This window comes from Meriones unguiculatus (assembly GCF_030254825.1).
Source record: "Meriones unguiculatus strain TT.TT164.6M chromosome 13 unlocalized genomic scaffold, Bangor_MerUng_6.1 Chr13_unordered_Scaffold_39, whole genome shotgun sequence".
In the NCBI taxonomy this organism is placed as follows: Eukaryota; Metazoa; Chordata; class Mammalia; order Rodentia; family Muridae; genus Meriones; species Meriones unguiculatus.
This window is the reverse complement of record NW_026843648.1, coordinates 1,206,582-1,278,670: the sequence shown is the minus strand read 5'-3', so window position 1 is coordinate 1,278,670 and position 72,089 is coordinate 1,206,582. Positions and strand designations below refer to the sequence as shown.

Genomic DNA, 72,089 nt, shown 5'->3' with positions numbered 1-72,089 from the left:
TTTGTCATGGAATATTTTCTTTTCTCCATCTATTTTGATCAAAAGCCTCATTGGGTATAGTAGTGGAGGCTGGTATTTGTGATCCCTTCAATTATGCGTGACATCTGTCCAGGCCATACTGGCTCTCTTAGTTTCTGTTGAGAAGTTTAGTGTGATTCTGATAGGTTTCCTTTTTTTTTGTTACTTGGCCTTTTTCCCTTTCTGCTCTTAATGTCTTTTCTTCCTACCATTTACCTGCATATATCATGATTTTCTTGTTTCTTATTGCTGAGTAATATTCCATTGTGTAGGTATACCACAATTTGTGCTTCCCTTCCTCCACTGAGGGGCATCTGGGCTGTTTCCAGCTTCTGGCTATTACAAATAAGGCTGCTACAAAAATTGTTTAGCAAATGTCCTTATTGTATACTTGAGCCTCATTTGAATATATGCCTAAGAGTGGTATATCTGGATCTTGAGGAAGTGCTATTTCTAGTTGTCTGAGAAAGTGCCAGATTGCTCTCCAGAGTGGTTGTAGAAGTTTACATTCCCACCAGCAGTAGAGGCGGGTTCCCCTTTCTCCACAACCTCTCCAGCATGTGTTGTCTCTTGAGTTTTTGATCTTAGCCACTCTGATACGTGTAAGGTGAAATTGTAGGGTCTTTTTCATATGCATTTCCTTAAAGGCTAGTGAGGATTAACTTTTTTAAGTATTTCTCTGCCATTCAATATTCCTCTATTCAGAATTCTCTGTTTAGTTCTGTACTCCATTTTTTAAGTGGATTACTTGATTTTTTGCTAACTATATAAAGAACTAACTTCCTTAGTTCTTTATATAGATTTTGTCCTTCCATGTTGAGAACACTGTCCCAAGAATACCAATGTTGTCCACAGTGGGTGTGTGGGTGGGAGGGATCTGATGTCTGGCTGCTAGAGTAGAGAGACCCTGGATGTGGGGCTCTGCAGGCACTCATTTGAAGGCATACCCATTCTCTCTTTGGTCTAATGAGAGAACACAGGGTTTCCCCCTGTTTTCTACTCCCAGATGTGTCCCTGCTGGGGCAAATGTGGGTGTAGGAGATCTATCAGCTCAGTGGTGCTGCAGCTGCAAAACTTGGAAGATGGTAAAACAGTCCACTGGGAGTCCAGCCACAGCTGCAGAAGTGGGAGGCAGGTACAGATGTCTGATGGGAAGCCTTGTGGAGACCCTACACCAGTCTGCAGTGCTGGGTGGCCTGTACATCCAGCTGCCCTCCACTTAGGGTCTGAGAACCTGGTACATTCACTTGCTGGGAGGCTCTGAAAGGCCAATACAGTTGCTTGTAGACCTGGGACATGGAAGGCTGGTATAGCCAGCAACTGCCACTGAGGACTTAGGAGGCCTGCCCCTGCTGACTTAGTCAGGAAGCAGGGAGTGCTCTGCTAGGAGCTGCAGGGCACAGTGGGCTGCCTCGGCTAAGGAGAAGGGAGACCTGAGAAGGGAAAGTGCAGAGGGATCGATTGTTCCCACTCTCAGTCCCCAGAGGAGTCCTTGGATGACATGGAACTAAATGGTCTCAGCTCATGTGTTGTCCCCTCTTACCAAGGAAGCTGCAATGTAGATGTTCTGGCTTCAGCTGCCCCTCCACTTACCAATTTCAGAGTTTCAGATCCTTGGCCTCTCAGATATGATGTACGCTGGTTGCCACCATCTTGGATCCCCCATTGTTCTTTTTTAAATAACTATTTTTGTCAAGTGTGATACAACTCACGTGGGCATACGGACATGGAAAATGGAAACATACCTCTCTTTCCCAGAACAAGTAGAAGATATGTAGTAGTCCTTATTTTGTGCAGACTTTCTGAATGTGGTGCCAGTTTATATTTAATTTATTGATCATTATTCAGTACTGAAGTATTAATTAAAATGTTAAAGAGTGTTCATTGTCTCCCCAAAAGCAGTTATTATATTGTAGGTCTCTATCATTACATCTGTGTAGAGGTTCTTTTCAGAAGGATTCACAAAAGTTCAGTTTTCCTGAGCAGGCTTTTTCCAGATGAACATCATCACAGCCTATTGCATTGTAAACCTCATTATACTTATGTACAATAGAACGCATGATAGTGACAACACTATAAATTAATATTTGTTCATGTGTTCATCCATTCATTATTAATAACAAATGAATCATAAACCTGTATCACATTCAGAAAGTTTAGTCAAAGCATGAGACTATTAATAAATTCAACTAATATAATTAGTTTTCCAACCTCATTGGAAATATAACCAATGAAATCACATTCCAAAAAATTCTTATGATTCCTGGCCCTATGGAAATTGTTGTGTTCATTCTGGTTCAATTTACAAATTCAGTGTGGTTATGAATATAGGAAAATTTATGAATGCATTCACTCTGTTAAAGCTGAGTCCTCCTAGGTCCTTTTAAATATGTGAAAAACCACATATAGAAAAATGATGCTATAAGTTTCTTACCATCAAAGGTATCTTGGAAGGTACAAAACACCCATAGTCAAGGGGGAAACTATGAATGTAAACAAAGTGATAAAAGTTTAAGATGTAACTTCATTTTACAATGAGACCAAATTGCAAACTTAATTTACACCGATAAAAAGATTCATCAGTGTCATGAACATGCTAAAGCTTACATGTATACTTATGATCTTTGCAGGAATGAAAGAACACCTATATATGAAAATCCCTATGAATGTAACCACTGGGGTAAAGCCTTCACACATCCCACTGATCTATCGAGGCATAAAAGGAATCACACTGGAGAGAAACTCTACAAATATAATCAATGTGGTAAAGGCTTTTCACAACACAGTCAACTCCACCTACATAGAAAAACACATGATGGAGAGAAACCCTATGAATGTAATGAGGGTGAGAAAGTCTTTTCCCAACATGGAAATCTCCAAATTCATAAAAGAACACAAACAGGAGAGAAACCATACCAATGTAATCAAAGTGATAAAGCCTTTGTATATTGCAGTGATCTCCAAAAGCATGAAAGAACTCATACGGGACAGCAGTCCTGTGACTATAATCATTGTTGTCAAGCCTTTTCACAACATCGTAGTCTCCAAATGCATAAAAGAACACATACTAGAGAGAAACTTTATGAATGTAACCAAAGTAGTAATGACTTTTCATGCCCCAGTAGTCTCCAAAAGTATAAAAGAACACATACTGGAGAGAAACCCTACAAATGTAAAGAGTGTGGTAAAGCCTTTTCACACCACAGTAATCTCCAGGTGCATAAAAGAACACATACTGGAGAGAAACCCTACAAATATAGTCAGTGCGGGAAAGCCATTTCAAACACTAATATTCTCCAGGTGCACAAACGAACACTGGAGAATACTGGAGAGAAACCCTACAGATGTAATCAGTGTGGTAAAGCCTTTTCCCAATCCAGTGGTCTCCATGTGCATAAAAGAACACATACTGGAGAGAAACCCTACAAATGTAATCAGTGTGGGAAAGCCTTTTCACAACCCAGTAGTCTCGAAAAGCATAAAAGAACACATACTGGAGAGAAACCTTACAAATGTAATGAGTGTGGTAAAGCCTTTTCACACCCTAGTACTCTCCATGTGCATAAAAGAACACATACTGGAGAGAAATCCTATGAATGTAATCAGTGTGGGAAAGCCTTTTCACACTACAGTAATCTCCAGGTGCATAAAAGAACACATACTGGAGAGAAACCCTACAAATGTAATCAGTGTGGTAAAGCCTTTTCACAACACAGACATCTCCAAGAGCATAAAAGAACACATACTGGAGAGAAACCCTATGAATATAATCAATGTGGTAAAGCATTTTCATGTTGGAACAGTCTCCAGAGGCATAAAAGAACACATACTGGAGAGAAACCCTATGAATGTAATCAGTGTGGTAAAGCCTTTTCAGAAACCAGTAATCTCAAAGTACATAATAGAACACATAGTGGAGAGAAACCCTACAAATGTAATCAGTGTGGGAAAGCCTTTTCACTATACAATAGGCTCCAAGTGCACAAAAGAACACATACTGGAGAGAAACCCTACGAATGTAATCAATGTGATACAGCCTTTGCAAGTTGTAGTGGTCTCCAGAGGCATAAAAGAATTCATACTTCAGAGAAACCCTAAGAATGTACTCAATGTGGTAAAGCATTTGAATATTGCTGTAATCTCCAAAAGCATGAGAGATTTCATACTGGAGTGAAACTTTCTGAATATTACCAGTAAAGCCTTTGCATGCCACATTTTTTTTTCAAAGCCAGGAATAAAATCATACTAGAGAGAAAACCTTATGAATGTATTTAGTATGATAAAAATCTTTGTTCATTTCTATAGGCTTCACTTTCATGAATGATTGATACTGAAGAGAAAGCTGATGAATGTGGTATAATTAGCAATTGACTGCATCTCACTACATAGCATGATGTGATATGAATATGAATATATAATTTGATGTTCCATGATTCTGTATGTTTCTGCTAATTATCCGTTTGTCATTTCATCTTGAAGTACTATGTTCTATAGGAAATATATAAAAGGTTCTAGATAATGTAACAGCAAGGATAGTTACTTAAAAAGAACCACTTCTGGTGTGTGTGTGTGTGTGTAAGGTTCATGGGGTTTGAGGCCATGGCAGATATGTACAGAGTGGGAGACAACTTTGTCCCATCTCCTTTGGCCATCTAAATATGATGATTGAGGTCTGGTTGCCTGCTTTAGAAAACCTGAGGACAAGCTGCCTCCTACTATATTCTCTGTATCTACTCAGCTATGGTGAGTCAATTCTCCAGTTCTTCCCCTCTTCTTTTGTCTTCTCAGACATGTGTACTTGTCAGTCAGAATACCAAGCAGGCCACCACTTTGTGGTCTCAAATAGGAGTTTAAATCTCCTCAGTCCCCACTCTGTCATCCCTGTAATCTCTCTGCCTAGCAGGAATAAGGATATTCTGAATAAACATTCCTATATCTCCCTTGGGTGAATATCTAGTCAATCAATGAACTCCATGAAATTCTGATCTCCTCTGAAATGTCATTGTTCAAAAGACCTATTCCTGTAGATGAGGTATTTTCTGCTCAATAACATTATGTCATTCTTTGAATACCTTGCAGAAGATAAGCTGAGCATGGGGGAGGAATTTACAGATGGGAAGTTTTTAATATGTGGCTTGGTTATATTACTAAGTTGTGTATCTCTTGCCTGCTGTCTAAACCTGTTAAACCTAAAGGATGAATTAGGTACCATATGTTGTACTTCACACCTGAGAAAAGCTGGTGAGGTGCCTTTTTGACAGAAGGGATCTGGCTTCCAGGTTCTCCCAGCATCCCTCAATCCCTACCTTCTAAAAGACATGATTGGCATACTCAACCTCTAACATTAATTTTCCAGTCCTGTAGAATGGGCTTGCTATCTCCCAGAGGCTCTTCCCCATATAGCTAGATATTTTGTTTTCTTCTATATACTTTTCTTCTCTAACTCTTTCTTTCTATGTTACTTCTCTCTCTTTCTGTTTAATCTCTGTGTGTTCTCTCTCTATTTCTTTTGCTCCCTTCCTCTCTCTGGCCACATTTATGTTTTCTGCGTGGACCTTTAATGCAATTCCTTAAGAACCAGGAACCCTCTGAGAACTGTTTGCAATAAGCCTGCTTTTAAATGCATTATCATGTCTGCAATTACCAAATTTCACTTGTAGGAAGAAAGATAAAGTGAAAACTTATATATTCATCACTGGTCAAAATTAGTCACAATGAAAAAATATGTTAACATGTTTCAAGGTTTCGTTAATAATTTGTGTTTTAACCATTGTTTTTTTTTTTTTTCTTTTTTACCTACCCCCTTATCGGTGAACTAGGGATGGTGCATATGGGAAGATGGGGAGTGGGTGAGAATGGGTGGATATGGAAGAGGATACAGCCAGGATACAAAATAAAGAAATTGTAAGAAATAAATAATTAAAGATGATTTCATTGTCAATCATTGTTTTCTTTTTTTTGTTTGTTTTTTCATTTGAAAGAATAGTCTCACTCTGAGTCTCAGGCCTACCTGGAAGTTAGTATACATACTAGATCTGCTTACCTTGCCTTCTTAGTGTCTGCAGTATAGTTGGGCACGGTCTTCCTCAGTAACTCAGTTCTTTCAATGGGCTTATTGAGAATGAATCGCTGAGTTCAAATGGTCATAGTAGGAAGGACACACGCTCTTGTCTTAACTCCATTAAGAGAAAAAAATCTTTGTTCAATTACAATTGTTTGGTTTAAAATCCTCTCCTATAATTATTAAGAAAAATGATTTTTTTTCTTTAACATTGAGTTTTTATCACTCATTATATTAAATCCGAGTTCTGTCCTTATTCAACAAATAGTGAACAGGTGCCTCACAGACATAAGTATGTATACTTATGTGTAACCACTCATTACACTCATCTCAACATTCTACTAAGTCACTGAGGTTGAAACCACCTAAGCCAGGCTTGGTAACACAGGCCTATAGTCATGATGCTTAGAAAGAGGAGGCAGGAACTTGAAGATTTCAATGTCATCCTAGCAAATATCCAAGGTCAATGATATAATGGGAGGTCCATAATGGAAACGGAGACTGATTGGATAAGACCAATGTCCATAGTCCTCCCTACAGCCCCATAACATCCAGGCCATGCCAGCACCATGTGTTACCTAAGGAATTTGCCACCCCTTGCTTGCTAATGTTTCCTGTCCAAGACAGGTCAGGTCACTTCAGAGTTAGAATTATTTTGGGCATTGAAGATTAGAATACTCTTGGAAGTGGGAGAATTAGCCTCAGGCAGTGGTGAGTTCCTTATTTATATACCCTATGGAAAGGGTTAAGCACAAAACCCCTTACCCACACATGCCATATAAATGGACTAAGTTTTGTTTCTATACATCGATCCATACTTATTCACACATTCTTTTTTAAGACATTGGAAGGAAAGAATTTGAAATGGGGTGGAGAAAGGACAAAAATAGGGGAAATGATGTAATATATTTTAATTAAAATATGTAAAATTAAATTCAAATAAAAATTGGTTATAGAGGGCATAGGGGAACCCCCAGTTGGTACTATCTCAGATCATGCTAAGCTATGTAACATTGACAGCTAAAGCCAATGAGCACACATAGACAAGGTATAAGAATTTTTAACAATTTAAAACCAATGTATTAGCCATCTCAATCATCTTAGTAGGAAAACCACAAGCTAACACAGCAACAATTGAAAAACGCAGATATGCCAAGAAATGGGTTACTGACTTTTCAGGAACTGAGATTTTTTTTTCCTAGATAGAGAGGCATTCATCTCTAGAGTTTTCTCCAGACATGGGGCAGATTTGGGTGTTGTTATAGGAGACAGGTTCCATTTCAGGAATCACAAGCTAGCTAAGCATAAGCTGTAAATGCATCCCCAAGGGATCTGATGTCCTCTTTGGCCTTTGCAGTTAAGACACACAGACAGGTGAATGCAAAACATCCAAATAAAAGAAACACATACAAAGCTTTAAAATGTTGCTTTCTAAGGGCTGATGAGATGGCTCTGTATTTAGGAAAACTCACTCAGGACTTCACAAAAGATAAGGCTGAATCCTATCCCCATGGACACAGCCTCCCTGTTCTTCTGACTGAGAGATTCACACACAGACTGGGGCCCTTAGATACCTGTAACATACATCTTCCAAGGGGCTCAACACAGTCCCAGACCCTTTGGGTGATTGTTCTCTCTCTGTCTTTCACACACATACATACACATTCAAACATGCACATATCTCCATGAACTCCACCAGCACAGTGCCCTCACATGGCCCCATAACTCAGAAAATAGAAGATTGTGTGGTGACCAGGTTGTCCTTCTCACCATATTCTTTTTGAAATGGTGCCATACTTAGACTCCAGAGAGGGACATACCCCATCCAATGATTCCATTATCTCTTAATTTTCCTCAGTCAGTTCCATTAGCTGAGTACCAAGCTTTCAATTGCATAAGCATATTGGGCCATCATCATTCAAATCATCATGTAACCTCTAGCCAACTTTTCATTGAGTCTATTTTCCACTGAATCTTCCTTACCTTGACCTCCATGACCTGTATTTTTCTCACCACTCCCTTCTTTCAGTACTTCCTGGAATAAAACATTAAGCTCCATGTTAAACATAAAGTGGCTTTTGATATGTAGATTTCTTATATATTGTGTATTGGTAAAAACAACAATACTTGGATTTTCTGACAATGACAAGCATATTTTGAGGGTATAAATTTTGTTCTTCCTTTCTTCTCTGTTGATGTCATTAACTCCACTAATGGAAAATGACTCAGGTAATAAGTTGGCTACTTTGGCTGATGCTGGCAGGCCCCAAACATTGAGGGAGCTCAGGAAAGAAACTCAGGCTATCAAATGAAGGCATGGATTATGGTGGAACACTTTTGTTGCTATGTTCTTTTAAAAGGTCACTGTCTACTTCTATGTAAATTTTCTTAACCAGCCTAGGCCACGTGTTCAGATAAATTTCGACCATCAGTGCCTGGGGTTTGCCACTGAATTCACAACCACTGTATTCACCCACAAACATAGCCACAAGTGATTGTCATCTGGGGAACCCCCAGTTGGTACTACCTCAGATCATGCTAAGCTATGTAACATTGACAGCTAAAGCCAACGAGCACACACAGACAAGGTATAAGAATTTTTAACAATTTAAAACCAATGTATTAGCCATCTCAATCATCTTAGTAGGAAAACCACAAGCTAACACAGCAACAATTGAAAAACGCAGATATGCCAAGAAATGGGTTGCTGACTTTTCAGGAACTGAGATTTTTTTTTTCCTAGATAGAGAGACATTCATCTCTAGAGTTTTCTCCAGACATGGGGCAGATCAGAATAGCCTTCTATGCTTCTCCTGTTAATCTCTGGTTTCTACAGATGCAGCTACACAGATGCTTGTAAGAAATAAGTGCTGTCTATGACATAGACTGTGTTGCCTGATTTTCACTGCTTCATCTTTACCAGGCTGCTTTGCCTCGCCTGAGGATGAGGAGGAGTTCAGTCTTGATATGAATTGATGTGTCAGTGCTGGAAAGAGGCTCCCTTTTTTGAGGACAAGGGGAAGGACAAATAGGGTGAGAAGGAGCCATAGGAAGGAGAGGAGGGAGAGGACTGTGATTGGGATGTAAAATGAATACAAAAATTAAAAATAAATATAAAAAGAAATATCAACCATAAGTCTTTTCTCTCAAAAAGTGTAAAACTTTTATTTAACATATGGAATTCAAATCTCAACATGTCCTCCATGCAGCATAATATTCTTCCTTCCCAGGAACATGTCTGAATTCTAGTTGTTTGATGACCAGGATCAGTGACCTTTCTTTTCCTGGAGCAATGTCTTCCTTCCCCTTCCTCCTTCTTTCCACATGCACGAGTTCCTTTCATACTCACATTGTGAAGGAGATTATGAGCTCTGACCACAAATTTTGAAGAAAAAAATTCAGTCACCATCACATTCCTTAGGATAAAACAAAGTGCATTTGCTATTGAGGAACTGTTCTTCTCCCAAATAGGTATGTTCCCTTTTAACAAGCACATCCTCCTGATGAAGTGAAAAGGTAGTCTTGTCCAGGCAATTATTTGTAGCAATTCATATTTTAGTGTGAGAAGGTAAGTCAGTTAAGGAAACACCTGAATCATCCTCTGAAGATAAATGCCTCCCACCAGCTTCTGTAATGGCCTTGTACCTTGAGAATTCTCCATCTGAGTAAAGGAACCCCTGGGGTGCAGGTCTCTAGACATTACAGTGAGTGTGGTCCAAGGAAATTAGCAGGGCCACAAGAACCATCTGTGCATACACCAAAATTAAGAAATGCTGTGGGGAACCAAAAAGTCCTGTTTTGGTAATTGGGTCATCTCAGGGTTGAGACATGTGCTTCATATGAAATGTGGGTGCAAGAAATCTTATAAAAAGACATTCAGCAAAATGTAAACCAGCATGGGTGAGCCACCAAGGAAGAGATAGCTCTAGAGAAAAAGAAAGTAGAAAAAAACTGAAGCGAGAAATCATTTCTTGTTGGCACGGGGGAGCCAACTCCTCCTGCTCTGTGACAGGCTTCCTTCATCTCCCCTGACCTACGCTGACTAGGGAGAGATTGAACACTGCAACTTTTCCAACGTAGATTTTTATCCAGGCTTCATAATTTAGTTCAAGTCTCTCTCCTCTTTGTGTGTATCATTATCTGTAATTTCCCTCCCTACCAGTCCTCACAGAAAAAGATGGCAACATTTAGGTCAGCTCTGCAGTTAATGGCAATCTCTTGGGGTGGTTAATTTTGACTGTCTTCAATGCCATAAGGCAATGCTTTTCTGAGCAAAAGTCACACACACACACACACACACACACACACACACACACACACACTACCAATATTTTACTTATGATAAACTATTTCAGAAAGCGTGTTTCCCAAAGTATTAAATTCCAGATCATATAAAAGGTCCCAGAACCATCTGAGCTCAGCCCCATCACAGTCAACCACAATACAGTGGGGTCTAGAAACCTCTTGTACCTGGGGACTGAAGAGGTAAAACCCCTGAATGACAAGGCTTTGCTTCCACAGTTGCAGTTCCTGTGCTAAAATATGTGGACTCCACAGTTTCTGATTGAGACAACAGAATTCTTTCCTTTGTTCCATGCCTAATTACCCCAGCCATAGAAATCTTCTCCTCCTGTATCCAGGACAAACTAACATGGTTTTATAAAGAAAAGGGAGTCTGACTGGAGTCATCTAAACCATGTATCCCACAGGGCCATGTGACTAATGAGTGTTGAGCTCACCATCCATTGAAGGTGAGCTAACTCTTCTTATGATTTTGTTGCTATGAAAACATGCGGTGACCTTGGATGCACATAGAAAGGAAAAAGATTGAATAGGAGCTGGCTGACATTTGCAGAGGTTTAGTCCATGATTACCATGGAGGGAAACATGGCAGTGGGCAGGCAGAGATGGGGCTGGAGAAGGAGGTGACAGTTCTAGATCTTGATCAGCCAGCTGCAGAGTCACCCTAGGCCTGCTTGAGGATATGAGAAGTCAAATCCCACTTTCCCAGTGACACACTACCTCCAACAAGGCCATACCCCCTGAAACAAGGCCCCACTACTCAACCTTGGCACTGCCAATTTGTCAAACATTCAAATACATGAACATGTCTGGGCCATTCTTTTTCAAACCACCCCATTGACCTTGAGAACAATGGAACCATGTGGTTTGATCTTCTTTTGGCTAGTAACCTTACCACCATGGAGGCAACCATGAATTTGCCATGTTCTTTACTAACGATTTCATGAAAAGGTAAATGCCATGTGACTTCTTGGTTATTGTTGCATAGAAGAAAATGGAGGCATCCATAAACTTCCTGCTGTCAATGAGCTCTCTGGGTATCACCTGATTTTTACTAAATATGTGACCTTGAGACACCAAAGAATTTTGGGCATTGGTTTAAAGTTAAAGCACAAGCCTGAAGGAAAGCCAGCCAGGTGCAGACAAGTCCGGCCACCTGGGGAAAGGAACGAGCTTCACTACATTCTTTTCCTGCCCACTGGAGATTCAGTTGCTAGGATACTGCCTATGCATTCCTTTCTGTAACCCAGATTCTGATGCCTCTAAAGGTTGACTTAAAGAGTTTTTCTTCCTCATGAATTGGCTCGTGTAACAGGAAACAGGCATGTAGGCTTGATGTCAGAGAGAGTAATCCTTCTCAGTTGGTGGTGCCATTTGGGAAGAATTCAGAAATTCTGTCCTGATGAAGTAATATGAGGTGGGCTTTGAGAGTTTACATCCCCACAGCATTTCCAGTTTCCTTCTCTGCCTCATGCCTCAAGATGATGATGTGGGTTCTTCAGCTGCCAGATCTGAAACTTGCTGTCACACGAATTTCATAGTGATCCCGTATCCTTCTGGAACCATGAGCCAAGGGAAACTATTGTAAAAAGTTGCCTTAGACACTGTGTTTCCTCACAGAAACAGAAAAGGCAATACTGAATACCCACAATAAAATAACTGGGGCCTAGGTCCTCTCCATGTAGAGTCCTTGGTTGAGTCATCAGTCTCTGCAGGCCCCCTGGGCCATGATTTTTGGGCTCTGTTGATCTCCTTGTGGATCTCCTGTCACCTCTAGGTCTTTCTCTCTCTGCCTTATTTCATAAGATTCCCTGCACTCTGCCCAAATTTTGGCAATTAGCGTCAGCATCTGCTTTGATACCCTGCTAACTAGAGTCTTTCAGAGGACCCTATGGAGGGCTCCTGTTCTGTTCCTTGTCTTCTCCTATTTCCTATGTCTGTCCTGTTTGCTCTTCTGAATGAGGATCAAGCCCCTTTCTTAGGGTCCTTGTTGTGGTTTACTTTTTTTAGGAATCTGTGTTTTAGTATGTTTATCCTATATCATATGTCTAATATCCACTTATAAGTAAGTATATACCATGGTGTCTTTCTGCTTCTGGGTTACCTGATTTAGGATCATCTTTTTTGTGTGTGTGTGCTCTCCATTTGCCTGAAAATTTCATGATTTTCTCATTTTTAATGGCCGAGTAATATTCCAATGTGGAAATGTAACACAATTTCTTCTTCCATTCCTCTGTTGATGGACAACCAGGGTATTTCAAGAAACTTGCTATTATGAATAAAGCTGCAATGAATATAGTTGAACAAAATGTCCTTGTTGTATGGTTGAGCATCTTTCAAATATGTACCCAGGAATGCTCTAGATGGATCTTGAGGTAGCACTATTGCTAATTTTCTGGGAAAATGCCAGAATGATGTCCAAAGAGGTTGTACATGTTTACATTCCTACCAGCTTTGTAAGAGAGTTCTCCTTTCTCCACAACCTCTTTAGCATATGTTCTCACTTGAGTTTTTAAACTTAGTCATTTTGATGGGTGTAAGGTGGAATCTCAGGATTGTTTTGATTTGCATTTCCTTGATGACTAAGAATGTTGAGCATTTCTTTAAGTGCTTCCCTGCCATTTGATAGTCCTCTGTTAGAATTCTCTGAGTAGCTCTGTACCCCATTTTAAAAACTGCTTTGCTGTTGTTTAACTTCTTGAGTTCTTTATATATTCTGGATATTAGCCCTCTATCAAATATAGGTTGGTGAATATCCTTTCCTTGTCTTTAGCTTGTTGTTTTGTTCTGATGACAGTATCCTTTGCTTTACATGAGATATTCAGTTTCGTGATGTTCCATTTATTGACGTAGTGTGTCTAGTTTTATGTTGAGTTCTTTCATCCAGGTGGACTATAGTTTTGTGTAGGGTGAAAAGTACAGATGTATTTGCATTCTTCTACATGTAGACATCCAGCTAGACCAGCACCAATTCTTGAAGATGTTATCATTTTTCCATTGTATGGTGGTGTTTTCTTTGTCAAAAATCAAGAATCTGTAGGTATATGTGTTTATTTCTGGGTGTTCTTCTCGAGTCCACAGATCCAGCAGTATGATTCTATGCGAGTACCAAGCCTTTTTTATTGCTGTTGCTCTATAGTACAGCTCAAAAACAGGGATGGAGATAGCTCCAGAAGATCTTTTATTGATTCTATTTCACCAAAGTCTATGAGTCTGTTTTTTTTTTTCTTTTTTTTTTTGACAGGGTATTTAATCCCCTTGAGAATCCCAAAATTGAGAATTGTAAAACCCTGTTTACTATTGCTTGAGCCATAATACACACCTTTAATCTGAGAACTTTCTGTTAATTGTAAACCTATGATTACAGTGTGGTTCACCTAGCCCGAGCACAGATCTTTATTCTGGGAGTCCTCTATATCCTGGATCTAAACCTCAAGATTATAAAACATTCATATAGATGATCAGAACTAGGTTTGCAACCATATATATGTAATACAGAAATCAGCACTTGAATTACACAATAACCTTATGCCTAGGAAAAACATAGATAAGAAACCTGTGAGCTTCATATAACACTTTTTATATTTTCATGTATACTGCAGATAATAATTACTTTACTCAGTTCATACACTGTTAAACAGCTAGTTTGTTCACCAAGGTTTTAATACTTTTAAAATAGTTCTGGATAGTATTATAGAATGCTTTCTAAACATACACTTAATTTTCAAGATTATACCAATTAAATTTTTTGAATTCTGCTTTAATGACAATCTCTTTGAAACACATCATGATATTCAAGGTCCTTGATCCTAACATTAGAGTTAAATTTTATTTCTTCCATGGTATAGAATTTTACCTTTTAAAATTATATATGACATATATGTAATATATATATATATATATATATATATATATATACATGTATATATATATATATAGAGAGAGAGAGAGCCTGGTTACTGTGTAATAAGTTGTTACTGCATTTTAACTAATTGTTATATCAGGCTTCTATGAGGAAGGCAAAAGATACAAAGTTTGTAGAAATGTAGAAATCAGAATGCAGTCAATAATTATGGTGGCTTATTAAGTTGAACACGTTAGGTTCTTTTTCTAAAGTCCATGACTTCACTCTCCCGGAGTACTTGGTTAGGTTTCTAATACCAGACATGTTTTCCATTTTCATGGTTGAGTTTTAAGTTCCATTGAACAGATGTTAGTTACCACCAAACTATGAGTGCCGCTATGGAAACCATAGGGATATCTTGCCATGGTAATCACTGCTGTAGTTTATAGGTACAGCTGTGTAACACTGTTGGTTGCTTGCCGACATCATAAGCCCACATAAAAACATCCAGTGCTGTGAAATCTAGTCTGCATGCAGGAGGCTTTCAGGTCAAATCCAAGATGAATTCTCTGAGGCCTGTTTCTGAAGTTCATGCTGGCTTCAAGAAGTGGGGGCTTGCCTTCAAACTCTGGAATAGAACCAAAGGTAACAGCAGCAACCTAAGGGTTTTTCACGTGCGTTGGACACTTTTCATGTGAAAGAGAATTTTTTCCATGCATGGCATTGGTGCTTTTATTACATAGTAGTCTATGTCCTCTGTGGGGAGCATTGGTGGCCCATGTGTCATAACTTTTTTACAAACTATATGTATGTTTATATAGACACATACACATGTCTTAGAGGTGTCTTATTAATAAAATTCTTTCTGCCAGGGAATGGCCTGAACTATCTCAAGGTCACTATAGCTATGCATTTTTCAGCTTTATTCATCTTTTCAAAAAGGTAACTCTTGGCATCTCTTTTTAAATTGCATTTTCTTTAAATGCATCATAGCTCTTATCTCTTATTATTATTTAGTCCCTAGTGTTTCTTAGTAATTACAATGTTATTTTTTATTTTCTCAAGTGCTCTGTATTATTTACTTCGGTATAGAATATTGTCTCCTATAGCCCAGGCTTCCCTCATGCTATGTAATTACAAATTGTCTTGAATACCAAGACCTGTCTCTGCCTCCTAGTGCTGAGAAGACAGTCCTGAAACTCCTTGCAGGCTGGGCCTTACTGGTCAATGAGAAGGTAAATTAGGCCAGTGAATGAGTCTTCCAACCTCTCTGGCCTTTATTGGAGGTTTACAAATGAAGAAGTAACTGTGTAAGAAGTGAGATAACTGACCAGTATTGGAGCTTTTATAGTCACAGCACTGAAAAGGATGGGCAAGAAGAGGGAGGAAGCTTTCATGCTTTGACAGTAGTTGACATTAACAATATGAAGTGAGGTAGTCAATTATAGATGATCAATAAATGTCCTGATTGGACATTTGTGTGCTCTAGAGCACAGGTATTCAAGAATCAGAATAAAGAACTAACCTTCTCAAGAGGAAGACATGCCTGCTCTAAATTGTATTTCACATGGGGATTTGTTGTTGTTGTCGTTTTGGGTTTTTTGTTTGTTTGTTTGTTTGTTTTTGCTTTTATCCCAGGGTTGTCTGATACCTACTAGGTGAAAAGTAGCTGCAGTTTCAGTGACCCCACTATAAAGGCACACGATAACAATGTCAATTGCTTTCCTAAATTCTCTCTTTAATTGTCAACATTTTTGGCAGCCTTCCTCCTGTGGACAGATGGTTCACTCCACTGCAAGTTGAGTAATGGGCTGTTCAAGCTATCCCACTTAATTCCAGTAGGAGGAGAGGAAGTGCCTGCTGAGTGCTGGAAGACAGAAGGGTAGGCTCACAGACAACAGGCACAAATCTACTGACAAAGAAATCTCCGCAGATCTGGAAATGGTGTGGCCCTGATTCTCCACATATGGACCCAAAGTTCAATTCATAGAACAAAGATCCCTGCAGTGAGCATACCTTCCTCCCTAAGCCAGGCCCTCGTTGCTCTTTGTAATTAGCGAACACACATTCATTCCTCCTGGGCCAGGAAGCACTTTGCTTTGTCTCTTCAGTACACTGTGACCCTATGGGATGTGCTCATGTCATTCAAGAATCACTGGCCAATCAGGACTTCCAGACGAATCCTGTACTCAGAGGAAGAGGAAGGATCTTCCGGGTGCCAGGTTTCAGGTTCCATTTGGTAGCTGAGCTGTCTGGAATGTTGGGCGTGCTGTAGTCTGAACTCAGCTGCTGGGTCCTGTGAGGGGATTTCAGGCGACTTCCAAAGAGGCGACATGGTGAGTGTGTGACCGCTGCCCCCAACATGGTGCTGGAGTAGGAAGCTGAGGGCTGAGCAGCAGGAGCTGGTGTGGTTGGTCCTTCCCCGGCTGGATGGAATCCGGCAGCCATCTGCTGCATGTGAGGTCCTTTGTCCTGGCCTTAGGAATGCTGAGCTATCTCAGTCCCACGTGTTAGAAATGGGATGGACTGTGACCAGACTGCATGTGGCGACCTGGGCACTGTTAAGATTCAAATCCTGGGACAAATGGCTGAGGTGCCTATTTAACAGCTCAGAGCAGAATTAGCTACCAGGTTTGCCCAGCATCGCTGAGTCCATACGTGTTTATAGGACACGGCTGGCATACACTGCCCTCTAGCCCAGGGCTTGGGCCCTTAACCCAGCTGCCCTTCTTTCTGTTATCTACCCAATTTGGTTACCTGCTCTATTTCATCTATTATTTACTGTCATAGTTTCATGGTTTGGCGTGCCCCTCTCCTCTCCTCCCTGTCCTCACATGGCTCAAAGGTATGTTTACCTTGGGCTCTCCCAGATGTTCCGGCCTGTGGGTGTGTCTTTCTATCTATAATAAATTTTCTCCCCACCATAACTATGAAGAGTCATGTCACTTAATTTTTATTTTTTTCATTCACCTCCCATTTGCCACTCCTTTCTTTCAAATTCAAAGCTCTTTAGACTTCAGTTGTTGTTACTGTTTGCATTTTACTGAGGGTTGCTGCAAAAATTCTCAGCTGTGAGGTAGAGATGGCTGCATTGGACAGTGAGAGGGTAATGAAATGTGTACATGCAGCACCCTGTGACTTGTAAAATAAACATGTACCCTGGGAGAGTGGAAACATTTATTAAACTACTAATTTACTAGGCTGAGGCTCTGTCTCCCCTAGGGCCGAGCTGAGATGGTTTGTGCTGTCTGAGTCCCCTTATCTCTAATCCTCCAGTAGAGGATCTGCCAGAGCCCTGAGGCCCAAATGCTTGGTTTAAGCAAATGATGATGGACTCTGGGGAAGCTACACAGCCAGGAAGGAGGACCAGTACAAAGTACCTTGCAGAGTCTTTCCAAGATTCTTCTCCGGTGCTTCTAAAGTGATCAATATCCAGGACCACAAGCTATGCCATGGAGACCATGGGGTTCATTGATGCCAGTCCCAGAAAAGCTGGTCTGCTGAGCTAGGAGAGTTCCACATGTTAGAAGTGGGATGGATTGTGAGCCAGTATGTATGTGGTGCCCTGGGCAGAGGCCCTTGCCCTGTCAGCTTTTCTGAGTGTGGATTCCCTGGTGAGGAGGAGACTCTGCAGCTCTCTCCTCTAAAAGGGACTCTCATTGTCCTGTTTATGTTGTCCTTGAGGCTTACTACTGTCTTTTCTGTGTGTCTTTCTGAGTCTATGTCATGTTACTCAGGAAGATCATTTCTAGTTGCATCCATTTGACTGAAAATTTCATGATTTCCTTGTTTTTAATGGCTGGGTAGTATTCTATTGTGTAAATATCAGTTTCTTTAACCATTCTTCAGTTGAGAGGCATAGAGATTGTTTCCAGTTTCTGGTTAGTAGAAATGATGCTGCTATGAGAATGGTTGAGGGAATGCCCTTGTTGCATGGTGAAGCAACTTTCACGTGTGTGCCCAGGAGTGGTATAGCTGGGTCTTTAGGTGTGTCTTTTCCCAGGTTTCTGAGAAAGTGCCAGATTGATTTCCAAAGTGTTTATATAAATTTGCTCCCCCACCAGCAATGGAGTAGTGTTCCCCTTTCTGTACATCCTTGCCAGCATGTGTTGCTACTTGAGGTTCTGGCCATAGTCATTCTGACAAATGTAAGATGGAGTCTCACAGACAGTTCTGATTTGTGTTTCCCTGATGATAAGGATGTTGAGCCCTTTTTTTATGTGTTTATGTACTGTTGAGAATTCTCTATGCCTGTGTCCCATTTTTAATTATTTGGATTATTTTTGTCTGTTGATGTTTAATTTCTTGATTTCTTTAATATAATTCTGGATATTAGCCCTTTGCCAGATGGAGGGTTGTGAAGACCTTTTCTCAATCTGTAGATGGCCATTTCCTCTTGTTCACAGTGTCAATTGCCTTACAAAAGCTTTTGTTCCATTTTTTAATTGTACCTTTTAGAGCCTGAGCTGCAGGTGTTCTATTCAGGAAGTTGTCTCTTGGACCAGTGAGTTCAAGGGATTTACACAATTTCTCCTCTGGCATTTTTCGTGAATCTGACTTTATGTTTAAGTTTTTGTTCCACTTGGAATTGAGTTTTGTGCAGGGTAGAAATATGGATCTGTTTGCATTTTTCTACTTGTGGACATGTATTTTGAGTAGCACTATTTGTTGAAGATGCTGTCTTTTTCCATTGTATGGTTTTGGCTCCTTTGTCCAAAAGCAATTGTGCATAGGTGTGTGGGTTTATTTCAGGGTCTTTGATTTGTTTCCATTGATCACCCAGCGTACTTCTATGCCAGTACCATGCAGTTTTTATTCCTATTGCTCCTAGTATATCTTGAAGTCAGGTATGGAGATGCCTCCAGTAGTTCATCTCCAGACTTTGGAACAGTCTTACATCTGATGAAATATGTCCAGGAGAACCCAAATGGGTTCTGGCTTTCAGATGTAGCCTCACAGTAGTGGGTATTTCGATGTAAGGGCACAGACACAGGTGACCTGAAGGTTGAGGCATGGGATTTTTTTTGGTAGCAAAAGTATTGCTTTGGAATGAAATGAGCAGGAATGCCACAATTTAAGCAATGGAAAGAACGCAAAATGTGACATGAGGTTTTATTTTTTCAACTAGGAATTATATTTGATATTACTGAGAGCAAAACTGTAAGCTTTCCTTTTTCAAATACCTACTTTATTCTTGGTTCTTAAATACCTCTACCTCCCTTTCACTCACCACCCCTTGTTAGGAGAGAAAACAGTTAGTACAGACAAGGAATGCAGATTTCCAGCTACTTAATGCTGATTAGGGTTCATTGGGTTCTTTAGTGCAATAGCTGTCTTACTTGTGTTGATTCCAGAACCCCACTGAAACAGCAAACAACAAATGGCACTGTTTGTTTAAATCTCATTGATTTGGGTTTTTTGGAAGAGCAGCCAGTGCTCCTAACCTAAGCCATCTCTTCAGCCCTTTATTTGGATTCTTAAACCTATACCCCCCTTACAACCCTTATTCCTTCCAAAACCCCCAATTGGTAAAGGAGAGAGAATGCTAGAGGGGAAAGAAACAGAGGTCTCTTTAACTACTTTCTGTGGATTAGGGTGGTCAGGATCTTTGGGGTAATACCTCTTAGTCACCAGGATATCCAGCAGCCCACAAACCAGCAATGGCAAACAGAGTAGCAGTGTGGGTGAACAGCATCAGGAAGAGCAGCAGCTTCTTTCTTCTTCCAAGACCCAGTGTCCTCTCATGGCTCTGCATGTGTACCCTCTCCAGAAGACTCAGAACTAAACTATGTGCAGGTGGCAAAACCACAGCCCTGCTAGAGCACGAGACAATCATAAGTAACAGCTGTGGACAAACTGAAGCAGCTTCTTGCTCCACACCTGGGGATAATAGAAAAAAATTCACATAACATGAGTGGGATTTTAAAGAAACAAAAATATTTAATACAATTGCTCATGCTATTAATTTGGATATTTCCTCTCTGTCTTTTATTTAGTTTAGGTAAGGGTTTATCTTGTTTGTTTTTCGCAAAGAACCAACCCTTTGTTTCATTGTTTCTTCATCTTCTCCTTCTACTTTATTGATTATAGGTGCAAGTGCTCTTTTCTTGTGTGGGGATTTTGTTCTTAGTTTTCTGTTAGTTATCTCAAATTTCAGAAAGTGTGTTGGCGGAGTGTTACTTTTTTAATGACCTGCTTGGCTAGTGTATTCACGGTGTTAGGCTTGCTGGGATGGTATGGAGTGGATGGTGCCATATGTGTTCTGTTGGAACACTCGGGAAGATCCTGAGAATTGAGAGTGATGTAACAAAGGTAGTGGAGAAGATCCCTGGTACACTGCCTTGGTCTCTATGCAAGCATGGCCTATGGTTTACCTGAAGACTTGGGAGTGGGATCCCAGAAGCAGAACAGAGAGTGGAAGTGTGTAATCCACGGGAGACTTGGACACAGGAAAGGGGAGCTGCCACTGCTGTTCTTTTGGAATGCTAGGGGCATTGAGAATTGAGTCTTCAGTAACAGAGAGTAGAAAAGGTCCACAGAATCAAGTAGGAGAATACCATTGAACATTTATTTTTTCTTTGTGTGCTTCTTTGGAGGAAGGTATAAAAGGTTTTCTAGAAGGAAATTGTCTAGATTCCTTACTGGAGATTAGATTTGAGTGTCTATGATCTCAAACCATTTCCTTTTGTTTCTGTCTACTGTCTTATGATTGAAACTGATCATTCTGTTTCCTTCAGTGCTCACATGGTCTTCATTGTTATCCAGTCTTACTCTAAATCACAAGAAAGAGTCAAAGAAATTGCTATTCATTGCTAATCTATTTTGGTATCCTGAGGGTTTTACATTTTTAATTTTATTGTTTTTGAAGACCAAGTTTTTTGTGTTGATTTAGCTGTCCTAGATGTAGGAATGCAATCTATCCCAGCCTCAAACTTAGAAGTCCACCTCATATTGGCTCCAGCGGGCTAGGATTCAATGTGGCCCAATATGCCTGGCAGTTTTTCTTTTGCTATGTTGGCTGATGTGGTATGTAGCTTTTTGTACATGTCAAGCATATGCTACCATCCTGATTGATCTTCATCCATATCCACTCTTGAATTCTTTTATTTATTTTTATTTTATTTATTTAGTTTTTTATTAATATTTTTTTATTTTTAAATAATTTTATACATTCACTTGTATCCCAACTGCATCCCACTACCTCTTTCCCTCCCAATCCTCCCCTCCCTCCCTCATCTCCTCCCTGCCCCCTTCTGAGTCTACTGAAGTCTTATATTTGGCAGAGAGTACATTCTGTTTCTCAGGATGTCTTGTATTCATAACATTAATACTGACTGAGATTTGTGAGTCAGTGGATTGCAGGTGTGTCTCATTCTTCCTGTCTCATGTGTTTGTTTTGTTTTAACTGAGTGAATATGAGTAGTATTTTGTTTGTATGTGTTACCAAGCACCTCATATGTACGTGATCCTAACAATAGTCAGCAGGTGGCCTCAGAACTTCAGAATTTGGAATAATGGGTAGTTGTGAGCCTCCATATAAGCACTGGCAATTGAGCCCAGTTGTTGGCAAGACCAACAAGAGCTTTTCATTGCTGATCCACCTCAACTGCCTTATGTTGCTCATTTATGACCAACTATTCCAGGACTAATGTTTTCATCCGTCCATTTATACCTGTTTGAACAAGCATTCCCTTTTAGTAAGCTCTCATTAATATTACAGTTTAGCCTGGGACACTTCAGGTTTCTGGAAGATAGATACAGAAATATATTGAATATATAATTCTTTGTAGGAACTTCAGATATATCACCGAGTTTGCAGTATTTTTTTTTATTTGAATGATTTTTGTGGTGGATTCAGGTCTTAAATATACCTCTGCATGTCATGAAACTTGTTTCAGAGACTAGGCTGGCCTTTGACTCAATGAGATACACATACCTCTGCCTCTTGAATGCTGGAATTAAAGTTATGAACCAGTACTTCCTGTTTGCCCCTGTTTTTAGGTAGTAATTTTGCATACAATGTCTGTGATCTGTGTTCCGTACTTTTCATCTATTTGCATGTCTTGCTTTCTTTACTTCTGTTAATTTTCATTTCTCTTGAAAGGCTGAATTCTATTCAAAAGTTGCTGAAATGAGGTGAACCTCCTCATTTAGTTTCCTTCTAAAATGATTTGGTGAGTACATTGAAATTTCTGTGTCAGTAGATGTCAGGGAAGCACCAGAATTATATGAATATATTGTCAATGAAGTATATATTTACACTGTTGTCACCATTGTGCTTTCTGTTCTACTCATGTATGGGATCATTTAGAATTCAATTACCTATGCTGATGTGGATGTGAACTTCACTCGGGAAGAGTGGGCCTTGCTGAATCCTTCCCAGAAGAATCTCTACAAAGATGTGATGCTGGAGACCTTCAAGCACCTTACAGCTATAGGTAAGACAGTGAATTTTCTTTCTCTATTCAGGTAAATGGGACAACTATTGTTACTGTTGACTTTTCTTATTGATGTTCTTATATAAGTTCACTTGGAATGAGGAAGAAAAAATCAGGCATGTTTCTAAGGTTCACTGAATATAGAAACTTAAATTTTGCCTAATTTTTAATCCTCTCTCATTCACCTTTTGGTCCATATTTCAGGCTACAATTGGGAAGAACATAATACTGAAGAACATTATCGATTATGTACTAAATATGGAAGGTAATTAATCACGGAAGCTTATATAAATATGCCTATGAAGAAATGTTTAAAGATGATTTATTTATTCATTATTTATATATTATTCTACCTGCACATGTGCCTGCCCACCAGAAGAGGGCATGGGATCTCATTATAGATGCTTGTGAGCCACCATGTTGTTTCAGGGAATTGAATTCAGGACCTCTGTAGGAACAGCCAGTGCTCTTAACCTCTGAATCATCTCGCCAGCTCTGTGAAAAAATTTTAATGTGTCCCAGAAATTTTAAAGAAAAGCAACAGTGGAAAAACAAACACCAATTTAAGAGTAGTACGGAACATTAAATTCTCCCAAACCCATGTTCCTCACTGTTAGGTATATTATATTATTTATGTTTGCCAGGAATTTCAATGCAAAGGAAGACAGTGAAATCCTTGCTAAATAGATATTGCTGTACAAATGACAATTACTCAATCTAGAAATTATGATCTCTGAAAATTACTGCCACTCTTTCTGCTACCCTAGGCCTGGGCAGGGTAGCTTCTAGGTTCCATACACTCTTTGGCCTAGAAGATTTTCTGTCCTTGAGAATTACTGCTCAATCTGGCTTTTGTCCTGACCTCTAAATTGCTTTATTTAGTCTCAAACTACCTCCATCAGTCTTTTCTAATCTTCAGCTCTTTTTTATTCTCTGCTTCACTTGATCTTCACCTTAGTTTTCTCTCTCCAACCTGCCTATTACTGCACAGTAAAACTTACTTCTCTCTCCTGCTAGCGCCACATTTGGGAGACTCATTTCCTCTCTCTTCTCATGAGAGATACATGTATCTTATGCAGTCAATTATTTCTCTGAATTTGTCACCTTTCCTGAAACTGAATGAGACAGCATTTTCAAATATGGGTGCTTCCTTCTACCTGCTATTTTTACACCCATAGTTTGGGATTAAAAGCATGTACTACCATGCCTGAATCCAAGCTTTTCTTTACTGGACATTGCTCTATACCAGGTTGGCATTTAAGTCAGATCTGCTTGCCTCTGTCTCCTGGATTAAAGGAGTGTATGTATTCTAGCCAGATCACGTTGACATAGAAGGTATTTGAATGGAGTCTTTTGACAGAGCAGCCATGTTCTAAATTAAAATTCCTCTGTAAATGATAAATCATTAATCATATGCACATTGCAGATATTCTGTAGAAATCCCTATCTGTTGATCATCTCTCGCCACTCATATTGTAAACAGCATACTCATAAAATAGGTGATAATTTTGTGTACAAAACCTACTGATGAGCAAATATTCCATAACAAAGGTTATGTTACTCAAATACTTGAAGCAAAGTTGTGAAGTTTAATCAGATGGAAATTATGAGGGTCAATAATACTGTTGTGGAGGAACCATAATAACCATGTCTTTGAAGAACAAAAAGCAAAATTGTGTGTATGTGGAAATGTTTCATTTGTTGTTCTTCAGTTTTTATTTATATTTTAATATTAATTACTGTTTATTCACATTGTATCCCAGCTGTACCCCATTACCTCCCAATTCTCCCTCCCTTCTTCATATCCTCTCAATCCCCTCCTCAAGTTCACTGATATATGAGTCGCTCCTCCTCTTCTGTCTGACCCTAGCTTCCCAGGTTTCATCAGGACAGGCTACATAGTCCTCCTCTGTGGCCTGCCAAGGCTGTTGCGCCTGCAGCAACGGTTAGTGAAAGAGCTAGTGACTGAGTTCATATCAGAGACAGTTCCTGTTTCTATTACTAGCGAATTTCACTTGGACACTGAGCTGCCATGGGCTATATCTGAGCAGGGGTTCTAAGTTATATTTGTGAATTGTCCTTGGTTGGGGTATTGGTCTTAGAAAAGAACCCTGTGCCCAAGTATATTGATTCAATTGTTCTCCTTGTGGAGCTCCTGTCCTCCCCTTGCTATCTTCCCTTCACTCATAAAATTCCCTCCACTCTGCAGAGAATTGTTAAAGAGTATTTATTGTCTCCTCAATAGAAGTGATGATCTTGTAGATCTCCATCATTACCTCTGTGTAGAGATGCTTTTGGGAAGGATCCAGCAATGCCCACTTTTCCTGGTTGGGTTTTTCCAGATGCACATAATCATACACTATTGCATTCTAAACTATCCTGTACATGTGTACAGTAGAAAGCATGATAGTTACAACACTATAAATTTATATTTGTTCATGTGTTCATTCATCCATTCATGATTAATAACGAATGAATTATGAACTCCTATCACCTTCGGAAAGTCTGCTCAAAAGAGAGGACTGTAAAAATTAAACTAATATACTTAATTAGATTTCCAAGCTCAATGAAAATATAGCCAAAGAAATCACATTACAGAAAATCCCTATGATTACTAGCCCTGTAGAAATTGTTGTGTTTATTTTGGTTCCCTTTATGAATGCAGTGTGATTACAACTATAGGAAAATTTATGAATGCAGTCCCTGTGTTAAAGCTGGCTCCTTCTAGTTCTTTTTAAATATGAAAAACCACTCATAGAAACGTGGTGCTGTCAGTGAGCCATGTATTGAAGTTTCTTACCATCAAAGGTATCTTGTAAGGTACAGAAACCCACAATCAAGGGGGAAACTATGAATGTAAAGAAAGTGATAAGAGGTTAAGATGTAACTTCAGTTTATGATTAAACCAAATTGCAAACATAGTTTGTACTGACATAAAGATTCATCAGTGGCTGGAGAGATGGCTCAGAGGTTAAGAGCACTGGCTGTTATTCCAAAGGTCCTGAATTCATTTTCCAGCCAACCACATGGTGGCTTGTAACCCTCTATACTAAGATCTGGTGTCCTCATCTAGCATGCAGTCAGAACACAGTATAAATATTAAGTAAATAAATCTTTAAAAAAAGATTCATGAGGGTAACGAATATGGTAAAGCTTACACATATCTGAATTATTTTTGCAGAAAGAAAAGAATACATATTTATGACAAACCCTATGAATGTAAACAGTGTGGGAAAGCCTTTTCCCAACCTAGTAGTCTCCAACTGCATAAAAGAACACATACTGGAGAGAAACCCTACAAATGTAATCACTGTGGGAAAGCCTTTTCACGACACGGAAATCTCCAGAGGCATAAAAGAACACATACTGGAGAGAAACCCTACAAATGTAATCAGTGTGGTAAAGCTTTTTCAGAAAACGGTACTCTCAAACTACATAAAAGAACACATACTGGAGAGAAACCCTACGAATGTAATCAGTGTGGGAAAGCCTTTTCAGAAATCAGTAATCTCAAACTACATAAAAGAACACATACTGGAGAGAAACCCTACGAATGTAATCAGTGTGGTAAAGCCTTTTCAAGAAAAGGAAATCTCCAAGTGCATAAAAGAATACATACTAGAGTGAAACCCTACAAATGTAATCAGTGTGGGAAAGACTTTTCACAACACGGAAATCTCCAAAGGCATAAAAGAATTCATCCTTGAGAGAAACCCCATTAATGTCATCTATGTGGTAAAGCCTTGGCACAAGGGTGCAACCTTTACAGACATGAAAGAATTCATACTGGAGCCAAACCCTATGAATGTAATCGGTGTGAGAAAGCTTTTTTACAACTCAGAAATCTCAAGAAGCATAAAAGAATACATCCTGGGGAGCAATCCTATGAATATAATCAATGTGATAAAGCCTTTTCAAGTTGCTGCAACCTCCAAAGACATGAAAGTATTCATACTGGAGCCAAACCCTATCAATGTAATCAGTGTGAGAAAGCCTTTTCACAACACAGAAATCTCAAAAAGCATAAAAGAACACCTACTGAGGAGAAAACCTATGAAGGTAATCAATGATTTAAAGCCTTTCCAATTTGCTGCTACCTCCAGAGGCATGAAAGGATTCATACTGGAGAGAAACATTTTCAGTGTAATCAAGGTGGTAAAGCCTTTTCACAATTCAGTAGTCTTCAAGTACATAAAAGAACACATACTGGAGAGAACCTCTAAGAATGTAATCAGTGTGGTAAAGCCTCTGCACATTGATATGATATCCCAAGGCATGAAAGATTTCATACTAGAAATAAACCCTATGACTATAACTAGTAAAGCCTTTGCATGTCACAAATTTTCAAAGCCATAAAAGAAATCATACTCAAGAGAAAAAAAATTATGAATATATTCACTGTGATGAACCCTTTGTAAATTTCTATAGACTTCACTTTCATGAATGAAACATACTGAAGAGAAACCCTATGAATGTATTCATTTTGTTAACTCAAAGCTTTGTGTTTTGAACTATCCTGGAGATGTAATGAAGTGGTCTAATCATCCATCAACTGCATCTCACTACATAGCTTGATGTGATATGAATATATACATAAGATTGGATTCTTTGAATCCATACGTTCCTCCGAATTATCCATATGTCATTTCATCTTAAAGTACTGCATTCTATAGGAAATATGTAATATAAAGGTTATAGATAAAGTAACAGCAAAGATATTTACTTAAAAAGAAATATTTCTGGTGTGTGTGTAAGGTGATTATGGGCTTTTAGGCCATGACTGATATGTACAGAGTGGGAGACAAATTTGTTGGAACTCCTTTGGCCTTCTTAATATGATGATTGAGGACTGATTGTCATCTTTGGACACCAAAATCCTTTCCTACAGCTCTGTTTCCCTGATACTCAAATTAGATTAGTTAGGATATTACATCAATAAAATACTGTCTTCTTTTTACATTGTAAACATACTGTCATGTAATAATTGAGGGATTCAGGGCAATTTGAAGGATAAAATTTGTTGGAAAATGATAGTGTGCAGCCAGTTCTCCTAGGTGCTGAGCCATGTATTTGGCCCCATAAACATGTCATGAATAGCCTTTTGAGGTATGAAAGGTTAATCCTAAATTCATCTTTAACTCATCCTTGATGACCCAGGAGAAAGAGAAGATTGAGAGCATAAAAAGTAACTTAGGCTTGGGGCTGAAAGAAGTTTCTAATGCAATATCTTCACAAAAATATGGAAGTATACAAAATTATCAGGATAGAAACTGAGACTACAAGTGTTTAAAAAGTGCATTACCACTTGAGCAAAATCACCAGACTGAGTTTATCCCACACGTCGTAAATAGGCAGCAATGAGAGCCCACAAGGACACCTGCTTGAGATGATACCTAGTGTAAAAAGTGAAGAATTTGAAGGCATGAAGACCAACTTTTCTGAAGTGGATTGTATTCTGCTTCCCTGATGCACACAAACATTCTGTTAGGAGCCCTGAGTGCTGAAGACTTCAGGTGCTGTGAAGGTTGTTCTCAGGGGAGCCTGAGGTTCAAACAGATGTCCATAGAAGGCTGGAGAAATCAGGCATTTACAGAGACCGAAGAGACATGCAGAAGGAGATTTGGGTGTTAAAGAAAGGGAAGTAGATTTGGATGTTAAAGAAAGGATAAAAGTCCCAGAGAGCAATTAATTCTAGGTCTGTACCTGAGCACAAGCTGCCTCCTACTGTAGTCTCTGTATCTACTCAGCTATGGTAGGTCAACTCTACAGTTCTTTCACTCTTTCCTTGTCTTCTCAAATACATGTATATGTATGTCAGTCAGAATACCATGTAGGCTGCCAGTTGGTGGTCTCAATTTGATTTTAAATCTCTCTCCCCCATCTGTCATCACTGCAACCTCTCTGCCTGGCAGGAATAGGGATATTCTGAATAAACATTCCTATATCTCCCTTAGGTGAACATCTAATAAATCAATGGACTCCTTGAAATTCTAATCTGGTCTGGATTGCCATTGATGAAAAGACCTATTCCCCTAGATGAGATATTTTCTGCTCAATAGCATTGTGTCATTCTTTGAATACCTTACAGGAGAGAAATAAGCTGAGAATGAGAAAGCAACTTATAGGCAGGAAGTTTTTAATGTATGGCTTGGAGAGATTACTTAGTTGTGTATCTCTGCTCTCTAAACCTATTACATCTAAAAGATGAACGTTTAACCATATGTTGTACTTCACACATAAGACAAGCTGCTGAGTTGCCTTTTTTACAGAAGGTTTTCTGGCTTCCAGGTTCTCCCAGGATCCTTCAGTCCCTACCTTCTAAAGGGTAAGATTGGCATTCCCCACCTCCGCCCTTAAATTTTCAGTCCAGTAGAATGGGCTGCCCTCTCCTAGAGGTACCCAGATATTTTATTTTCTTCTATATGCTTTTCTTCTCTTTCTCTGTTTTCTGTTTGTTCTCTCTCTCTCTCTCTCTCTCTCTCTCTCTCTCTCTCTCTCTCTTTCTCTCTCTCCACCCTTCTCTTTGCCCACATTTAGGATTCCTCTAGGGTACCTTCCATGGCCTTATTCCTTGGGAAGTGGGAACCCCCTGAGAACTGTTTGCATAAGCTTGCAATTAAATACTTTACCATGTCTTCAATTAGCAAATATTACCTGTGGGATGAAAGAAACAGCATAACATTATATATTCAACACTGATCAAAATTTGTCACACTGAATAAATATGTGAATATGTTTCCAGTTTTTATTAATAATTTGTGTTTTAACCATTGTTTTTTTATTTTTCCCTAGCCCCCTATATGAGGACTAGGGATGGTGCATGGGGGAGATTGGGAGGCTGGCTGGAAATGGTCAGAATTGTAAGTGGATACAGCCATGATACAAAGGGTATAAAATGTAATAAACAAATAGCTTAATTAAATGTATTTCCATTTTCAAACATTGTTTTCTCTCTTTTTTATTTGAAATAATAGCCTCAATATAAATTCCAGGCTGACCTTGAACTTAGTGTACATAATAGATCTGCTTACCTTAACTCCCTAGTATCTGCAGTATAGTTGGGCATGGTCTACCTCAATAATTCAGTTTTTTCTGTGGGCTTATTGAGAGTAAATTGCTGAATCCAAATGGTCATGGTAGACAGGACACAGACTCTGTTCCTTAGTCCAGTAATGGAAAAAAGCATTGATCAGTTGCCGTTGTTTGGCTTAAAATCCTCTCCTTTAAGTATAAAGAAAATTATTGTTTTTTTCTTTAACAATGGGATTTTATGACACAACAAAGTAGATTGGAGTTCTGTTCTTAATTCAACAGATAGTGAAAAGTAGCCTCACAGACATAAGGAGATTCTCAACATAGTTAAGTGTAACAACTCATTACACTTGCCCCAACATTCTAGCAAATCACTGAGGTTAAAACCATCCAAGCCTGGCATGGTAACACAGTCCTGTAGTCATGGTATTCAGAAAGAGAATGCAGAAAGTTCAAGATGAGAAAGTAATCCACGGAAATATCCCAGGTCAATGGTATAATGGGAGGTCCACAGAACAAAGGGGACTGATTGGCTAAGATCAATGTCCATAGTCCTCCCCACAGCTCCAGAACATCAGGGCCATTCCAGCACCATGTGTTATCTAAGGAATTTGTCACCCTGTGCTTTCTAATGTTTCCTATCCAAGACAGCTAAGGTCACTTCAGGGTTAGACTCCTGTGGGCATTGAAGACTAGAACTCCCTCCAAGTTGGGGGATTAGCCTCAGGCAGAGATGCATTCTTTAATTATATATCCTATACAAGGTGTTCAGCACAGAAACCTTATTCACACAATCAATAGGAATAGACTTAGTAATATATATATATATATATATATATATATATATATATATATATATATAAACAGGTTCAAACTTATTCACACATTCTTTTTTAAGCCATTGGAAGGAAATAATTTAAAAAGACATGGAGTAAGCGAAGGGGAAATGTTGTAATATATTTTAATTAATATCTGTAGAAAAAGTTAAATAAATGGCTGGAGATAGCATGGAAGTTAGTTAACAGTTTAGTTCACTTCAGGATTACACTCCTGTGGGCATTGAAGCCTAGAACACCCTCCAAGTTGGAGGATTAACCTCAGGCAGGGATGCACTCCTGAATTATATATCCTATACAAAGGATTCAGCACAGAAACCTTATCTACACAACCAATAGGAATAGACTTGGTAGGTTTTATATATATACAGGTCCATATATATTCACACATTATTTTTTAAGACATTGGAAGGAGGGAATTCAGAAAGGCATGGAGAAAGCAGAAGGAAAGGGGAAATGGTGTAATATATTTTAATTAACATCTGTAGAAAAAGTTAAATAAATGGGTGGAGATAGCATGGAAGTTAACAGCACTGGGTGTTGTTACAGAAGACAAGTTCCATTTCAGATATCACTTGCTAGCCAGCAAGTTCCCTGTAAATGCGTTTCCATGGGATCTGGTGCCCAGTTTGGCCATTGCAAGTAGGGTACACAGACACTTGAACATAAAACGTGCATATATCTGAAAGACATGGAAAGCTTAACAATGTGGCTTTCTCAGGGTTGGAGTGCTCAGTGATTTGAAGCAGTGACTGGTCTTCCAGATGACCTGGGTTTTATCCCAACAACCACATGGCATCTTACAGCTGCCTAGAACTTCAGGGTCCATCACTTTTACAATACATCAATGAACATGAAATAATTAAAAAAAATTACAAACAGAATTCTCTATATTGATGTCACAGTTCTGAGAAAGATAGCAGTCTTGGGTAGCTGCACTGAACTCCTCTTTCTTTATTGAGCCAACCTGACTAGAAGCAAAACAGCCTTATTCTAAGCTTGAGCTAGCTCAACATAGCTGTTCATCTAAGAACTGCAAACACAGTCCTGATTGGTGACATTTCCTTGATGTTTTCTGTATTTGTGATCTCTCCCCTTGGTATGTGAGAGACTTGTGGCATTGATGAATCATGTAAATGTATCTTTTATATCTCACATGAGGATCTAGAAGATAGATTTGCTGGGGAAATCTTCATCTGCTTCAGGAACTTGACTTGCAGTCTTCATTTCCTGTTGGAATTATTCAAAGTGTGGGAGGTTTCCAAGATGTCTGTGACCAGTGTGCCCTGTATTAGAGGGGCAGAGGATCTGAGACTCTGAAACCAGTGAAGGGATAGGAAGCTGGATCCAGAGCATCAACCTTGAATTTTCCCTGGTGTGAGGGGACATTATGTGAGTTGAGGCCTATTGGACCCAGCCCTTCCATGGTCATCTCTCATGTTTGAGAGTCAAAGTGTGGAGCTCCTGCACTTTCTGCCCATCCCAGCCAGTGAGGAACCCCAGGTCCAGGAACCCCCACTCCAGCAACCAGACATCAGATGGTCCATGCTCCCCTCAAGGGAGCTTCAGTATTCCTGGGACAGTTAGGCTCAATTGCACCAAGCCCCCCCCATGGTGTTCTACCAGGTCTGAGAGTCTTGAACCATGGGGGCTCTACACTTTATGCTTATGCCAGCAAGTGAAGACCCCCAGGTCTAGGGAACCTCTGTTCTTGCAGCAGGATATCTAATCTCTCTTAATCCCCTTCAAGCATCTTCATGAGTCTTGTGACATTTGGGGGTCAATAGATCCGGTACCCCCCAGAGCTGTTTCCCAGGTCTGACAGTCAGGAAACATAGAGCCCTAGCACTTGACAGATATGCCAGTGAATGGAGATCACCAGGTCCAGGGACTTTCCTTTCCAGCACCCAGACATTGGATCCCTCCTGGTCCCCTGAAAGCAGTATTGGGGTTCATGGGGATGAGTTCCCAACATTGAAGCCACAGTTTGCTGGTCACCCAGACCACGCAAACAGTGGAAGCAACTGGATCATGGATCCAGGATGGCCCAGCCCAAATGAGTTTGAGTGACAGAGACACAAAGTCTGGCACACAATCCCTTGTAATCCCCCCCTAAACCCCTTACTTAACCTCCTGTTGTCTGTGTCTGCCCTGTACCCTCAACTCTCTCCAAGGACACCAATAGAGAGCCCTGTACTCTTTCCTTCTCCAGAAACTAGTGCCTTGCATCTTAAGTGTGATACCTGGAGGAGAGATCTTGTAACAGCATGGAGAGATTGAACCAGACCTAAGATTTCACAAAAAGCAATTATAATGGGTAAAATCTAAATGTTAAGAAAATATGAGGGTTTGGACATTTAGGAGAGTGTAACTATTGCCCAGAATTGTCTTCTAGGTTAACTAAATAAACCAGGTCTCTTTGTGGTGATTTGGTTATACAGCTGTTTAGGATTAACAGCAAGCTTTAATAAAAGATAAACCAATAGTAAATATTAAACACCACTTACAACACAGGCGCCACAGGGAAGAGTGTCGGGAGACACGGCTCAACTAGTACTAAGATTTTCAGAGGAAACACCCTACACAGGAGAGGAAAGGAAAGCCAAGAAACCTTGTTGGTAAAAAGAAAAAGATGATTCAACTAAGGGAAGGCATCTGTGTGGGGGTCGGCCAAAAGGGAGGATACCTCCTTTTCCCAGGGAAATGGAAAGATACCCATCAGTCTCTCAGACAAAGGGAAACATTTATGTGGAACATGGAAAGGAAAGCATCAGTCAGCTGTTGTTGGATGTGTGGATATAGCAACTGGGTAGCCAAGAAAGAGGAGGTCCAAAACCAGGGAAGGGAGAGGGAGGAATCCCACCTTTTGAGATAGACGATAGGTGCAGTACTTATCTAGAGCCTCATTGATCTGAGCAGTGGGTTCAGGTGGCTTTTGTGCAGCTTACAATGATCCCTTTTAAGTTTTATAAAGGAGATAAACTTTTAGAGATGGCAGCATCACCATTGTAACATGCATTGAAATACACATTGTAGAAAAGGTGGTAGACATACACCTTTGTGTTAACAGCATCAACATTCTCGAAGGTGAACTGTGGAAAGGCAGAAGCCTTTCATGAAGTAGATGGGACAAAAGCTCACTTGGTCTTAACTTTTACCAAGCTTATACATTATGGAAAACAGGCTTCACCCAGTTTTAAGTTTATATTTATCTTTCTTAAACACTTTCTTAGACCCTTAAACATTTTGTAGAAGCTCTATAATTTCTCTATAGGCCTTTGTATCTAGTTCCTTAGCATGAGACTTATGTGAGACTGCTGTGAACATTTACTGTTCTTTAGCCAAAGGGATGACAAAAGGTTACAACTGAGGCTTATTTTTTTTTTCAGTCTGAAACAAACTAGACCACCTAGACCTTACAACTCTACCAGTGAGGCTTAAGGTCTGGTCTCCTGCATATGAAGAGAACTGAGAAGGCATCTGAAGTCTCCCAACACAGAAATTGACAATATGACCAAGGAACCCTAGTTTGAGGTCAAAACAGACCTGAAGTGTTACCGTGGGCTGTGCAAGGATGGTGGGGGTCGCTGAATCTAGGAGCCACTTGTTCTCTACCAGGCTAAGGAGCAGGAAGGCTGGAAGAATCTATGGCTCTTGTACTGTTTGACCCTCCATGCCTGGCATAGAGAAAAAGCTTGCATGGGAGCATTCTCACTACCAGAAACCAGTCTGCTGGCAGGTAGTCATGGCTTCTTGAGGGCTGCATTTCAAGCAGTCACCTGACAGAGTTGACTTTTGGCTTTACCCCCATTGGATGGGCCACTGAAGACCTCTTGTTTTCTGTGTGGGAATGCCAACAGTCTCAGAACATCAGCCAAGGTCTGGAATAGTTTAAGCCAGAGATGAGCCTGTCGGGAAGGCACCTCTCTAATTCTTTTTACCAGATCCTATATGGTGACTCAGGGACCATCCTTACATGTTTAATTAAGGTAGTAGTGAGACCATGTTTGCATCTGTAGGACTATAAATATAATTTTGGACATGTTTGAAGACTTGATCATGTGTGAGATGACTGACTGTCAACTTGCATTTGTTAACCATCAAATATTGTGCCTTTAGGTTTTGTCCCTGTCAAGGTACAGCCTTAAAAGTCATAAACATAGTCTGTAACTTATAAAAGGCTAAGGCTGTATTGTAGATCAATAATGTTTTTATATTTAGAAAATAAGAAAAAGAATATTTTAACCTTGATAGTGAAGATATAGCATAATGACCAAGTTTTAACATGAATAAATAAATGAGTCTAAAATTAACAGATCTTAATTTATTGTATTCTTGGCATTATATCATATAGTTTTAGGGTATTTAGGTCAAACTTTTACTTACTAACCCTCAAGCTGTGAGATATAGAATAAACAACAATATAGTAGAATATTATAAAGCAATTTTTTTATAAAGCAACTTTAAAATTACATGTGAATTTATTTTACCAAATGCATTAGCCAGAAAACCTAGTGGTAAATCTGGATCACAGGCAGCTCATGGCAGGAAAAAAGGCATTTATTTATTAATTTAGGAATAGATAAAGTCACAGGCAATTAGACAGGCATTTTAAGTTATCTTAATTTGAATAGACTTTTATAATCTTAAAATTTGAGCATCTTATAAAAATTATGTTGAACCATGGTTGAAGCATATTACATAGCATGTTGTAAAATATAACTTGGAATTTTCATAAAGTTCCATTCCAATTTAAAATGAGAGTTGTTGCTGTCTTTATCTAAAAGGAGATAAAATAAACAGAGAATTAGTTATGATTAAAATTGTTCATACCATGTGGTCCCCTTAAGGTTTACAGTTTAATCTTCACATTTCTTTTGAGAGTATAAAAAGAAACCAGAGAGTGTTTTTATTTAGTGGGATAGCAGGAAGAGAGAAAGAGACAGGACTTTGAGAAAAGAAACACAGGGAATCGCTTTTACATTCTGATCACTCTTAGTGTTCCTTGGTATGAGACATTTGAGTAGGGCAAATATCAGTGGAGAAACTAGATGTTTCCCAAAGAGAAGAGAATACGAAGAAGCCATTCCTGTGCATGAGAAAGGGGAAATGGAACTGGACCATGTGGCTAGTGGTTCATCAACCAAATAGTACTGCAGGTGAGGGGCTTAGCCCAGCTAAAACTAGGAACCACCTTGCCTAGTACCAGGGCTTTATCAGTAGAAAGGCTGAGTTCTCATAGGGAGAATCTCATCTGTGGGAAAGAAAGGGGTAGAAGGGCAGGTTTAGAGTGGAGATAAGAAGGGGTTCAGTGGTCTTTTAGGACCTATAAGGGACTGCAGTTTTTCCAACCTCTCTGGCTTTAATTGGTGCCTTACAAATAAAGGAGGAACTGTGTATGAAGTGAGATAACTGACAAGTATTGGAGCTTTTATAGTCACAGCACAAAAGGGAATGGGCAAGAAAAAGGGAGAGAGCTTTCTTACTGTGACAGTAGTTGACAGTAACAATGTGAAGTGAGGTAATCAGTTGTACATGATCAATAAATGTCCTGTGTGGCCTATAGAGGACCAAATCAGGAGTGAGAACAAAGAACTAACCTTATCATGAGGATGAAACACATGCTCCAAATTATGTATCATCTGTTTCCTGCTTTTCTCCCAAGGTTATCTCATACCTACCAGGTGAAAAGTAGTAGTTAACCTGAACCAGTGTGAAGTCACAAAACAACCATCTCCTTTTGTTTCCTAAAATCGCTCTTTAATTGTTAATATTCGTGATAGCCTTCTGCCTGTGGACAGATGGTTCACTCCACTGCAAGTTGAATAACTGGCTATTCAAGCTATTCATCTTGATTCCAGGAGGAGGAAGAGCTTACAGAGAGCTGAAAGATGGAAGGGTAGGTTATTAGACAATAGGAACAAATCTACTTAAAAATCTCTGCCAATTTGGGAAACGTGTGGTCCTGATTCTCCACATATGCACCCGAAGGTCAAATCATAGATCCAAAGTCCCTGCCCAGAGCATAGGATTCTACTGAGCTCCCTCCCTAAGCCAGGCCCTAACTGCTCTTTGTAATTAGCAAACATACATTCATTCCTCCTGGGCCAGGAAGCACTATGCTTTGTCTCTTCAGTACACTGTGACCCTAGGGGAGGTGCTCATGTCGCTCAAGACTCACTGGCCAATCAGGACTTCCAGACGAATCCTGTACTCAGAGGAAGAGGAAGGTTCTTCCGGGTGCCAAGTTCGAGGTTTGGTTTGGAAGCCGAGCTGTCTGGAATGGTCGACGTGCTGTGGTCTGAGCTCAACTGCTGGGTCCTGTGAACGGATTTCAGGCGACTTCCAAAGAGGCAACATGGTGAGTGTGTGGCCGCCGCTCTGAATGTGGTAGAACAGGAGGCTTAACAGGAGGAGCTGGTGTGGTTGGTCCTTCGGGGGCTGGGCAGGAATCCGCAGCCATCAGCTGCTTGTGAGGTCCTTTGTCCTAGCCTTAGTATTGCTGAGCTATCTGAGTCCCACTTGTGAGAACTGGGATGGACTGTGACCAGACTGGATGTGGCGACCTGGGCACTGTTAAGACTCAAATCCTGGGACAAATGGCTGAGGGGCCTATGGAACAGTTCAGAGCAGAATTAGCTACCAGGTTTGCGCAGCATCCCCCAGTCCCTACCTGTTTATAGGACATGGCTGGCATACACTGCCCTCTAGCCCAGGATTCGGGCCCTTAACCCAGCTGCCTTGTGATAGTCTCATGGTTTGGCGTGCCCCTCTCCTCTCCTCCCTGTCCTCTCATGGCTCAAGGTTGTGTTCACCTTGGGCTCTCCCGGATGTTCCGGCCTGTGGGTGTGCCTTTCTATCTATAATAAACTTTCTCCCCACCATACCTAGGAAGAGTCATGTTACTTAATTTTTATTTTTTCATTCCCCTCCCATTTGCCACTCCTTTCTTTCAAATTCATAGCTCCTTTTAGCTTCAGTTGTTGTTACTCTTTGCGTTTGACCGAGGCTTGCAACAAGAATTATCAGCTGTGAGGTAAAAATGGCTGCATTGGGCAGTGATAGGGTAATGAAATGTATACATGCAGGACTCTGTGACTTGTAAAATAAACATGTACCCATGGAGAGTGGAAAATTTTACTAAACTACTTCTTTACCAGGCTCTGTGTGTTCCTAGAATGGAAGGGCAGAGCTGAGATGGTTTGTGCTGTCTGAGTTCCCTGATCTCTCATCCTCCCCCAGTAGAAGGAAAAGTGTTGCTTTGGAATGAAATGAGCAGGGATGCCACAATTTAAGCTATGGCAAGAAAACACAAAATGTGACATGAGGTTGTTTTTTTTCAATAAGGATTTATATTTTATATTGCTGAGAGCAAAACTGTAGTCTTTCCTTTTTCAAAAACCTACTTTATTTATGGTTCTTAAATGCCTCTATCTTCCTTCAACCCCACTGTCCTAGACAGGAGAGAAACAGGTTAGTACAGACAAGGAGCTTGTATCTCTACAGCTACTAACTAAATGCTGGTTAGGGTCATTGACTTCTTTAGGGCATTGCCAGTCTCTGTCCTCTGGATTCCAGAAGTCCACTCAAACAGCAAATGGAACTATTTTATTAAAACTGTTTTATTTATTCATTTCTAAAACTCTACCTCTCTTCCAAACCTTATTCCTTCCAACACCCTAGCTAGGTAAAAGAGAATAATAGCTAGAAGGAAAACAGTTATAAGTCCCTTTAAGCTGCTCTGTGAGGTTTAGGGTAGCCAGGTTCTTTGGGGCAATACCTGTTGATCCCCAGGATATCCAGCAGTCCAACAAACCAGCAGTGACAAACAGAGCAGCATCGTGGGTAAACAGCATCAGGAAGAGCAGCAGCTTCTTCTTTCTTCAAAGACCCCGGGCCCTCTCATGGCTCTGCATGTGTACCATTTCCAGAAGACTCAGAATTAAACTATGTGCAGGTGCACAACCACAAGCCTCCTAGAGACAATCATAAGTAACAGCTGTGGACAAACTGAAGCAGCCTCATGCTCCACACCTGGGGTTAAAAGAAAAACAAATTCACATAATATGAGTCGGATTTTAAAGAAAGAAAAAATTCTTTTTTTTTCTTTATTAATTAAACTTTATTCAATTTGTATCCCCCCATGCTTACCTCCCTCTTCCTGTCACAATCCCTCCCTTCCTCCACCCTCTGCACCCATGCCCCTCCCCAAGTCCACTGATAGGGGAGGTCTTCTTTTCCTTCCTTCTGATTGGCCTGCTCTTTGATCACCTCTCCCTGAGGGGGCAGCAGCATTACCAGGCCACAGAAGAAGACAATGCAGCCACTCCTGATGAAACCTAATTGACTAAGATCAGAAGGAATGAGAAGAAGACAAAAATTCTTAATACAATTTCTGATTTTGTGATTTGATATATTCTGTCTCTCTTTCAGTTAGTTTTGACTAGAGTTTGTCCTTCTTGTTGATTTTTCTCAAAAACCCAAACCTTTATTTCATGGATTCTTTATCTTCTCTTTATTTTTTTTTATTTCTGCTCTCAATTTGATAATTTCTTGATCTCTACTCCTTTTGTGTGCTAACATATTTTTGTTCTAGACTGTTCAGGTCTGCTGTTACCCTGATGGCATGAATCCTTTCCAATATCTTTATGTAGGCACTTTGTGCTATTAAGTTTCCTCTTAGCATCACTTTTCATTCCTCATTATTTTCCATGAGTTTGCATGTGATATGTATTTATTTTCTATGAATATTATGCTTTTCAAAATTTTTATTTCTGTTTGAAAACATTGTTTTCACTTGGTTGAAGGTTATTCACTTTCCATGGGTTTGTAAGCTTTCTGTTCTTTTTGATGCTATGTATATCCATCCTGAAGCAATGGTGGACTGATAGGATACAGGATGTTATTTCCATTTGCTCTAAAGACCTACATTGTTTCAGAGTATGTGGTAAATTATAGAGAATGTTTCAGGAAATTATGGGAAGATATATTCCTTTATGTTTCTGTAAAAAGTTTTGTAATAATCAGATAGTTAGTTCCTGCTGTGGTAATCTTGCTGAGCTCAGGTGGTGACATATGACATATTACCTGACTATTCTTGAATCTATTCCTAAACTGGTGTCTAGGCATCTGGGTTTGGGGCAATTATAGGACTAAGTGCTTATTTGATGTGTGGGAGTTTTGTTCTTGGGGTTCTGTTAGCACTCTGAAGTTTCAGAAAGTGTGTTGGATGAGTGTTGCTATTTTAATGGTCTGCTTGGCTACTGAATTCATGGTATTATGTTTGCTGGATAGTATTGAGGGGAAGGAGCCACATGTGTTAAGTTGGAGCACTAGGGAAGATTCTTAGAATTGGGTTTGTGGTAACAAAGATATTGGGGAAGATCCCCAGTATACCACCTTAGTCTCCATACAAGCATGGCCTAGCATATGCTATTGTGCAGATCCACGTCCACCTTTATGTTTTAATATTTGCCTGAGCATATATTCTTAGTCTCAGGATGTCATATGTTCATAATATTAACACTGCCTGAGACTTCTGAGTCATTATATTGCAGGTGTGTGACATTCTTCCTGCCTATTGTGCTTGTTTTGTGTTTTTAAATGAGGTAATATCAGTAGCATTTTGCCTTTATGTGTGACTATGCACCTCTTGTGTACCTGGTCCTCACAATAGTCAGAAGATGGCCTCAGAACTTCAGAATTTCAAGTAATGGGGAGTTGTGATCCTCCAAATAAGCACTGGCAATTGAGCCCACTTATATCCAGACCAAGAGCTTTTCATTGCTGATCCACCTCAGTTGCCTTATGTTGCTTATTAATGAACAACTATTCCAGTACTAATGTTTTCACCTGTGCATTTGTACCTGTTTGAACACTCATTCCCTTTTAGTAAGTTCTCATTCATATTGGAGTTTAAACTGGGACACTTCAGGTTTCTGGAAGATAGATACAGAACTGTATTGAGTATATAATTCTTTGTAGGAACTTCAGAAATACCATGGAGTTCTTTGAATCTTTCTTAATTGAATGATTTTTGCAGCAAAAAGGCCTTAACTCTACCTCAACTGGATGTCATGAAATTTGTTTTGGTGCCAGACAGGCTTACAGCTAAATGAGATACACAAACCTCTGCTTCCTGACTACTGGAATTAAAGTCATGAGGCAATACATCCTGCTTGTCCATAATTATTGTAGTTAGTAATTGTGCATACAATTTCTGTGATCTGCGATCTGTACTGTTCATCAACATCCTTGACTTGCTTACTTTTTGTCTGTTAATTGACATTTCTCTTGGAAGGCTATATTCTATTCAAAAGGTGCAGAAATGAGATGAACCTCCTCATTTAGTTTACTTCTAAAATGACCAGGTGAGTACATCAGAACTTCTCTGTCAGGAGATAAGTCAGGGAAGATCCAGAATTATATGAATATATTGTCGATGAAGTAGACTTTTACATTGTTGCCACTATTGTGCTTTCTCTTATACCCATGTTTGGGATAATTTAGAATTCTCTCACCTATGATGATGTAAATGTGTACTTCACTCGGGAAGAGTGGGCTTTGCTGGATCCTTCCCAGAAGTGTCTCTACAAAGATGTGATGATAGAGACCTGCAAGCACCTTACAGCCATAGGTAAGACACTGAATTTTCTTTCACTATTAAGGTAAAGGGGACATCTGTTGTTGCCTTTTTTCAATGATGCTCTTATGTAATTTCAGTTGGAATGAGGAAGAATAAATCAATCATGTTTCTAAGGTCACTGAAGAGAGAAAGTTAAATTTTCCCTAATTTTCAATAAAATATCAACTCTTTCTGGTATATATTTTAGGCTACAATTGGGAAGACCATAATATTGAAGAACAGTGTCAACGTTCTAGAAGATATGGAAGGTAATTATCTCATGGAAGCTGATATAAATATGCCTGTGAAAAATTTTCAATGTGTCCCAGGAGTTTTAAAGAAAAGCAATAGTGTAAAGAATCCAATATTCTAGAGTATTAAGGAATATTCTCCCAAACCCATGTTCCTCAATGTAAGCTATCTTACTTATGTTTTCATGAGTAAGAAAGTTTATGAATGAAGACAGTGAAACCTTTGCTAAACAGATCTTACTGTAAAAAGGACTTTTATTCAATCTAGAAATCATGATATCCAAAGATTACTGCCCCTCTGTCTGCTACCCTAGGCCTGGGCAGGGCAGATTCTAGGTTCCATACAACCTACCTTAGGCCTAGGAGTTTTTTGGCCTCTGAGAATTACTGCTCAATAGACACACCCTATCTTGTTCTTTCTGAGCTCATAGATGGATGATTCAATTCAGCTTTTCTGGCTCAAACTCCTCTCCTAGCTTCCTTATTAAATCTGGCTTTTCTACTGTCACCTACTTCCTTTGTATAGTCTCAAACTAACTCCATCTGTCTTTTCCAATCTTCAGGCTCTTTTTTATTCTCTGGCTCATTTGATCTTAACCTCAGTTCTCTCCTTCCAACCTGTCTTTCTATTACTGTCCCAGTAAAACTCCCTCCATCTCCATGTAGTACCCCTTAAGAAGCTCATTTCCATTCTTGTCTCGTGAGAGATGCATGTATCATATTCTGCCAAATATTTTCCTGATTCTGTCAGCTTTTCTGCCACTACTTTTTCTTCTGACTTAGTGTGTCTGGTTTTATGTTGAGGTCTTTGATATACTTGGACTTTCCTTTTGTGCAGAGTGAGTAGTATGGATCTATTTGCATTTTCCTGCAGGTAGATATCCAGTTAGACCAGCACCATTTGGTGAAGGTGCTGGTCTTTTTTACATTGTATGGTTTTGGATTCTTTGTCAAACATCAAGTGATCCTAGGTGTGTGGGTTTTTTTCTGAGTCTTCTATTTGGTTCCATTTATCCACCATTCTGTTCTTATGCCAGTACCATGTAGTTTTTATTACTATGGCGGTGTAGTGTAGCTTGAGATCAGGGATGCAGATACTTACAGACAAATTGTTGTTGTACAGGATCATTTGGGCTATTTGGGTTTTTTCTTTTTCCATATGTAGTTAAGATTTGTTCTTTGCAGGTATGCAAAGATTTATATTGCTATTTTGAAGGGAATTGCACTGAATCTGTAGATTGCTTTTGGCAGGGTGGCCATTTTCACTGTGTTAATCCCATGGATCCATGAGCATGGGAGATCTTTCCATCTTCTGTCATCTTCTTCAATTTCTTTCTTCGGGAACTTGAAGTTGTTTTTTTTGTTTTCTGTTTTTTGTTGTTTTTTTTTTTCAAACAGGTCTTTCACTTGCTTGTTTAGAGTCACACCAAGGTACTTCATGTTATTAGTGGCCATTATGAAGGGTGTTGTTTCACTAATTTCTTTCTCAACCCTTTTGTCTTTGGTATACAGGAGGGCTTCGGATTATTTTGAATTAATTTTCTATCCAGCCACTTTGTTGAAGGGGTTTATCAGCTGAAGGGGTTCTCTGGTTGAAATTTTTGGGATCAGTCATGTATACTATCATATTGTCTGTGAATAGTGATACTTTGACTTCTTCCTTTCTTATTTGTATCCTCTTGATCTCCCTTAATTGTCTTATTGCTCTAACTAGGACCTCAAGTACTATGTTGAAGACACATGAAATGAGTGGGTAGCCTTGCCTTGTCCCTGAGTTCAGCGGGATTGATTTAAATTTCTTTCCATTGAGTTTGATGTTGGCTATTGGCTTGTTGTATATTGCCTTTACTATGTTTCGGTAAGTGCCTTGTATCTCTGATCTCTCCAACACTTTAAACATGAATGGGTGTTGGATTTTGTCAAATGCTTTTTCTTCAACTAAAGAGATGATCATGTGGTTTTTCTCTTTCACTTTGTTTATATGGTGGATTACATTGATGGGTTTCCCTCTTTTGAACTACCCTTGCATACCTAGGGTGAAGCCTACTCTGTCTTAGTGGATGATATCTTTTATGTGTTCTTGGATTCAGTGTGCAAGTATATTATTTAGTATTTTTGCTTTTAATTTCATAAAAGAGATAGGACTGAGGTTCTCTTTTTTGGTGGGTCCTTGTGTAGTTTAGGTATCAATGTGACTCTGGCGTCACAGAATGAGTTTGGTAATGTTCCTTCTTTTTCTATTTTATGGGATAGTTTGAAGAGAACTGGAGTTACCTCTTCTTTGAAGGTCTGCTAGAATTCTGCACTGAAACCATCAGACCCTGGGCTCTTTTTGGAAGGGAGACTTTTGATGACTACTTCTTTTTGGGGTGGGGTTGAATATAGGACTATTCAGTCTATTTACCCGATCTTGATTTAATTTTGGCAAATGGAGTCTATCAAGAAAAGTGTACATTTCATTTAGATTTTCAAATTTTCTGGCATATACGCTTTTGTACTCAGATGTAATGATAGTTTGGATTTCCTCTGTGTTTGTTATGTGTCCATTTTTGTACTAAGACGTAGTGATAGTTTGGATTTCCTCTGTGTTTGTTGTTATGTCTCCATTTTTGTTTCTGATTTTGCTGATTTGGATAGTTTTTCTCTGCCTTTCAGTTAATTTGGCTAAGAGTTTGTTTATCTTGTTGATTTTCACAAAAAAACAAAAAACAGCTCTTGGTTTTATTGATTATTTGAATTGTTTTATTTGTTTCTAATTTATTGACTTCAGCCCTGAGCTTGTATATTTCCATTCATCTACTCTTCTTGGGTGTGTCTGCCCCATTTTTTCCTAGGGCATTCTAAACTATACTATACTTCTGTATGACAGAATGCATGATAGTGATTACCATATGAATTAATATATTTTCATGTGTTCATTCATTCGTTACTAATAACAACTGGATCATAAACTCTCATCATTTTCAGAAAGTCTAGTCAAAACAGGAGACTATTAATAAATTAAACTAATATACTTAATTACTTGATCAAACTCATTGAGAATATAGTCAAAGAACTCACACTACAGAATATCCCTATGATTACTGGAACTGTCGAAATTGTTGTGTACGTTCTGGTTCACTTTACAAATGCAGTGTTAAAATTCCTCTATAAAAATGATAAATCATTACTCATATCCCTTTTTAGATACTCTAAATTTCCTATCTGTTGAGTATCATACCACTTATACTGCAAAAGTCATATTCATTGAATAGGTGATAATTTAATGTTCAAAACCTCCTTGTGAGAAAATATTCCATAGCAAAGGTGATTTTACTCAAATCCTGGAAGTTGCTAAGCTAATTTACACAGAAGGTAGGAGAGTCAAGAATATGGTGGAGGAACCATAATCACAATAGCACATGTCTTTGACAAGCAAAGAGTCAAACTCTGTGGATTTGGTAATCTTTCATTTGTTATTCTTCTTTTAATAGGTATATTCTTTGCCATAATTCATACAAGTCATGTGAGGGTAAGGATATGGAAAGAAGAAACATAACTCACTCTCCCAGAACAATTAGAATATATGTACTAGTCCTTACTTTGAGTAGACTTTCTGAATGTAGTGCAAGTTTACATTAATTTATTAATACTTATTAATAATAAAATTATTAGTTAATTGTTAAAGAATATTCAGTGTGTCCTCCATAGCTTTGATGTTCTTGTACATCTCCAACATTACATCTTTGTTGATATACATTTTGGGAGGATCCAGCAAAGCCTGCTTTTCCTGAGTAGGCATTTTCCAGAAGCATATCACCATGTGCTTCTAAATTATCCTATTGCATTCTAAACTATCCTATACGTGTATACAACAGAAAGCATGATGGTGACAACACTATATGTTTATATTTGTTCATGTGTTCATTCATTCATTATTAATAAAAAAATGAATCTTAAACTTGTATCACATTGAGAAAGTCTGGGCAAAGAAGGGGACTATTAATAAATTATACTAATATACTTAAATAGTTTTCCAAACTCATTGGGAATACAGCCAAAAAAACCTCTCAGTACAGAAAATCCGTATAATTTCTGGCCCTGTGGAAACTGTTGCATCTATTATGGTTCATTTGCAAATGTAGTATGACTTGAACTACAGAAAATTTTATGAATTCAGTCACTGTGGTAAAGCTGAATCCTAGGTCTTTTCTAAATATGTGAAAACCCACTTACATAAAAATGATGCTATAAGTGAGACATGTAATAAAGTTTCTTACTACCAAAGATATCTTGGAAGGTACAAAACACCCACAGTCAAGGGGGTAACTATCAATGTAAGCAAAGTGATAAAAGGTTAAGAGTCAACTTCATTTTACAATTAGACGAAATTGCAAACTTAATTTATACCAACAAATAAATTCATCAGTGTAATGACTATGGTAAATCTTACAGATACCCAATTATCTTTACAGGAATGAAAGAGGACATATTTTTGAGAAGCATGAATGTAAGCAGTATGGTAAAGCCTTTTCCCAACCCAGTGGTATCCTAATGCGCAAAAGAACACAAACTGGAAAAAAACCCTATGAATGTAATCAGTGTGGGAAAGCCTTTTCACAACACAGAAATCTCAAAAAGCATGAAAGAACACATACTGGAGAGAAGCCCTACGAATGTTATCAGTGTGGGAAAGCCTTTTCACAATTGATTAATCTCCACATTCATAAAAGAACACATACTGGAGAGAAACCCTATGAATGTATTCAGTGTGGCAAAGCCTTTTCTCAACACGGAAATCTCCAAGTGCATAAAAGAACGCATAGTGGAGAGAAACCCTATAAATGTAATCAGTGTGGTAAATCCTTTGCATGTTTTAGTGGTCTACAGAGACATGAAAGAATTCATACTGGAGAGAAACCCTACGAATGTAATCAGTGTGGGAAAGCCTTTACACAGTCAAATGTTCTCCAAGCGCACAAAAGGACACATACTGGAGAGAAACCCTACAAATGTAATCACTGTGATAAAGCCTTTTCACAATCCAGTAGTCTCCGAGTGCACAAAAGGACACATACTGGAGAGAAACCCTAGGAATATAATCAATGTGGAAAAGCCTTTTCAAAACCCAGTGGTCTTCAAAGGCATAAAGGAACACATAATGGAGAGATATCCTACGAATGTAATCAAAACGGTAAAGCCATTGCATTTTGTAGTGGTCGTTAGAGACATGAAAGAATTCACACTGCAAAGAAACCTTTTGAATGTAATCAGTGTGTTAAATGCTTTTCACAACCCAGTTGTCTCAAATTGCATAAAAGAACACATACTGGAGGGAAATCCATAAAAATGTAATCTGTGTGGGAAAGCCTTTTCATGAAATGGAAATCTCCAAAATAATAAAAGAACACATATGGGGAGAAATCCTGTGAATGTAATCATGGTGGCAAAGCCTTCAAACATTGCAGTGATGTCGAAAAGCATGAAAGATTTCATACTGGAGTGAAACCCAATGAATATACTCAATGTTGTAAGTCCTTTGCACATTGCTGTGATCTCCATATGGATGAAAGATTTCATACTGGAGTGAAACCCTATGAATATAACCAGTAAACCCTTTGCATGTCACATTTTTTCAAAGCCTTGAAAGAAAGTATACTAGAGAGAAAACCTTGTGAATGTTTTTAGTATAATGGAACCTTTGTACATTTTTATATGCTTCCCGTTCATGAATGAATCAGACGGAAGAGAAGCCCTATGAATGTGTTTAACATGGGAATTCAAGGCTTTGTGTTTCCGTGTTTCATAGAGATGTAATGAAGTGATCTAATCAGTAATCAACTGCAACTCACTACATAGCTTGATGTGATATGAACATGTAAATATGATTGGACGTTCTGTGATTATGTATGTTCCTCCTACTCATCCATTTGTCATTTCATCTTGAAGTACTGCATTCTTTAGGAAATATATAATATAAAGGTTCTAAATAATGTAACAACAAGGATTTCTCTTAAAAATAAAAACACTTCTGGGGTGTGCGTGTAAAGTGTTTATGGGGTTTTAGGCCATGACAGATATGTTCAGAGTGGGAGATAACTTTATTGCATCTCATTTGTCCGTCTTAATATGAGGATTGAGGTCTGCTTTCCCGCTTTAGAATATGTGTGAAGAGAATATGAAGAAGCCATTCCTGTGCATGAGAAAGGGGAAATGAAACTGGACCATGTGGCTAGTGGTTCATCAACCAAATAGGACTGCAGGTCAGGGACTTAGCCCAGCTAAAACCAGGAACCTCCTTGCCTAGTACCAGGGCTTTATGGGCAGAAAGGCCAAGTTCTCATAGGGAGAATGTCATCTGTGGGAAAGGCTGGGGTAGATGGGCAGCTTTACAGTAGAGATAAGAAGGGGTTCAGTGGTCTTATAGGACCTATAAGGGACTGAAGTTTTTCCAACCTCTCTGGCTTTAATTGGTGCCTTACAAATAAAGGAGGAACTGTGTATGAAGTGAGATAACTGACAAATATTGGAGCTTTTATAGTCACAGCACCAAAGGGAATGGGCAAGAAAGAGGGAGAAAGCATTCTTGCTGTGAGAGGAGTTGACAGTAACAATGTGAAGTGAGGTAATCAGTTGTACATGATCAATAAATGTCCTGTGTGGCCTATAGAGGACCAAATCAGGAGTGAGAACAAAGAACTAACCTTATCATGAGGATGATACACATGCTCCAAATTATGTATCATCTGTTTCCTGCTTTTCTCCCAAGGTTATCTCATACCAACCACGTGAAAAGTAGCTGTAGTTAACCTGTACCAGTGTGAAGTCACAAAAAATCTCCTTTTTTTTCTAAAATCGCTCTTTAATTGTTAATATTCGTGATAGCCTTCTGCCTGTGGACAGATTGTTCACTCCACTGCAAGTTGAATAATGGGCTGTTCAAGCTATCCCAATTGATTCCAGGAGGAGGAAGAGCTTACAGAGAGCTGAAAGATGGAAGGGTAGGTTATTAGACAACAGGAACAAATCTACTTAAAAAATCTCTGCTGATTTGGGAAAGGTGTGACCCTGATTCTCCACATATGAAACCAAAGGTCGAATCATGGATCCAAAGTCCCTGCCTGGAGCATAGGATTCTCCTGAGCTTCCTCCCTAAGCCAGGCCCTCACTACTCTTCGTAATTAGCAAACATGCATTCATTCCTCCTGGGCCAGGAAGCACTTTGCTTTGTCTCTTCAGTACACTGTGACCCTATGGAAGGTGCTCCTGTCGCTCAAGAATCACTGGCCAGTCAGGACTTCCAGACGAATCCTGTACTCAGAGGAAGAGGAGGGTTCTTCCGGGTGCCAGGTTTCAGGTTCCATTTGGAAGCTGAGCTCTCAGGAGTGTTTGGCATCCAGTGGTCTGAGCTCAGCTGCTGGGTCCTGTGAGGGGTTTCAGGCGACTTCCAAAACGGCACTATGGTGAGTGTGTGTCAGAAGCCCCCAACATGGTGGTGGAGTAGGAGGCTGAGGGCTGAGCAGCAGGAGCTGGTGTTGTTGGTCCTTCCCTGGCTGGATGGAACCTGGAAGCCAGCAGCTGCTTGTGAGGTCCTTTGTCCTGGCCTTAGGAATGCTGAGCTGACTGAGTCCCACGTGTTAGAAGTGGGATGGACTGTGAGCAGACTGGATGTGGCGACCTGGGCACTGTTAAGACTGAAATCCTGGGACAAATGGCTGAGGTGCCTATTTAACAGTTCAGAGCAGAATTAGCTACCAAATTTGCCCAGCATCGCCGAGTCCCTCCCTGTTTACAGGCTGTGGCTGGAATACACTGCCCTCGAGCCCAGGGCTCGGGCCCTTAACCCAGCTGCCTTTCTTTCTGTTATTTACGCAATTTGGTTCCCTGATCTGTTTCATCTATTTACTGTCATAGTCTCATAGTTTGGCGTGCCCCTCTCCTCTCCTCCCTGTCCTCCCATGGCTAAGGGATGTGTTCAACTTGGGCTCTCCCAGAAGTACTTGCCGGTGTGTGTGCCTTTCTAGGGATAATAAATTTTCTCCCCACCATACCTAGGAAGAATCATGTCATTCAATTTTTAGTTTTTCATTCATCTCTTATTTGCTACTCTTTTCTTTCAAATTCAAGGCTCCTTTAGGCTTCAGTTTGTGTTACTGTTTGCATTTGACTGAGGGGTGATGCAGGAATTCTCAGCTGTGAGGTAGAGATGGCTGCTTTGGACAGTGAGAGGGTAATGAAATGTGTACATGCAGCACCCTGTGACTTGTAAAATAAACATGTACCCTGGAAGAGTGGAAACATTTATTAAACTATTAATTTACTAGGCTGAGGCTCTGTCTGTCCTAGGGAAGAGCTGAGATGGTTTGTGCTGTCTGAGTCCCCTCATCTCTAATCCTCCAGTAGAGGATCTGCCAGAGCCCTGAGGCCCAAATGCTTGATTTAAGCAAATGATGATGGACTCTGGGGAAGCTACACAACCAGGAAGGAGGACCAGTACAAAGTACCTTGCAGAGTCTTTCCAAGATTCTTCTCTGATGCTTCTAAAGTGATCAATATCCAGGACCACAAGCTATGCCATGGAGACAATGGGGTTCATTGATGCCAGTCCCAGAAAAGCTGGTCTGCTGAGCTAGGAGAGTTCCACGAGTTAGAAGTGGGATGGATTGTGAGCCAGTATGTATGTGGTGCCCTGGGCAGAGGCCCTTGCCCTATCAGCTTTTCTGAGTGTGGATTCCCTGGTGAGGAGGAGACTCTGCAGCTCTGTCCTCTAAAAGGGACTCTCAATGTCCTGTTTATGTTGTCCTTGAGGCTTACTACTGTCTTCTCTGTGTGTCTTTCCGGGTCTATGTCATGTCACTCAGGAAGATCTTTTCTAGTTGCATTCATTTGACTGAAAATTTCATGATTTCCTTGTTTTTAATGGCTGGGTAGTATTCTATTGTGTAAATATCAGTTTTTTTACCCATTCTTCGGTTGAGAGGCATAGAGATTGTTTCCAGTGCTCAGTGATTTGAAGCAGTGACTGGTCTTCCAGATGACCTGGATTTTATCCCAACAACCACATGGCATCTTACAGCTGCCTAGAACTCCAGGGTCCAACAATTTCACAATACATCAATGCACATGATATAAAAAGTAACACATTTTACAAACAGAATTCTCTATATTGATGTCACAGTTCTGAGAAAGATGCAGACTTGGGTAGCTGCAATGAACTCCTCTTCCTTTATTGAGCCAACCTGCCTAGAGGCAAAACAGCCTTATTCTAAGGTTGAACTAGCTCAACATAGCTGTTCATCTAAGAATTGCAAATACAGTCCTGATTGGTGACTTTTCCTTGATGTTTTCTGTATTTGTGATCTCTCCCCTTGGTATGTGAGAGACTTTTGGCATTGATGAATCTTGCAATTGTATCTTTTATATCACACATGTGGATCTAGAAGATAGTTTTGCTGGGAAATCTTCATCTGCTTCAGGAACTAGACTTGCAGTCTTCATTTCCTGTTGGAATTATTCAAAGTGTGGGAGGTTTCCAAGATGGTGGTGAACAGTGTGCCCTGTATTAGATGGGCAGAGGATCTGAGACTCTGAAACTGGTGAGGGGATAGGAAGCTGGATCCAGAGCATCAACCTTGAATTTTCCCTGATTAGAGGGGACATTCTGTGAGTTGAGGCCTATTGGACCCAGCCCCACCATGGTCATCTCTAATGTTTGAGAGTCAAAGTGCGGAGCTCCTGCACTTTCTGCCCATCCCAGCCAGTGAGCATCCCCAGGTCCAGGAACCACCACTGAAGCAGCCAGACATCAGATGGTCCATGCTCCCCTCAAGGGAGCTTCAGTATTCCTGGGACAGTTAGGCTCAATTGCACCCAGTCCCCCCATGGCTGTCTGCCAGTTCTGAGAGTCATGAACCATGGGGGCTCTACACTTTATGCTGATGCCAGCGAGTGAAGACCCCCAGGTCTAGGGAACCTCTGTTCTTGCAGCCCGACATCTAATCTCTATTAATCCCCTTCAAGCATCTTCAGGATTCTTGGGACATTTTGGGGTCAATAGATCTGGTACCCCCAGAGCTGTTTCCCAGGTCTGACAGTCAGGAAACATGGACCCCCAGCACTTGACAGATATACCAGTGAATGGAGACCACCAGGTCCAGGGACTTTCCTCTCCAGCACCCAGACATTGGATCCCTCCTGGTCCACTGAAAACAGTATTGGGGTTCCTGGGGATGAGTACCCAACATTGAAGCCACAGTTCACTGGTCACCCAGACCAAGCAAACAGTGGAAGCACCTGGAACATGGATCCAGGATGGCCCATCCAAAATGAGTCTGAGTGACAGAGACACAAAGTCTGGCGCAAAATCCCTTGTATATTCCCCGTAAACCCCTCAGTTGGCCTCCTGTATTCTCTGTCTGCCCTGCACCCTCACTCTCTCCAAGGATGCCAAGACAGATCCTTGTACTCTTTCATTCTCCAGAAACTAGTGCCTTGCCTCTTAAGTGTGAAAAATACCAACTGAATCCACAGACATCAGCTCAACCTGCTCCTTGGTATTTCTTTGGTCCAGGGCACCACCAAACACATCACTTACACTCTTCTGAGGAGATCACACACTGTTGCTGATCTTGATCCATGTAGATCCCATCTTCCAGAAGAAATGAACATTCAGGGCTTCCCAAAAGATGATGCTGAATCCCATCCCACATAGACCAACACTACCCATTCATCTTAGTGGTATACACATACAGACTAGGGTCACTTACATACCCTTAACACATACATCATCCTAGGGCTGGACACAGACCCACTCACATGGAGTGTTAGTGTGTTCTCTTTTCTTTTAATGTTCCTTTGAAATGTATACAACTTACCCTTGTTCATTCCAATGCTGATTTCTCTCCTCCCTCCCCCCATTCTCTCACTTCAATTCGGATATTGCATTGTGATACTTATTCTAAGCATCCTGTCTCAACTTTATTTAAACAGGCCCAAATAAAGCAACTAGACTCAGTGTTGAGCAATGGGAGGAGCCAGAGGGCAGGAAAGAGGGGAGGAGCTAGAGGATAGGAAATGAGTGGGAGGAGAGCTAAGGGAGGAGAGAGCTGGGGGAGAGTTCTTGGAACTAGGTGGAAATGGACTAGACCTAAGTTATCACTAGAAGCAAGTATAATGTGGGAAATCTAAAGGTTAGGAAACTATGAGGGCATAAATGTTTAGGATGGAGTAAATATTGCCCAGCATTGTGTTCTAGGTTAACTAAAGAAATCCCCGTTTCTGTATGGCGATTTGGTTGCACAGCTGTTTAAGGGTAACAGCAAGCATTACTAAAAGATAATAGTAAATTTTAACAGCAACTTACAACAAATGACGCCCAAGTAATCTAAGTATCCACACCCTTTAAATCACACTTTATCATAACTTGGTGGGGGTAATAAGCTCCCAGTGATAAAACAAGAACTGAAAACCTAAAAACTCCCAGTTCAGTTACTGTCTTTTTAAGAGAGACTCTTAAACACAGTGAGGAGCAAAAAATAGCCTCCTTTTGGCAGACCTGAGACTTCCATAACAAAACTGACTGCTTCAGCAGTTTAACTGAGGGGTAAACAAGCATGGCTTCCTTATGTTGTGGCTGGCTCAGCTCAGCTCAGCTCAGCAGCCATGGTGGGAAGGAGAGGCATTGGAGGCAGAAAAACTTCTAGACAGAGTTTGGCCTGAACTGCATCTTAAATTTTTAAAAATGTCATGGCAGAGGGTGTTTTACCCGTGTTTGGCTTCATTTTGGCTGTCATAGTCATGGACCTAGTTACAATATGTTTAATTGTGATGGTTCTTCTCCATGCCTTCTCCAAGAAAGTTCAAAGAGAAAAATGGGAAAAAAAAAAACAAACAAAAAAAACAAGGATTGGAATACTAAGTTACAGACAAGAAAAAGGGCACTCTTCCTAATAATTAGATTAATAAAAGCTAAAATTCAAAGCTCTCTGGCTGCAAGATACTTGTCAGCTCTTTCAGGTAAGGGTCCATCAATTCACTAAAACTTCAACTAAAATAATCAACTGAGCTTTGTTATTTACAGCATAAATTGGCACAACTGAACCTAAACTTAAATTTCCTTGTGTCTTTGTTTGATTTTTATTTAAGGGCTTTGAGTTAAAATGATAATGATTTGGATAAGGTAGTGAAGGCACATGCCTTTCTTCCCAACATGAAATAAAAAGTAACAGGCAAGTCTCTGAGTTCATGATCAAACTAATTTACATAATAAAAGCCAAGATGGCAACTCCTGCTGTTTAGCCACTTGCAGAGATACTCTAAGGTTCAAAATGACAACATTTTCCTCTAGGTTACCATGTAAATTCTTTTTTCCTAATAATAGATGTTATGTTCTTACTGATCTAAAGGTTGGATTCACATATATTTTATGTTTATGTAAAGAGAGATAATGTCACACTGCTCTGGAAACTGCCTTATCCTTTTAAACATGAGATATTTTCACAGGGAAAAAATACTGGCCATGCTTATGTAAAAAATACACAAGAGGCTTAAAGATGGCAAAGTTCATGCCAACCTACTTTAGTCAAAAACACTGAAAAATTATATTCATATGTTTAAAAAATAAAACTGTCTATCTCATATCAAAAAGAAGGGAAGCAAAAGAATAGCCCAAACCAATGTAAAACCCCAGGTACAAGATGCTTAGGATATACTAAAATGCTAAGGGTAAGAGAGTTTATATGCTTAATGCTGAGAGTTTATATAAAGGGTGGCTATAAAGGCTGTCCACTCTGTATAAAAAAGGGGCAAGCCAAAAAATAGCCATTATCAATGTAAAGCCCAGGTACAAGATGCCTAGGGTATGCTTAAATGCTAAAGGTAAGAGGGAGTTTATATAAAGTTTGTCTGTAAAGGCATAACTACCCATTCTGTATAAAAAAGGGAAAGGACACATAGCTACATCATCTAAAAAAATCTGGGGCTAAACTTCTAAACAGGTACAAGCCACTTAATTTATGCTTATATTCTCAATTAAAAAGGAGTTTATATAAAGTTTACTTAAAACATGGGTTTTCTATTGATCAAGACAATTCCAGCTTCTCTCTGGAATGGGAGGATTTTCTAGGGAAATAGGTAGCAACTTGGCCTAATACAACAGGCATGCAAGAGCCCAAAAAGCTATTTTAACTTAGCCAACCTTGTTTTGATTTCAACAGGATAATGACTCTATGTTCAATAATAATGGTAATTTGAATTGCTCTGATCCCTTTACATGGGAACAACACTAAAACTAACTGAGAGATTAAAAAAAAATGTCTCTAGCCAGAAATTCAACAATACTTGGCCAATAAATCCTTGGCTAAAATGTCCGTAAAATATATTATTCTAATATTTTAATTTGCATAGATAGAATTGCCTTACAATTTAGTTGCATCCTACACATCTCATACATTCATAATTTTAGAACACTATAATGCTTGTGTGAAATTATGTATTTGCAGAACAAAAGAAATGGACACCAGAGATGATGGATCAAACCTAACAGAATCATTCTTCAGCATGCTCAGACATTGACACATCTATTCCAGCATCTTGCATGTCCCAGCATTCTGCTTGTTCCTGCCTCAACTGCTTCAACTGCTGTATCTCATCAAAGCCTGCTCACAAAAGAACATTGAAGAAAGCTACTAATCTTAATTGGTCCAGTATTTTAGACTGGTCCAAAGAGAACTTTTATTAAGCCTGAAATTTCTCAACATTCAAAGACTGGATCACAAATGTGATTGTTTGCTTAATTAACCATTCTTTTCCCAATTTTACTTGGGCCCCCTACAGGATTTCTACATGTCCAAAATGTCAGCTAGAAGAAATCCATGAGAACAACTTCTGATTTTCCTTAAAGGGGGTTGGGTGTGTATTTGGTTGTTTGCAATGGCTATGAAATTTTATTGTCATTGGGAGATGTTTATAATTAGTAATGGTCATATTCAGAGTGAAACAAGGTTATACTCCGGGATTTCTCTCTTTTCCTTTTTCTATCTTTCTTTCTTAGATAAGGAGAAAAGCGGTTAAAAAGAAAATAGTATACAGAGACTACTTATAGGAATAAGACAAAAGGTAGATTATTGAATCTACTCAACTTAGGGTTTTATTTGTTATTCTCAAGTAAGGTTAATTTTAACTCTGGTATAGAAATTTGCATACTGATACAAAAATAAGTAGTTTTGATACATTGGTATAAGCTTTAGTATATTGATACAAATTCAAAGTTACTTCCAATACTTTTAAACTGCTATTAAAAACTGGTTAGGATATTAGGTAATGCAAGTTAATTGCTAGTTATTTAACTCATAGTCATGTCAGACACTAGTCTAATTTATCACATGAGCTTACATCTGAGCTTTAACAGATAGATATGATTTTGTAGACAGATCGATGATATAAAGATAGGCAGCCTTCAAAAACTTCAGAAACCTACAGAACATGGCATTTTAAAATGTCTTTATTATTTTAAAGATTCTTTGACAATGAGACAGGTCATTTCCTGACACCACCCCACCTACTTGAATGAAGATAATGAGCATTGAAGAACCTCCATATGGAAATGGCTTCAAATGTGGCAAACAAGCCACTCAGGTAAAGATAAAACCCTTGCTTCACAACATACAAATTCTGCCCAAAATGGGCAAGCTTAAGCAGAACAAGTTGACTCCTGAACTCTGCCAAGACAGGGTAAGCAAGTCATAAATAGTTCCTGTTTCACATATATGTCTGTAAAATATTCTCAGCCAGAAGGCTGAAGATGATGCTCCAACCTTACAGAGAGTTATGGATGACTGTTCAGTCAGAAAACTGTTTCTGTCAATTTTTAATTTTTGGAAGTTGCTGACATGCACTTCCTATTTACTCTAATACCTAATTTTATTCCTTCTCAAGTCTCTGATGGGGTTGATGATCAAAGAGTTATAGTGCCACAATTAAGCTTAAGTTGTTTAGAAGTTAAGAAATGCTTTCATATAGGTAATAACAATATGGATAAAAGTTAATTTAGGTATAGAAGGTTAAACTTGTCAAGATAGATAGGATGATCAGATACTTTCTCCTATGTTGCTAAATACACATGCACTGGACATTGCACATGTAGATTTTACCTAACAGTTTTCATAATTTCAAAATTATTATTGTATTGAAAGAAAAGGAGCCTTTTATTGGACTTAAAGTGGGAAATGTTGGTATAATGTTCTTTTGAAATGTATACACTTTACCCTTGGTCATTTAAATGCTGATTTCTCTCCCCCACTCTCTGGTTTCAATCCAGACATTGCATTGTGATACTTATTCTAAACATCACCTGTCTCAACTTTGTGCAAACATCCAAAATAAAGTAACTAGGCACAATGTTGAGCAGGGAAAGGAAGCACGCAGAAAGGGAAGAGCCAGAGGACAGGAAGATGGGAAGAGAGCTGAGAGCAAGGCTTGAGGAGAGCTATGAGAGAGACGTGGAGGAGAGATCTTGGAACAGCATGGAGAGAATGAACCAGACCTAAGATTTCAAAAAAAAGCAAGTTTAATGGGTAAAATCTAAGTGTTAGGAAACTATGAGGGTTTGGAGGTTTAGGAGACTGTAACTATTGCCCAGCATTGTGTTCTAGGTTACCTAAATAAACCAGGTCTATGTGTGGTGATATTTTATACAGCTGAATAGGATTAACAGCAAGCTTTAATAAAAGATAAACCAATAGTAAATATTAATCACCGCTTACAACACAGGGGCCACAGGGAGACACACCTCACCTAGTACTAAGATTTTCAGAGGAAACACCCTACACAGGAGAGGAAAGGAAAGCCAAGAAACCTTGTTGGTAAAAAGAAAAAAAAAAGATTCACCCAAGGGAGGGCATTTGTGTGGGGGTCGGCCAAAAGGGAGAATTCCTCCTTTTCCCAGGAAAATGGAAAGATACCCATCAGTCTCTCAGACAAATGGGAACATTTCTGCAGAACATGGAAAGGAAAAGCATCAGTTAACTGGTGTTGGATGTGTGGATATAGCAACTGGGTAGCCAAAAAGGAGGAGTTCCAAAACCAGGGAAAGGAGAGGGAGGAATCCCAACTTTTAAGACAGACAATAGGTGCAGTACTTATCTGGCATCTAATTGAGCTGAGCGGTGGGTTCAGGTGGCTTTTCTGCAGCTTACAAGGATCCCTTTTAAGTTTTATAAGGCAGATAAAACTTTACACATGGTAGCATCACCATTGTAACCTGCATTGAAATACACATTGCAGAAAAGGTGGTAGACATACACCTTTGTGTTAACAGCATCAACATTTTCAAAGGTGAACTGTGGAACGGCAGAAGCCTTTCATGAAGTAGAAGGGACAAAAGCTCGTTTGGTCTTAACTTTTACTATGATTATACCTTATGGAAAAGAGGCTTACCAATTCTTAAGTTTGCATTTATCAACCTTAAAACACTTTCTTAGATCCTCAAACGTTTATAACTTGCATTTACCAACTTTAAAACACTTTCTTAGACCCTTAAACATTTAGTAGAATCTTTATAACTTAAACTTCTTCTCCATAGGCCTATGTATCTAGTTGCTTAGCATGAGAAACATGTGAGACTTCTGTGAACATTTATTGTTCTTTAGCCAAAGGGATTGCAAAAGGTTACATCTGAGGCTTGTTTTTTGAGTCTGAAGCAAACTAGACCACCTAGACCTTACAACTCTACCAGTGAGGCTTAAGGCCTGGTCTCCTGCCTATAAAGAGAACTGAGGAGGCTTCTGAAGTCTCCCAATGCAGAATTGACAATATGACCAAGGAACCATAGTGTGAGGGCAAAACAGACCTGAAGTGTTACCCTGGGCTGGGCAAGGGTGATGGGGGTTGATGAATCTAGGAGCTATTTGTTCTCTACCAGGCCAAGGAGCAGGAAGGCTGGAAGTATCTGTGGCTCTTGTACTGGTTGAGCCTCCATGGCTTGGCATAGAGAAAAAGCCTGCATGGGAGCATTCTGACTATCAGAAGCCAGTCTGCTAGCAGGTAGTCATGGATTTTGGAGGCAGCCATGGGACCAGTGTCCCCTTTGGCTACATTTCAAGCAGTCACCTGGTGAAGTTGACTTTTGACTACACCCCCACTGGATGGGGCACTGAAGACCTCTGGTTTTCTGTGTGGGAATGCCAAAAGCCTCAGAGCAGCAGCCAAAGTCTGGAGCATAGTTCATGCCATAGATGAGCCTGTCGGGAAGACACCTCTCTTATTCTTTTTTACCTGATCCTACCTGGTGATTCAGGAACCATCCTTACATGTTTTATTAAGATAGCAGTGAGACCATGTTTGCATCTGTCGGACTATAAATATAATTTTGGACATGTTTGAAGAATTGATTGTGTGTGAGATGACTGACTGTTAACTTGCATTTTTTAACCATCAAATATTAGGACTTTAGGTTTTGTCCCTGTCAAGGTAGAGCCTTAAAAGTCATAAGCATAGTCTATAACTTATAAAAGTCTAAGGCTGTATTGTAGATCAATAATGTTTTATATTTAGAAAATAAGAAAAAGTATATTTTAACCTTGATAGTGAAGATATAGCATAATGACCAAGTTTTAACATGAATAAATAAATGACTCTAAAATTAACAGATATCAATTTATAGTATGCTTGGAATTATATCATATAGTTTTAAGGTATTTAGGCCAAAACTTTTACTTACTAACCCTCGAGCTGTGAGATTTAGAATAAACAACAATATAGTAAAACAGTATAAAGCAATATTTTTTAAAAAGCAACTTTAAAATTACATTTGAATTTATTTTACCAAATGCATTAGCCAGAAAGTCTAGTGGTACATCTGTATCACAGGCAGCTCATAGCAGAAAAAACGGTATTTATTTATTAATTTAGGAATAGATAGTCACAGGCAGTTAGACAGACATTTTAAATTAGCTTAATTTGAATAGACTTTTATAATCCTGAAATTTTAGCATCTTATAAAAATTATGTTGAACCAGGTTTGAAGCATATTGCATAGCATGTTGTAAAATATAACTTGGAATTTTTATAAAAATCCATTCAATTTAAAATGAGAGTTGTTCCTGTCCTTATCTAAAAGGGGATAAAATGAACAGAGAATTAATTATGATTAAAATTGTTCATACCATGTGGTCAACTTAAAGTTTACAGTTTAATCTTAAGATTTCTTTTGAGAGTATGAAAAGCAACCAGGGAGTATTATTATTTAGTTGGATAACAGGAAGAGAAAATTAGACAGGGCTTTGAGAAAAGAAATACAGAGAATCTCTTTTTCTTTCTGATCACTCTTAGTGTTCCTTGGTATTAGACATTTGAGTAGGGCAAATATCAGTGTAGAAACTAGATGTTTCCCAAAAAGAAGAGAATATGAAGAAGCCATTCCTGTGCATGAGAAAAGGGAAATAGAACTGGACCATGTGACTAGTTGTTCGTCAACCAAATAGGACTGCAGGTCAGGGGCTTAGGCCAGCTAAGACCAGGAACCTCCTTGACTAGTACCAGGTCATTATCAGCAGTGGGCTGAGTTCTCCTAGAGGGAATCTCATCTGTGGGAAAGGATGGGGTAGATAGGCAGCTTTAAATGGAGATAGGAAGGGGTTCAACAGCCTTTTAGTACCTATAAGAGAGGGTAGTTCTGTACCTGTGTAAACAATGAGACAGAAAAAAAGTAGTAAGAGCAGCTGGCAGCTAGGGAAACCACATTTTTTATAACCAAGTTCTCTGCCAATCACGTGACTTCCCTTGATTGCCCTGGATTAACATGGCAGTGAAGCCATGCCCTTTTTGGATATGTCAGTGAAGCCATAGCTCCACCCTCTTTATCCCAGAATCAACATGGTGGCTAGCCATGAGTCGAGTGCAGCCACAAGTGAGGCTGGAAATTTAAAACTCTAATTCTTGAGTCCTGAGGCAGTAGCAATATTTAAAGCCATTGGAGGGCAGTTTAAAAACCATCCATAATATGTGATTGGGTCCTGAGGCCTGGATTACCTAATAGTGAAGTCCACCACAAGGTAGCAAGCTAAAAGACCTGAGGAGATGAGGGGGTTGGTGAGAAAAGTTTCCAAGCAGCTGACAGAAGAGGGATAGATGTATGTTGCTGTAGCAGCAGCAGTAGGCACACAGGTGTAGCCATGGAGAAAAAAAAAACAAAAAAAAACAGGAAATGAGGGTGTGAGAGAAAGATCTGTAGTGAGTGGGCATGAGGAGAGGAGTCCAGCATGTCTTAATGTTGTAGGAAAAGGCCTCCTGGGTTACAACACTAAATGTTACTATTTAGATAAAAGGACCATGCATAGAAACATTCTGATATCCAATGAGGTCTATTGGGTGGAGATGGAGGTCGAAAGAGAGAGGGAAGGAGAGACAAGGTAGGAGGAGGGGGCGCTCGACAGAGTGAGTGGAGAGCCAGAGAGCCACAAATTGGTAGGTTGGTCCCTTTATGGAGCCATTGAACCATGCAAGCCAGGTGGGACTACCTGGCAGGCAACACATGATGACATCATAGGTTGCTAGGCAACCCAGAAGCAGGCCGCCTAAATACTAACACTCCCAGAATACATGACAGTATTCTAACACTTTGTAACTTGCCTGCTGAAATCTCTCTCCTATTCTTTCCTGAACCTCTCCTGCAGCTGACTCCCCTGTCTGAATTTTCTAATTCCTCTTCTAACTCCTCCTCTCCTGACCTGCAGGAAGTCTAGCTGTGCTCTCTCCCCTGCTCAGCATCTGTCTGTAAGCCTCTTTGTTGACTTATCAGGGGAACACTGGGGGGGCAGAGTTTATGCACAGTAAGAGAGGAGATTCTCAGAACAAGGCTTGCCACCAGATGTGGGGAATACAGAAATCAGCATTTGAATTACACAGTAACCTTGTTCCTACATACCCCCCTTTTAGCCTAATGAAGGGCTTTTTCTTACAATAACAAACTATATCTAATAATAACAATTATAAAAATTATCATGTAAGATTGACGTTTGTATGTTTTTAGAAACCTCGGAGAAAGTATTTTACTATCAATTCCTATCATCCTAAACAATTTCAGTTTAACTATGAGACTATAATATCTACTCTTCAACCCTGTCAGGGACTTACTTAAGAAGAAATAAATATTACCCAATATGTAGAAGTGCAGGCAAGTAGCCTCTAAAAGTATAGAAATGACGTAGATATTTGGCTGCCTGGACACTTCCTCAGAATCCTTCCAAATTGTTTGCTGCAACACCTTTAGCCTTCTGGCTCAGAACATTTGTCAGACTTTTCTTTGAAGCAAGTTAAAGACTTGCCTACCTTGTCCTTGCAAAGATCTGCAGTCAAATTTCCAGTGTGCCATTTGTCCTGTTTGGACAGCATTGAGGCTCTAATAGATGGGAAGGGATTTTCTCACCCAGTGGGTGGGATACTGTCCAGTCTTAAGAAAGCTAGCTGGTAACATGTGCTTTCCAGTATCTGCATGCTAACACAAGTTCAGGGCTTATCTGAAGTCTTGACAGGAGCAGTTTGCAGTGCTGGACAATCTAGCTAGCCATTTTTAAGTGGCCCCCGTAGCAGATTTTTGAAGAAGCATTGTCAGTAAGGCCATCTGTAAGGCAGGATCACCTGGGCTAGTTGTCTTCTCTGTTTTGGTGTCTGGTTCTCTTGATCTGCAAAAGAATAACTTCCAAGGGCATCATATATGTTTTATATTCAAGATAAATGTACGGTCTGTATACTGAGCACAGTTCAGTCTCAGAGATATTCCCCTGGGCAGGATCAGCAAACTAGGTTACCTGGCCTGTTTGGCCTTTTCGATTTCCCTTTTATCTGTCTGCAGCCAGGATCTTTAGGAGGTCTTCCCCATCAAATCTGATTTCTTTCAGTTTAGACGGAATATATAGCGTTTTGTGTCATGTTGAACCAAGAGCATATTCTCCAGCCCAACACATTATATTTCCTGACATACATTTTGGAATTGGGACATTTATGTGTTGATCTGACTCAGCAGTCTTTTTTAAACTCCAATGTATGTTAGCTGGTGTGTGCGACTTTTCTCATTTAGACAATTTTTAAAAAATCATTTTTTAATCTATTTTGTGGAGATATTATTTTGCCTATCTGTTTTATGGCCACCCTTTTAAAATGTTTAGATCTTTTCATAACTGTTTGACCTTCAGAATTATATTTTATATTTTGGAAAGCTTTCATGTCATAATGTCTAGAACATTGTTGCATTCCAATGGGTAAACATGCTGAAGCGCCATTAACCTCAATGTGCAGAGGTATCTCGAACACAGTTGCCATCTCTAACAATTGCATGACCTTAGAATGATGCTTTCCAGAATTTAAGGCAATAGGACGATGGAATTCTGTATATCAACCTATGGCATGGTACATATGCTTCAGTTCCCCAAACCCTGCAAAATGGAGCACACATGTCACTGCATGACCTCGTTCTGAGGCAATGCCAATTAGAATCTTCATTTCTACTTTAGCATATCGTTTTTCTGAACCTTGATAATACACATACAATGCCCAGTCTGACCAAGTTGGCCTCTTGCCGAAGCTTTTCTATCCAGCGTGTCAACGAAACGCATTTCTGCAATTTCTTTAAGCCTTTGTGGATTTGCCTCATCTGGAGCTATCTCTTTTGGTGTTATTTTAATTCCAGATTGGAGTTCTCTGAAGGTTTCCTATTTTGTTTCAAACATTCCTCAAACCTATGTTCTGTGTCCTTTAATATAGTCTATAATTTCTCAATCTCTTCCTTCTCCAAGTCTGTCTATTCCTGATTTCTCCCAAAGAGGATATAAAAAACTGTAATCATTGGTGCTATAAATTATATGTATGCTAAGAGAAACAAAGTCAAATGGAATCCAGAAGCACTGTGTCACTGTGCCTTCCTCCATTTTCAACACAGAAATTAATTTTCTTTAATCTCAAAATCTCATCCTAAGGACCTTACTTTCTTAGACTCAGCTTCCCTTCTAGACCTCACCAGTTCAGGTGCTTGAAGCTTCTCCATTTGTGTTTGGCTCCTGCTTCCAAGGAGAGGCTTTTATCTGCCTTCCTCACTGGATTCTCACCCCTCACCAACTCTGGTTAGTTACTGGATCCACAAGTGTTTGCTCCCCTTAGGTTGCCTCTGTCATGTGTGCACTAGACCTTTCTCAAAGAGATTCATCATTTTTTCTTGGCTAGAAAGTTCTGGCTTTGAGAACTTTGCCTGTGTTAAAGAGCCACTTTCTTTTTATTTGTAAGTGCTAAGTTCCTGAAGGGACTGCCTCTGTTTTCTCTCTCTGTGTTTTGTAACAGTGTTTGTCTTTCTGCAGCAGGCTTGAGATCTGGCTGCTTCTTCTGAACAGGAAGCTGTGAGCTTCTACCTTATAAACTGGGGTTCCTCTCTTTTTGTACAGAACTAAGAAACTGCTCTGTACTTTTGTTTTCTACATAAACTATTGCTAGAATACTGTAAATTCTGCCCCACTGTGGTACGCCATTTGTTATGCTTATTCTTATACCACTGTGTTAATTTCTCGGTTTCTCTTTTAACCCAACTAACATACAAAAAAATGAGATTCTGTAATATTTGCTTAATAATAAGCTTCACAACAAGAGAACTGAGTAGTTATTACTTGACTCTTAACCCTTTGAGCTGATCTGCTTTTCTCCCAGCATACATCCCAGGATAATTGCTCTTCGTAACTTTCCTGCTAAGCTCTCTCTCCTGGTCTGTCTCCTGGTCCTCTCCTGTGGCTGAATCTCCAAGCCTAATTCCCTAATTCCTCTTCTAAATCCTTCTCCTCTGTCTGTCAGGAAGTCCAGCCTTATTTATCTGTCCTGCTCAGCAACTGGTTATAGCTGCTTTATTGATGTATCAGGGGATCACCGGGGAGCAAAGTTCATACAACATTAAGTAGGAGATTCTCAGAACAAGGCTTCCAACCACAAAAGAGAATAGTGAAATAGGCGTTTTAATTACACAATAACCTTATCCCTACCGAAAACATTGGTAAGAAACCTGTGAGCTTCACATAAGAATTTTTATATTTTCATATATAATGCAGGGAATAATTATAATTTTACTCAGATCATACACTGTTAAACAGCTAGTTTGTTCACCAAGTGATGAATACTTTTTGAACAGTTTTGCCTGGTATTACAGATTGCTTTTTACACATACACTTAATATTCACCATTATCCCAATTATATTGCATTGGATTCTACTTTAATGACAATCTCTTTTAAACATAGTCATAATATTCATGGTTCTTGATCCTAACATTAGAGTTGATTTTTACGTCTTGCATAAATTTTAGAATTTTACATTTTATATAGTTACATATGACATATTTATAAATAATGCTATATTTATGTTCATCTTTATATGTATATATTTGTGGAGAGCCGAGACTCAGACGCCACTAGGTGGCGCTGACATCTCGCCCTCAAAACTGTAAACCTCCAGTGTGCATGTGCAGATTGCGTAAGCATGCTAAGGATTGCGTAAGCATGCCGGGTAAGAGTGAGCAGCCAGTCAGGGTATTGACACATCACAAGCCCGTTAAGCATGATGGGCCCAAGTCCTCCGGCGGGGTAAAAGTGAGCAGCCAGTCAGGGTATTCACACGTCACTCAGGTGCGACCCGGGCTTATATAAACAGCGCCACATCGGGGGCTCCCTCTCTCCTCCCCTCTCCTCTTCCCTCTCCTCCTTCCCCATTTCCCTGCCCGGGGCCTTGGCCCGCGGGACATTGCCCGTGCCCGCGAGGTGGCCGGGCGGCCTCTCTCCTCTCCGTTTTCATCACTTGACTAATAAAGATTTTGTTGCTGAAGAATTCCTGTGGTCGCGTGCATTTCTGCTGGCAAAACGCTCACGGGGCTCCCAACATATATTTAGAGAGAGAGCCTGGTTATTGTGCAATATGTTGTTATGGCATTTCAACTAATTTTCATATGATAAGGATTTTCTATGAGGAAGGCAGTGGATACAGAGAAGTAGATAGAAGTGTATAAATTAGAATTAGGTCAATAGCTGTCATTTATTAAGTTGAATGCTGAAGGTTCTTTTTCTAAGATCCATGACTTCACTCTCCTGGAATACTTGGCTAGGTTTCTAAGACCAGACATGTTTTCCATTTTCTTTGTTGGGCCTTCAGTTCAACTGAAGAGGTGTTAGTTACCATCAAGATATGAGTGCCTCTATGGAAACCATAGGAATATCTTGCCATGTTAATCACTGCTGTAGTTTATAGGTACAGCTGTGTAACACTGTTGGTTGCTTGCGTACATTATAAGCCCATATAAAAACATCCAGTGCTATGAAAGCTAGTCTTCATGCAGGAGGCTTTCAGGTCAAATCCAACTTGAATTCTCCAAGCCTGTTTCTGAAGTTCACGTTGGCTTCAAAAATGGGGGCTTGCCTTCAAACTCTGGAATAGAACCAAAGGTAACAGCAGCAACCTAAGGGTTTTTCACGTGTGTTGGACACTGTTCATGTGAAAGAGCATATTTTCCATGCATGGCACTAGTGCTTTTATTACATAGTAGTCTATGTCCTCTGTGGGGAGCATTAACGGCCCATGTGTCATAACTTTTTACAAACTATATGTATGTTTACATAGACACATACACATGTCTTAGAGATGTCTTATTAACAACATTCTATCTACCAGGGAATGGCCTGAACTTCTCAAGGTCACTATAGCTATGCATTTTTCAGCTTTATTCGTCTTTTCAAAAAGGCAACTCTTGGTTTCTCTCTTTAAATTGCATTTTCTTTAAATGCATCATAGCTCTAATCTCTTATTATTATTTTGTCCCTAGTGTTTCTTAGTACTTACAATGTTATTTTTTATTTTCTCAAGTACTCTGTATTATTTACTTCCATATAGAACATTGTCTCCTATAGCCCAGGCTTGTCTCATGCTATGTAATTGCAAATTGCCTTGAGTACCGAGACCTGTGTCTGCTTCGTAGTGCTGAGAAGACAGTCCTGAAACTCCTTCCAGGCTGGGCCTAACTGGTCAATGAGAAGAAAAAGTAGGCCAGTGATTGAGAGTCCTCCAACCTCTCTGGCCTTTATTGGGGCCTTAGAAATGAAGAAGGAACTGTGCAAGAAGTGAGATAACTGACCACTATTGCAGCTTTTGTAGTCACAGCACTGAAAAGGATGGGCAAGAAGAGGGAGGAAGCTTTCATGCTTTGACAGTAGTTGACATTAACAATATGAAGTGAGGTAGTCACTTACAGATGATCAATAAATGTCCTGATTGGTCATTTGTGTGTTCTAGATCGCAGGCATTCAAGAATCAGAATAAAAAACTAACCTTCTCAAGAGGAAGACATGCCTCTTCTAAATTATATATCACCTGGGTTTTGTTGTTGTTGTTGTTTTGGTTTTTGGTTTGTTTGTTTGTTTTTGCTTTTCTCCCAGGGTTGTCTGATACTGACCAGGTGAAAAGTAGCTGCAGTTTCACTGACCCCACTGTGAATTTGTGAATTCACACAATAACAATTTCATTTGGTTTCCTAAAATCTCTCTTTAATTGTCAGCATTTTTGGCAGCCTTCCTCCTGTGGACAGATGGTTCACTCCACTGCAAGTTGAATAACAGGGTGTTCAAGTTAATCCACTTGATTCCAGGAGGAGGGGAAGTCCCTACTGTGTGCTGCAAGACAGAAGGGTAGGCTAGCAGACAACAGGCACAAGTCTACTGACAAAGAAATCTCTGCAGATCTGGAAATGGTGTGGCCTTGATTCTCCACATATGGACCCAAAGTTCAAGTCATGGATCCAAGGTCCCTGCCCTGAGCATAGCTTCCTCCCTAAACCAGGCCCTAGTTGCTCTTTGTAATTAGCAAACATGCATTCATGCCTCCTGGGCCAGGAAGCACTATGCTTTGTCTCTTCAGTATACTGTGAGCCTAGGGGAGGTGCTCATGTCGCTCTAGACCAATCAGGACTTCCAGGCGAGGCCTGTAATCAGAGGAAGGGGAGGGTTTTTCCTGGTGGTTTGTTGCAGGTTCGCTTTGGAAGCTGAGCTCTGCAGAGTATTTGGCATCCAGTGGTCTGAGCTCAGCTGCTGGGTCCTGTGAGGGCATTTCAGGCGACTTCCAAAGAGGCGACATGGTGAGTGTGTGGCTGCTGCCCCCCAACGTGGTGGTGGAGTAGGAGGCTGAAGAGCCGGAGCTGGTGTGGTTTCTCCTTCCCGGGCTGGATGGAAACCGGCATCCATCAGCTGCTTGTGAGGTCCTTTGTCCTGGCCTTAGCACTCTGAGTCCCACGTGTTAGAAGTGTGATGGACTGTGCGCAGACTGGATGTGGCGACCTGGGCACTGTTAAGACTCAAATCCTGGGACAAATGGCTGAGGTGCCTATTTAACAGTTCAGAGCAGAATTAGCTACCAGGTTTGCCCAGCATCTCTGAGTCCCTATTTGTTTACAGGCTATGGCTGGCATACACTACCCTCTAGCCCAGGGCTCAGGCCCTTAACCCAGCTGCCTTTCTTTCTGTTATCTATCCAATTCGGTTACCTGCTCTATTTCATCTAATATTTACTGTCATAGTCTCATGGTTTGGCGTGCCCCTCTCCTCTCCTCCCTGTCCTCACATGGCTCACAGGTATGGTTACCTTGGGCTCTCCCAAATGTTCCAGCCTGTGGGTGTGTCTTTCTATGTATAATAAACTTTCTCCCCACCATACCTAGGAAGAGTCATGTCACTTAATTTTTATTTTTTCACTCACCTCCCATTTGCCACTCCTTTCTTTCAAATGCAAAGCTCCCTTATGCTTTAGTTGTTGTTACTGTTTGCATTTGACTGAGGGTTGCTCCAAAAATTCTCAGCTGTGAGGTAGAGATGGCTGCATTGGACAGTGAGAGGGTAATGAAATGTATACATGCAGGACCCTGTGACTTGTAAAATAAACATGTCCCCTGGGAGAGAGGAAACATTTATTAAACTACTAATTTACTAGGCTAAGGCTCTGTCTGCCCCTAGAATGGAAGGGCAGAGCTGAGATGGTTTGTGCTGTCTGAGACACCTGATCTCTCATCCTCCAGTAGAGGATCTGCCCGAGTCGTGAGGACCAAATGCTTGGTGTAAGCATATTATGATGGACTCTGGGGAAAGTTCACATCCTGGAAGGAGGAACAGTACAAAGTACCTTGCAGAGTCTTTCCAAGATTCTTCTCTGTTGCTTATATAGTGATCAATATCCTGGAAAATAAGCTAGCTATGCCATGGAGACCATGGGATTCATTGTTGACAGTCCCAGAAAAGCTGGTCTGCTGAGCTAGGAGAGTCCGATGTGTTAGAAGTGGGATGGACTGTGAGCCAGTATGTATGTGGTGCCCTGGACAGAGTCCCTTGTCCTGTCAGCCTTTCTGAGTGTCGATTCCCTGGGGAGGAGGAGATTCTACAGCTCTGTCCTGTAAAAGGGATTTTCATTATTCTCCTCTCATATTTGTCCTTGAGGCTTAGTACTGTCTTTTGAGGTCTGTGTATGTCACCAAGGAAGATCTTTTCTAGTTGCATCCATTTGCCTGCAAATTTCATGATTTCCTTGTGTTTAATGGCTGGGTCGTATTCTATTGTGTAAATATCAGTTTCTTTATCCATTCTTCGGTTGAGAGGCACATAGATTGTTTCCAGTTTCTGGTTAGTAGAAATAATGCTGCTATGAGCATTTTTGACGGAATGTCCTTGTTGGATGGTGGAGCAACTTTCAGGTGTGTGCCCAGGAGTGGTATAGCTGGGTCTTTAGGTGTGACTTTTCCCAGTTTTCTGAGAAATTGCCAGATTGATTTCCAAAGTGGTTATATAAATTTGCTTCCCCTCCAGCAATGGAGGAGTGTTCCCCTTTCTGCACATCCTTGCCAGCATATGTTGCTACTTGAGGTTTTGGCCATAGTCTCATGGTTACACATTCTGACAAGTGTAAGATGGAGTCTCACAGACAGTTTTGATTTGCATTTCCCTGATGAGTGAGGATGTTGAGCACTTTTTAAAGTATTTATGCACTGTTGAGAATTCTCTATCCCTGTGTCCTATTACTAATTGGATTATTTGGTCTGTTGGTGCTTAATTTCTTGATATCTTTAACATAATTCTGGATATTAGCCCTTTTTCAGATGTAGGGTGGTGAAGACCTTTTCTCAATCTGTCGATAGCCATCTTCTCATCTTGATAGTGTCCATTGCTTTACAAAGCTTTTGAGATTCAAGATGTTCCATTTATTAATTGTAGATCTTATCGCCTGCATTGCAGATATTCTGTTCAGGAAGTTGTCTCTCCTGGACCAATGAGTTCAAGAGTGTTACCTACTTTCTCCTCTTGCACATTTTGGGAATCTGGCTTTATGTTTAAGTTTTTGATCTACTTGGATTTGAGTTTTCTGCAGGGTGAGAAATATGGATCTGTTTGCATTTTTCTACATGTGGACATGTATTTGGAGCAACACTATTTGTTGAAGATACTGTCTTTTCCATTGTATTTATTTATTTATCTGTGTCTTTTATTTGTTTCCATTGATCACTCAGCTTATTTCTATGCCAGCCCCAGGTAGTTTTTATTACTATTGCTATTAGTATATCTTGAAAACACGTATGGAGATACTACCAGAAGTTCATCATTCTAGGCTGAAGTAATCTTTGTCTGAAAAAATATGTCCAGGAGAACACAAATGGGTGTTGGCTTTCAGTTGTAGCCACACAGTAGTGGGTGCTTTGATGTAAGGACACAGGCACAGGTGACCTAAAGGATGAAACATGGGAACAGATGCCTTGAAGGGACAGGTCACAGGTTGTTTAGTATTTTTTGTTTTTGTTTTTGTTTTTTAAGAAGCAAACATTTTGCTTTGGAATGAAATGAGCCGGAATGCCACAATTTAAGCTATTGAAAGAGAACACAAAATGAGTTACGGCAATTGACTTCTTTAGGGCATTACCAGTCTCTGTCATCTGGATTTTAGAAGTCCACTAAAACAGCAAATGGAACTGTTTTCTTGAATCTCTTTTCTTTGTCCATTTCTTAATGTCTACCTCCCTTCGAAACTTTATTCCTTCCAACACCCTGACTAGGTGAAAGAGAACAAAAGCTAGAAGGGAAAGAGTTATAAGTCCCTTAAAGCTACTCTGTGAGGTTTAGGGTGGCCAGGTTCTTTGGGGCAATACCTGTTAGTCACCAGGATATCCAGCAGTCCAACAAACCAGCACTGACAAATGGAGTAGTAGTGTGGGTGAACAGCATCAGGAAGAGCAGCAGCTTCTTCCTTCTTCAAAAACCCGGTCCCTCTCATGGCTCTGTCATGTGAACTTTCTCCAGAAGACTCAGAAATAACTATGTGCAGGTGACAAAACCACAGGCCTGCTAGAGCACGAGACAATCATAACTAACAGCTGTGAACAAACTGAAGCAGCCTTGCGCTCCACACCTGGGGTTAAAAGAAAAACACATTCACATAACATGAGTGGGATTTTAAAGAAACAAAAATTCTTAACACAGTTTCTGATTTTATAATTTAATATCTTCTCTCTCTTTTAGTTAGTTTTGATTAGAGTGTGTCCATCTGTTTTATTTTCTCCCAAACCCAAACCTTTATTTTATGGATTCTTTATCATCTCTTTATATATTTTTTTAATTTCTGCTCTCAATTTGATAATTTCTTGATCTCTACTCCTTTTGTGTGCTTATATATTTTTCTTCTAGACATTTCAGGTCTGCTGTTACATGGATAGTATGAATGTTCTCCAGTATCTTTATGTAGGCATTTTGTGCTATGAAGTTTCCTCTTAGTATCACTTTTCATTCCTCATTATTTTCCATGAGTTTGCATGTGATATGTATTTATTTTCTATGAATTTTATGCTTTTCAAATGTTTTATTTCTGTTTGAAACTATTTTTTTCACTTGTTTGAAGGTTATTCACTTTCCATGAGTTTGTAAGCTTTGTGTTCTTTCTGATGCTATATATATCCAGCCTTAAGCCAGGGTGGTCTGATAGGATACATGATGTTATTTCAATGTGCTCTAAAAACTTATATTCTGTTTGAGTATTTGGTCAATTATAGAGGATATTTCAATTAGCAATAATCGTGCCTCGGATAAACCTCATTGGCTATGATATTGCCACTGCGCAAAGCTATGGATATTTCAAGAAATGATGAGAAGATGTATTTCTTTACGTTTCTGTAAAAAGTTTTGTAAATTTCAGATAGTTAGTCCCTGCTGTGGTAATATAGCTGAGCTCAGGTGGTGACATATTACCTGACTGTTCTTGAATCTATCCCTAAACTGGTGTCTATGCATCTGGGTTTGGGGCAATTATAGGCCAAGTGCTGATTTGATGTGTGGGAGTTTTGTTCTTGGGGTTCTGTTAGCACTCTGAAGTTTCAGAAAGTGTGGGATGAGTGTTGCTATTTTAATGGCCTGCTTGACTACTGTATTCATGGTGTTCTGTTTGCTGGATGGTATGGAGAGGAAGGAGCCACATGTTTTTAGTTAGAGCACTAGGGAAGATCCTGAGAATTGGGTTTCAATTAACAAAGATATTGGGGAAGATCCCCAGTATACCACCTTAGACTCCATGCAAGCATATGCTATTGTGCTGATCCAAATCCACCCTTATATTTTAATATTTGCCAGAGAGTATATTCTTTGTCTCAGGATGTCATGTGCTCATGACATTAAT

The 72,089-nt window shown here is 39.7% G+C and overlaps 3 protein-coding genes and 1 non-coding gene across 4 annotated transcripts in view; 3 read left to right on the top strand and 1 right to left on the bottom strand.

Moving 5' to 3' along the window:
• LOC132651036 (zinc finger protein 431-like) overlaps window positions 1-4,116 on the top strand; it is an 11,427-nt gene extending 7,311 nt beyond the window's left edge. The window contains exons 2-3 of the mRNA XM_060376346.1: window positions 2,649-2,971; window positions 3,041-4,116. Coding sequence (XP_060232329.1) covers window positions 2,649-2,971; window positions 3,041-4,116 — 1,399 coding nt within the window. The remainder of the gene's footprint in view (window positions 1-2,648; window positions 2,972-3,040) is intronic.
• Window positions 4,117-25,920: 21,804 nt separating this feature from the next.
• Window positions 25,921-26,370, top strand: LOC132651034 (zinc finger protein 120-like; the record flags this gene model as incomplete). The annotated part of the gene is made up of 1 exon (XM_060376345.1): window positions 25,921-26,370. A coding segment is annotated over one exon (450 nt), but the record flags the coding sequence as incomplete, so codon positions are not given.
• An 11,203-nt stretch (window positions 26,371-37,573) lies between these two features.
• Window positions 37,574-46,719, top strand: LOC132651033 (zinc finger protein 431-like; the record flags this gene model as incomplete). Its single annotated transcript, XM_060376344.1, has 6 exons — window positions 37,574-37,597; window positions 41,041-41,167; window positions 41,364-41,424; window positions 42,838-42,846; window positions 45,951-46,443; window positions 46,612-46,719. Coding segments are annotated over exons 1-6 (822 nt in total), but the record flags the coding sequence as incomplete, so codon positions are not given.
• A 24,686-nt stretch (window positions 46,720-71,405) lies between these two features.
• LOC132651096 (U4 spliceosomal RNA) lies at window positions 71,406-71,542 on the bottom strand. Its single transcript, XR_009588986.1, has one exon. It is a non-coding gene; the product is annotated as a U4 spliceosomal RNA (small nuclear RNA).
• Between the last annotated feature and the right edge of the window lie 547 nt (window positions 71,543-72,089).